At 44.6% G+C, this 72,089-nt stretch overlaps 1 protein-coding gene across 4 annotated transcripts; it reads left to right on the forward strand.

Annotated features, from left to right (window-relative positions):
• Positions 1-14,686: 14,686 nt before the first annotated feature.
• Positions 14,687-49,949, forward strand: LOC139385103 (acyl-CoA synthetase family member 3). Of its 4 annotated transcripts, none has more exons than XM_071130165.1 (10): positions 14,687-14,728; positions 15,329-16,127; positions 17,853-18,008; positions 27,910-28,064; positions 30,046-30,191; positions 33,196-33,293; positions 33,466-33,592; positions 46,379-46,513; positions 46,741-46,852; positions 49,235-49,949. In XM_071130165.1, exons 2-10 carry the CDS (start codon positions 15,423-15,425, stop codon positions 49,350-49,352), a joined length of 1,752 nt encoding a protein of 583 aa, XP_070986266.1. In that variant the 5' UTR covers positions 14,687-14,728; positions 15,329-15,422; the 3' UTR covers positions 49,353-49,949. The 4 variants fall into 4 exon arrangements, with proteins under 4 accessions (XP_070986266.1, XP_070986267.1, XP_070986269.1 ...); XM_071130166.1 differs by having other exon boundaries at positions 14,698-14,733; XM_071130168.1 differs by lacking the exon at positions 49,235-49,949 and adding an exon at positions 47,825-47,903 and having other exon boundaries at positions 14,699-14,728.
• The last annotated feature ends 22,140 nt before the right edge of the window (positions 49,950-72,089 follow it).

Here is a 72,089-nt window from a genome sequence, read left to right on the forward strand (position 1 = left end):
CTGGTGGCAGTTGTGAAAAAAGTCAATAGTTGGAATAGCTGCAGAGTTAAATGAAAATAATGCTATTGTTCAATAGATGCTTTTTTCATTAATTAGGCCATTTTCTCTTGAACCACATGGTCTATCTATTAGAAACTCATGGACAATATGGACACAGATATAAATAAATAAATACTATAGATTAATAATTTAAAAAAAAGTTAAAGTATAAATTGCCAAAGTTAAAATAGATTGCCATATATTTTCTGTTAATTTCCAAAATTACTGACATTACAGTACTTTTGGTAAATTACCGGTAGAATTGCAACCCTACCAGTCATACACACCTCTGTCTCACCCTTCAAAGTGTGGCAGAGCTACAGCTGCATTCTACCTGGGGTGTCACTGACGCTATGTCTGATCTTTATGTCTTATCTTTTCTATTAGGCAGTGAGAATTGTTAATGTATGTGCGAATCAAATCAAACTTTATTTGTCACATGCGCCATGAAATTCTTACTTACAAGCCCTTAACCAACAGTGCAGTTCAAGAAAGAGTTAAGAAAATAATTATCAAATAAACTAAAGTAAAAAATTATAAAAAGCAACACAATAAAATATGTATACAAGGGGTACCGGTACCTAGTCAATGTACAGGTTAGTCAAGGTCATTTGTACTTGTAGGTAGGGGTGAAGTGACTATGCATAGATAATAAACTATGTAAAAAGTCAATTTTATGAATTGTTCAGCAGTCTTATGGCTTGGGGGTAGAAGCTGTTAAGGAGCTTTTTGGTCCTAGACTTGGCGCACTAGTACTGCTTGTCGTGCGGTAGCAGAGAAAACAGTCTATGACTTGGGTGACTGGAGTCTCTGACAATTTTTTGGGCTTTCCTCTGACTAGTATATAGGTTCTGGTTGGCAGGGAGCATGGCTCCATACGCATCACCCTCTGTAGCGCCTTACGGTCAGATGCCGAGCAGTTGCCATATCAGGCGGTGATGCAACCGGTCAGGATGCTCTCAATGGTGCAGCTGAATAACGTTTTGAGGATCTGAGGACCCATGCCAAATCTTTTCAGTCTCCTGAGGGGGAAAAGGTGTTGTCGTGCCCTCTTCACAACTGTCTTGGTGTGTTTTGACCCTGATAGTTCGTTGGTGATGTGGACACCAAGGAACTTGAAACTCTCGACCCTCCCCACTACAGCCCCGTCGATGTTAATGGGGGCCTGTTCGGCCCGCCTTTTCCTGTAGTCCACGATCATCTCCTTTGTCTTGCTCACGTTGAGGGAGCAGGGCCTCTGAAGATTTCTGATAGAACCAGATGTAACGGAAGATAGGAGATGTTTTAGATGGAAAGACAAAAGAGAGACGGTTTGGGGTTGATGGAAAATGACGCAAGAGAGAAAGAGGGATGTGGAGGTCTGGAGAAGTGCAGTGACATGCAGGTCAGTGTAGAGTGTATCATAGGGGTGTGGCCTTCTGGGCAAAACGCCTCCAACCCCCTTTTCACCCACACACACACACACACACACACACACACACACACACACACACACACACACACACACACACACACACACACACACACACACACACACACACACACACACATACACATACACACACACACACACAGTAATAGGTCTCAGCCTCCAGATGGCCCCCGACCCAACAGGTGCTCCCTGGGCGGGGGAGGGCTGAGAGGTCTGACATCTGCTGCCCACTCACTACACTACCCTCTCTGACAGGCTGCCTACTCCCACCCACACACCCTGTGTTATCTCTGGACACGTACACTTACGCACCAATCTTCATCCAAACACAGCCACCCAGAAACACACACATTGCATGAATTCAAGCAAATCACACAAAATGCCGCCAACTACAACACATAAATAAACACAATGGATGCCGTATGGTAAAACACATGGCCTAACTCTACGTTCACACAGTGACAAACACGCGGGCGTTTACAGTGTAACACCTCTCCTGCTCACTGAGTCCTGTTTGTATTCTATGGGATCACAGCCCCAGGGCCAGGCATTATGTATGTCTGTCTGTCTGTCTGTCTGTCTGTCTGTCTGTCTGTCTGTCTGTCTGTCTCCTCTGGTTTCTACAGCATCATCCAACACAGAGCCAAGGACAATATGGTTTAATGCTCAAAAGGCTGCGGCTGCGTGATACAATAACGAATTAACATGCGTGGCCTTGGATGTTATGAAGGACACAATGAATATGGACGGCATTGGTTTTAACACTGCAAGATAATTAGAGGGCATTGATTCATTTTGGCTGATGTATCGCATCAATATGCATTCTGGTCTTTAGTTCACTGTTGGCTTGTTTAATTGCTTATTCAAGTGAGATATTCAGGAGACACGCTTCATTGATAAAGCCACGATCATGGAGGGAAGTAGTTTTCTATTCCTACTGCAGCAAATTTGGAAACTTATTGCCAATTACTTTCAACATTGATTGGCAACTTGAAATACTTGGACAGATTGTTTTCCCTACGTCTGCTCACTCCGTTGCCTTGAATCTGTTTTGGGAGAAAATTGCTCCCTGGTCTCACACATCTTTCTCTTGGATGTGGAAGTGGAACCAAAGGGATGTGTAAAGGATGCTTTGCACAACCAAAATAATCTTTGAGAATCATCCATGTTTTACAAACATGCTAGTTGTCAGAGCAATGCTTCATTCTCACATACTGTATGGGTGAAATCACAGTTTCTAATGTTAATATGCAATGGGAAAATACCCCTGTCCAAATTCTGGACATCCAGACAGTGTCCATCTCTCAGATGTGTACAGTACTATGCCAGATCACTGTATAAAACACAATATTTCAGTTGATGTATTCATTGTGTCATTGACATCCTCTCCTTGCTGTGAGTGACAGTTCTCTGGGTGTGTCTTCATGTAGCAACCCAGGCAGGAGCCAGAGGTTTGGACACACATAAACAGATGATAGTGGCGGGCAGGGCGGGTAGCAGTGGGCGCGTCCTCGTTAGCACCAGAAGTGTAGGGCTAAATTGGGCCCCGTTGTCTCCCCTGATCTGCTCTGCCGTCACACCTGCTCTCCAACCCTGCAGCTGTCAGTCAGCCCTGTCAACACACACACGCTGCCCCCGCCAGGCAAGGGAGAACAATGGAGCCCCGATACAGAGGATCAAATCCATATCTCTCTCTCTCTGCCTCAGTCTTTCTCTCTCCCTCTCTCTTTCTCAGTCTTCTCTCCATCTGTTGTTAAGAAGACTACCACTGACCTGCTTTACAGTTACCAGGGCTGTGCAGCTTCCTCCTCCAGCACACACTCGGTTAATCCTCTCATTACTGGGCTTCACAGGCTGAGTGGGGACTAGGGGGAGGTGAGGAGGAGGTGAGGAGGAGGGGATTGACAGATGGCATATGGAGCATGTTCTGTCAGGGCAGAGGGAGACAGGGGTGCTTTTAAATAGACCATACCCCTGGCTGGGCAGGGCCTGGGCAGTCTGACTGGGATTACATTAACCAGATGAATACCTCAGCAGCGATGATCCACCTCATGGTTCCTACGACTCCCCCCTCCAGCTCCGACTGCCACAGTCCCCCTCACACCATGTCACTCTACTGTTACGGGTCTGAATACGGCACACTAACAGTACATACTGTACTATACAGCCACATACTGTACAGACACTGGATGTTGAAAACGTGCCACACTGTGGCGCGACAACGTATCTGATGACGTTTTGTTAGTGTGGAAATGTGTTGATATCTGTCCCTATTCAAATAAACCATAAATAAATACAATTGTGGAGATATTGCCAAATACCATATTTTTTATATATTACAACTTCTAACATTTGCATTTGATCTTTGTGTGGTGCACATGAAAAGGCAGCAGTAATCTATACTGATCGAAACAGATCGCAACCCCTTTCAACTCATTAATCATGGTGTTCAAGTCTCTACATTGGGTTTTTGTATATCTCCCAGTGAGCACTGTTAAGAATGAAAAGACAGACCAGGCATAAAAGAGAGTGAGGTCAAAGGGTCAGTGGGGTCATGACCTTATCTGCCAGTTAGCATGTACCTGCCCTGTCTAGGCACCATCTCTGGTCAACTCCTCTCAGACCATCTGTCTGGTCTGACCACACACAGCTGACCCCCGACCTCTCAGCCCCACCAGGCCATACATTTACATTTGACATTTTCATCATTTAGAAGAGACATTAGGGTTAAGTGCCTTGCTCAAGTACACAGACATATTTTTCACCTAGTTGGCTCAGGAATTTGAACCAGTGACCTTTTTTACTGGCCCAACACTCTTAACCACTAGACTACCAGCCGCCCACCCCCATCGCCCAGCACTCCCCATCTCCCCCTGCTTCCATCCCTGACCCTCTGCCTGTCTAGTTCAGTCTCACGTCCTCTCTCTCTATCCCTGCTCTCTATCCCCCTCTTTCTATCTGAAACATTGTGACCTCCCACCAGCACACTCACACACTGGCTCCCTCAACAATATTGCTTTTGAACAAGCTCCAATAAATAAACAATTACCAGAGAGGATGACTTATAAGGCTGAATTGCTTCACGATGGCGATGCGTTTCATTTCAGATTTCACAGTCCCCCGGAACAGAAGACAGGAGGCCAAACCAAACATGCTCCCTCTTTCCCAGGCTCTGAGCCTGTTGTGTGTGAGAACGAACACACACACACGCACGCACGCAAGTATGCACGTACAGCCAGCCAGGCAGGCAGGCACGCACGTACACACCCACTCACCAACTTCCGCACCATGGCTGTTTTGGATGGTCTTTAATTGACTCATAGACTAATGCCCCATTTTCATGTTAATGTATGGAAGTAACACATAATGGCTAGAAGAGACATCCATCTCTATCTGGGGTTTACATGATCCCATAACTGCCTTGCAAATTAAATTGTTCAATCTACAGCCATATATAATCATTAGGGGGCAAGTGACCACAGTTTCAGTACACATCTAAAGTAATGGATTGATAAAGTTGTTATGGCAGTGCCCTGGAGTAAGTAAGTAGTCCTTCACAAGCCTGCCTGACCGCAACTCGCCATAACGACTAACATAAAAAATACACCGAGATCAATACATAGCGAGATAAAACAATTTGAGGGGCGTGTAAGTGCTGGCCTCAGGGAGTAGAGGTCTAACAGTGTTCATATTCACCACTCCACCATGGGGATAACACTTCAGAAAGCTAGGGTCACATTGTCCTATACTGTAGATGGGGTCAAATGAAACAGCAGGGAAAAAAAGAGAAAAATTGGGAACTTAACAGGTGCAGGACAGGGGAACGTATCAAAGAAAGAAATAAATGGCCTCAACTCTGGCATGGTGATTTAATCAGACGCACAAAAAAGACCGCGATCCGAGTTGGATCTTCATCATACTGTAAAACACGCCTACTTAAATAACCTCTAGAGACAAGAGTCCTTTGGGATGCATTCCCTCAACACTGTTTCCAAGAGGAACTAGATATAAAACCTATAAAATGTGTTCTACTCACAGGGTTCATGGCTATATAAGACACAGCTTGTGTCAATGTGACGTCTAAAGTAGATTTTTGGGACGTTTTAGCTAACCCTAAACTTAACCCAAATATCCTAGCCTGCTACGTTAATTCTCCTAACCTGCTTCGTAAGTTCTCCTAAGCTGCTATGAAAAGTCCAATCTGACATAATATTATATTACCTATATTACTTGACATGGATATATAAACCAACATGTATTCATGTTTTTCCCGTATATGTCTACTGTGTAAAATGCATTGTTACGTTTAATGTACTATATGTATTCAAATGACTGGATGTACATGCCTCTAGAGGTTATTTAAGTAGGTGTGTTTTACAGTGGCATATGACCTGACGAAGATCCAACTCGGATCAAAACATTGTCTTTTTTGGGCATCTGTTACAGTCACCATGGGAGCATACCAGAGTTGCATTCTTTTTCTTTTTCGTGAAATGAATCAGAGCATGTTTCCTCCATAGTCTGTGATTACAGTATAGAACTATGGCACGACTTTCCCCCTTGAGCCAGACAGGTACATCAACTCAGAATACCAGTATCTCAGATACTGCTGCAGGGAGGTGTCCAGACAAAACTCTCGCTTTTAATTTTGTTAGTCGATTTCCGTTTTCAGGCCATCACTGGAGATAAGCCAGTCGTGAAAAACTAGAAATGCCATTTCATATTTAATTATTGTATCGTTTCCTATGCTCCTGTCATCTCTGCTCTCTGCAGTAACCCTCCATTGTTCTCCTGCTGGTATTGTTCTGTGGGCTTTGCATCTGCGAGCCATGAGCCATTGTTCAGCGCCATGCCACACAAACAGAGCTCAATTAGGCAGATGTCCTTTCTGTAGCAACGAGATTGTTTTGGGCAGATCTCCATCGAAGCACCTGTCTCACACATGTTCAGCCCACTGATGGGTCCATAACTTCCCCCCTCTCAAATTATTACCATATAAATAGCACACGCTGCACATGTCTAGTTCCTAGAAAAAATGACTCATCTCATGAATACTTCAAATGAATAGTTAGATCGAAAAATGGAAATGGCACCCTCTCTTTTGTTGTGTTTGACATTCTATATCCTCAATGAGGATCTTTAATGAGAGAGGGCACGACTGGAGCATCATGCCTTACACCCCAAGTTTGTATCCCAGAAAAGAGCATTGTTGTTCAGGCTGTGGCCAGTCCATCTCTGGGTCCAACGGGTGTCCTGTGGCTGGAAGTGGAAGTCCCCAACGGCTAGTTAGTCAGTCTGTGGGTTGGATGCAGGAAGTACAGAGCGGTGATTGCATAATGAAAGCCAGGCAGTGGGCTGGATCCAATCTTCTTAAAGAGGAACCATGTGGTAGTACCTTCCTCAAACACAAATCCACTAAGGGAAAAGCACACATGCATATATACAATAACACACACACACACACACACACACACACACACAGACACAGACACACACACACACACACACACACACACACACACACACACACACACACACACACACACACACACACACACACACACAGATTGATTGATTACAAACTCACAGAAACGGTCATGTGCACTCACACACAATAGTACATTATACATGCTACACTGTTGAATTGCAATGTCATTATGTACCTCTATATGGGAACCTATGAGCTCTACTTGCCTGTTAGTCACTGCTGGAACCCTTTCCTCACCAGTAGGACTGAATCTATGACCCCTGATCCCTCAGTTGCTGCTACATGTCACGGTGCTGTGACCAGGCCGTTACCATGGGACCCTGTTGCCTGTAGGGTGGTGAGATGAAACCAATGACCTCATTAACCCAGCCCATCAAAGATCCATTAATGGCCAATTCATTAGGCCCTTTCAAGCATCTCACCACCACAAATGTCTTAAAAGGGATATTTCAGGATTTTGGCAATGAAGCCCTTTATCTACTTCCCCAGAGTCAGATGAACTTGTGGTCGTGGATACCATTTTTATGTCTCTGAGTGCCTTTTGAAGGAAGTTGCTAACTAGCGTTAGCGTGATTGCTAACTAGCATTAGCACAATGACTGGAAGTATATGGTAACTACTAGCATGCTAGTAGATACTATAGACTTCGTCATTGCGCTAACGCTCGTTAGCATTGGCCCCCTAAACGACTTCTAACTTCCTTCATACTGGATGCAGAGACATAAAAATTGTATCCATGCATTCATCTGACTTTGAGAAAGTAGATAAAAGGGATACTTTGGAATGTTGGCCCTTTAACAAAACCAGACAGATAGCAAATAGAGGGGAAGACATGCCTAAGAATGTCATGTTAATTCATAGGAGCATATTTCTCTCTGTGTGTGTGTGTTTTTGTTTGTTTGTGAGTGTGCGTGCGTGCGATGTAACAACGTGTGGCTGACACACAAGCATGTCACATGAAAAGCGAAGGGTTTTCTTGTTGTTTGCCATCACAGTACTTTTAGAGACTATAAATAAACAACTGAACCAGGGTTAGACAGTTTTAAGAGATATCCGTATCCATCCAACTGTTGTGTCGCATCATAAGGTTAATTAATATGTAATAAGATCGGCCATCACCAAAGGATTTATTGTACCTACTCTTAGAAAAAAAAGGTGCCATTTGGAACCTAAAAGGGTTCTTCAGCTGTCCCCATAGAAGAACCCTTTGAAGAACCCTTTTTGGTTCTAGCTAGAACCCTTTTTAGTTCCAGCTAGAACCTTTTTTGGTTCCAGCTGGAACCCTTTCCACAGAGGGTTCTACCTGGAACCCAAAAGTGTTCTCCTATGGGGACAGCTGAAGAACCCCTATGGAGCCCTTTTTCCTAAATGTATGTGGGGAGGACGCAACAACAACGGATCATAACCATCATATGGTAAAAGCCTCATTGTTATTATTTACAGCACAGTTTGGGAGCATGCTGCATATCAGCATTAGAGGATCATTCACCTGACAACACAACAGTCTCCACCTCTTTAGAATGACATACCTTTCGGTTAAGTTTGTGATGGCATATCCTAGAGACACATAATAAGGTATGCTTGTCACAGACAGTTACTTAAGCAATGTGTGCTCAGCTTTCTGTTAATACTCAATCTGTGACTACTTCATGCAGTTTTACAGTACATTACAAATTACACAAACAGACAAAAACAAACATGAGGGTATTAGAAACCTCACCAATGTGTCTGTGTACGTATAATTCTGTTGAAAACAATTTGTTTTTACCTATTATCTGAAGAGACTTAAAAAAAAAGACGTGAAATAAGAAACTATATAATTCATACCGTTTATATTATCATCTGTTTTGATCAACACAACTACTGCAATCTAATTCAACAGGGTCGGCTCTGGTGCAATATGTTATCTTGTCACTGAAATAGATACTCTTAATCTGTTCACAAACTTCATGGCTTAAGAACTACAGCTAATTAACCAGACGTGAAAACAGGAATACATTTTAATATTGATTTTCACCGCCCCCTTTCTCCCCAGTGCATTGTGTGTGTGTGTGTGTGTGTGTGCGCACGAGTATGATTATGAATATTTTAAGAGCACATTTAACACGGTGAAGGCAGACTGCCTCAGAGAGGGATTTGCACCCACTCTTCAGCTAATGACCCTGGGCGCTTCCAGCAAGCTTCCTCATATTTTAAAGAAAGTCGATAGCGCACCAGCCCAGTCAGCAGCATTAAGATTCATACAGATGCCACGGGACTTGAAAAAATTAATAACACGCGTGCCTAACAATCCTTCCTGCGATTTAGTGGAGCACTGAACCCCTCTGCTTGAAATGCAAAGTGGTAATGAATACACAGACAAGATGAATTCTGAACACGCATCCCCCTCAACACACACACACTCACATCCTCTACCTACACACCCTCCTCCCCCACCACTACCACTACTCAAAGTACACAGAAGGAAAAAAAAGTTCAGAGCCTCTTTAAGACTTGCGATATGGCGCCTCTGAACAAAAGATTTTCACATTTCACATCACTGCCTGTGATGAATTTTTGAAGACTTCATATTTGCAGCTGTGGGGAGGCATTGACAGGTCCACTCGCTACAAGGTCGACTATTTTCAAGAATCAATCCCAACAGCTATCTGGTTGTTTACGACAGGCGTGAAGTGTTCCCTAGTATGGAGGGCTTTCTAAGGCTCCCTTGTTGAAAAATGGGACAGGTCTGTCAGGAGCTGGCAGCTCACAGAATGAAGACAATAACAGCTGAGGGTGCAGTCACAGTGCACAGCTACACAGAGGAGTCTGTGTGAGGACACAAAACTAGAGGACAATGATGAAGATCCACTGTGGGATTAGAGAGAGGCTCCTTAGAGACGGTGTGTGACGTTTCTGGGTGGCGGGACAAGTTAAATATGTCTGACTGATTATGTCAGATCATTACCAAGAAATCCTGGATATTGATAAGACTATTCCCCTAACAAATATACCCTTGGGTTAACACTACACAGTGTATGCACGTATGAGCCCCAGCCCCAGCCCCAGCCCCAGGTCCAGCCCCAGCCCCAGCCCCAGGTCCAGCCCCAGCCCCAGCCCCAGCAACAGCCCCAGCCCCAGCCCCAGCCCCAGCCCCAGCCCCAGCCCCAGCTCCAGCCCCAGCCACAGCACTGCAGCAGAGCTGGTACTGTTACTGTTCTCCCTGGGAGGCTAGACAGCATATGGCACTGTCTCTCTGTGAACACACCACCCAAGCAGAGTGCCAGTCTCAGATAGAGGGGGAGAGAGAGAGGGGAGGAGGAGGTGGGTAATGTAATGAGAGAAGAGTGAAGAGGAAGACAGACGGATGTCAAGCTTTGTGCAGAGAAATAGGATAGGGGAAATAAAAACAGTGCTCCGTGTTAAAAGAGGGAGATGTATGTTTCAGGTGATTTATTTCTCTCATGTCCACATAAACCATAAACGTCATGTATTGCAAACACATGCAATGCCTTAGACATAATAAACACAATCCCTCCATTTGAATTTAGGAAGGAATTTGGCAATTTTCCTTAAATTAGGAACATATTGTCAAAGAGGACGTATATGGATTAGATTAAAGAATCAAAGTTGACATCTGGATGTAATATAACGTTTCCAAGTGCAAACCCCAAACACAGCAAGACATTTTGTGTGGTGGCTTGCGGTGATGCCTCAACTCTAAAAGCGTCTGCTAAACGACATATATCTCTGAAAGTTAGAGTTAGTCTGGGAGTACATTTGGGAAAAGTCCTGATTGTCGGTCCTGCTCCATTGTTTCCATTTCCTTGGAAGGATGTTGAAAGGGAAAGAAGGGAATCTATAAGTCATTAGTGGGAAACCATCAGCCGGTCCATTGCTCTATGAAGTTTATAATAAAGCCAGTGGAGCAAGCCCCTCGGTGTCTGATTGGTTGAGGATACCTGCTGGAGGAACCTTCACTAGTTATCACACTCCTATTCATCAGACGTCTTACTGTTTCTACCTGGTGCCTAACTATACAGTCAACATACTGTCACTGTGTGACCTGGAGGAAGCAGCTCCCACCTGCCACAAGGCCATCATCTCAGCCCTGGCCTGGCCTGGCCTGAGTTTGGTCACTTTGAATGAGTCCAAGCTCATATACAGTAAGTAGGTAGTAGGCTACAGAGCCATTAATCCCCCATGCAGACGGAGCAGCTCTCCAAGGCCATCAGCAGCTCACATCAGCAGCTCATCACCAGCCTGGTGCTCCATATGTGCCTCACACACCAAGGTCCCCAGTGGGCCTCAGCCCTGTGCAATGATACTGTCTGCATGCCTGTCTGCCAACAAAGGGCATTTTTAAAGTCTCTGCCCTGGCTAGTGAGCTGCATGGCTTGTCTGCCAACCCCATGGTTGTTTGTGGGCCAGGTCAGTACTGGAGGGTGGGGAGACGGGGGTGTCAGAGGTCAGGCACTGAGCAGCTGGGCCAATGACAATGCACACATTATAGCCGATACTAGATTGGCAAAACATCACACACACATAAACATACAAACCCATACAGTGCAAACAAAGATAAAGAGAGAGACATATACACCCCCACCACACGCCCCCCATAACCTAATTTTAGCAGTTGCCACACAAAGGAATACCCCTCAGAAGCAGGAAGCTTTTTCCAAATTCCATCTCCAGAGTGAGTGTGATTCTTGGGGGCCAGCATTGATGACATATGCTGTGGGAAGATGGGCAGACAGGAGATGGGTCCAGTGTCATATCTGCAGTGTGTGTTTCAGAGTCCCGAGTGGTGATGATTGCTTATCCCCCACCACAGCACACATGTTTGGGATGCGGAACAGTTGGACGTGGCCGAGGGCTAAACTGGGTCAGAGCGACACAGATGGAGCCAAACTCCCAGTGGGTCACTATCAGCAGAACACGAAAAATAACGTCCTTTGAATCTTGACAGAAATTATCTATTTGCCTACAAAGTATTATTCGCTGTATAAAAAAAAACATCCAGAACGAAACAAGCACTTGAAATCCAAATTAGGTCACGTAGCTTGCTAGGGGTGAACCCCCAGGCTCCAAAGTCCTCTGGATGTCTGGATCGCTTAAATATAATAGAAGATGTGTTTTTGTCAAAATTCTCTCCCTGATGTCAGGAATCACATATGTGGGTAATGCACAAAAAAAATAAAGTTGTTTTACACTTCAATCGAGACTCGAGAGGTTTCGTTTCATGTTACTTTGAAAGAACATGACAGAGTTATCCTGAGAAGAGACACTGTATATCCCTTACAACTGGTGTGAGGACTCTGTAAACACCGAAGGAGATGGAACTGCTGACGTTTGGAAAAGGGTACAGTAGTAAAGCTCAGGGAATTGCCCCAGAAAGCTAGCATGTGGGCCTTTCATAGTAGACATTTTAATTAACGGTTCAGCATAAACCAAACATGTTTTTGCACAGATGGGGAGCATTAGGCATCAGTGAGGTCCCAGTCTAGTCCCAAAGAGTGTATGGAGCACAGCTATCCAGTCATAGCAAAGCATGTGATACAATTCCTCTCCAGACAGCTCTGTAAGAAGATAAACACTGTGTTAACCAAGGAGAGTGTCTCTTGTTCTGTTATTTATTTCCTCTGAGTTGAAAATATTTCTAAGAGCTTTTCTAACAAATGACCTCGGTGCCGCCGCATCGATTATTTTGAAAAGACTCAAAAGAGAGTGGAAAGGTCATCCATTCAATCGTAATCATTCCTTAGCAAAAGATTGAATGATTTTTGTCGCTTTGTACAGCAAAATCCTCAGCTGGCTTTTGAAAGCATCAACAACTTCTCCCAACAAGAAAAAAAGCAGTATCTCTGTCTTTCGCCTAGAATAAACCATCGCCCAAGGAGACGTATCCCAGTAAGCTTGGGCACAGCCCAAACGCAGTGGTCCCGGCCGTGGTGGTTAGTATGTGGGTGGTGTGAGATAGTCAGATGTTTACAGTGCTGCATCTCTTGGATGGAAGTCAAGTTTGCAGCTGCAGCTCAGAATAATTCATCGCCCCCTCCACGCCCGGGAGGATCCACAGGTAGTTGATGAAGTGGCAGTGCCAAGCGTCCCAACTGGCGAAGACAAAGCGCAGCTGCTGAGAGTCAACGCGGCCAGATGCCGCTGCCGACGTACCATGTGTTCCAAGTGGGGCAAGAGGGGGAGAGTAGAGGCGCTTGCCAAGATCATTCTCACATGGTGCCAACCTGACACATGTTCTGGCACTCCCGACGGTTTCTTCTCCCAGCTCGCGCCTCTCCTTCCCTCAGATATGAGGGGGTCCTCTCTCACTCTCACACACTCTCTCCTGTCTGAAGTCTTGTGCCAGTCCTGTGCCAACCGAAAGGGGAGTTGGCGCCCGCTGCCGGCCAAGTTGCACGCCCGCTCCGGAGCTCCGTCAAAACGGCAGGCGCTGGCTGGCATCCTGAGAGGAGAGCGGAGTGCCAAGCGTCTGTTCGCCAGGTCACCATGCCCCCCATTGTGTCCATCCCAGTATGTCTCTCCAGAGCAGTTCCATGTGTAGTGCTGAGTGGCTGGAATTCCAGATCTGCCTTATGGTATGTGTCAGCAACATGGCTGACCTCGACAGTCGCAAATAAGCCGTTTTAATCCAAACAAACATGTTGTTTGTGACCAAAGTACAAACGTAGAAAACAAAAATATGTATCCACATTCGACAGGTTATGTTGTATCAGTATAGCGGTGTCAATTACTGAGCCAATATTCTGATAAAGGGATGCTCTATGAAGATGATATAGCTGCTGGTGGCATCTTCTCGACTGGCGTTTCCTCTGTGAATGGAATGGCTCTCCCTTTGACGATACTACTTCTGAAACTGGAGGGGAGTTTTTCTGAGACAAAGCCTCCAGTTTCATAGGAACATGCCATCCTCGTTTGCAATGTAGGGGTTCAGGGAAGTGAAAACTTTTTGAATGAGTGCCATGTCTGAACAATTCTTATCTGAGGCCCGCGACTGCCAGCTGGTGGCTGAATGTGCCCGGCTCTGTGAGATGATGCCAAGCTAGTTGGCACACTGGAGAACTGGCATAGAGTGATCTAATGCCAAAACAACTCTGTGTGGTGCATATCCCACTTTCTCTCCTCTTCCATCTCCCTCATGGCCCATGTCTCAGTTTGAATTGACACGTGTTCACAACAGAAGTCTTAGTGAGATTCTCAACAACAGATGCCACCAGGTTGAGGCAAGAGGAGGTGGAAAGAGATTCAAGTTTGCAAACTCCAAACATTGAGATTTTACATAGTTCACATTAATGAATGGGTTACCAATAGTCATAGAGGTTATTTTAAGAGGTCAGTGAAGTCTTCTACCACTTGATTCCTCACCACTCTTGATCCAGGAAAACAACCCCCCCCCCCCCCCCCCCCCCCAAAAAAAAAACAGAATTACCAAATTGCATTAACATTACTCAATTAAATGTATAACAAGGTTATTGGCACTTTTGTGTTAAAGTGGAGTAGCATCTCCTCCAACTCCACACCTTTTCCTGGACAGTGTAGCCTAACATCATAATAAAGCACAGATACATCTGTGTTTTAAAGTAGCCAAGCATTGCAGAATGAAAAGGACTTGTTTGTACTATTGTTTATATATCCTGCAAATTTAACAAAACCTGGATTTTCAGTCCCAGATTGCTTTGTTCCGTGTTTCACAACCAGAACCCTAAAATCTAGCTCCAGTTTCCATTCGGAGTTTTATTGTGACGCACCGTCACAAGAATAACCGGTGTTTGGGTAAGGTGAATATTTACAATAGCAGTAGGTTTGAATTACCAGGTTAGCAAACATTGCGCTCTTTGAGAAAATGGATATCGTTTAAACACACTAACATCGCATGTTAGAATGTAAAACACAGTCGGGTTTTCTCGCTAAAAATCATAGTCTTCACCAGCATGATCTAGCTAGCTAAACTAGCTGCTATTTATGAGCATATTCATTGAGTGGTGTTACGTTAGCTAGCCAGTTAGCGGCACCATTACCCCCATGTCCAAAGATCAAGTCAGAGTTACGTCACTGTATCTGTAAAAGCTAAACTGTATACCAAAGTGATTGAAGCAAAAACCAACAGTGTGCTCACACCACAAACGGATTATTATTCTGTGCCACTGCCTGTCCCTGAAGGATTTGTCCTTTCAAAATAAACAGCTTGGCATAGCAAGATATTTGCCAGCAGTCTAGCCTGCACAGTATTCATAGAGGTGTCATTGTGGATAAAGGCTAACTGCAAGCCTGTCAGAAATACAGTCTTATCACTATAGCAGGGATAGCGTCTATTCTTATGAAAACAATTTCACTTAGCCTATGTTAATTATGAATCTCTCTCAAAATGAACAGGTATTCCAATGTGACCATTGTGTGGCTTGACATGATGAGGATGGACCTTTTATGAGGATAATATTGGTAGCTTTGAGCAGCATAGTCTCCCATCATGTTGCCAGGGGCAGTACGTCACTCAGTCTCTCTGTGGCGCTCTGCTTTGGCCTCTGGCTGCTTCCAGTGTGAGGCAGGGCCAGGTAGATGGCTGCTGAGACAGGTCCTGAGGAGAGCCTACACCTCCACAAGAGCAAGGCAGGCTGCAGCAGGGGACAGTGCCCCTGTGTTTTCCAGAGCCCAAGTGTACAGTGACAAGCTGGCCATAGTGGATGACAGTGGGAGCCACAGCTACAGGGACTTGTATGGCAGTAGTAGGGGCCTGGCTGGGCGTATCAAGGCAGCTCTGGACTGTCCCTCTGGGGACCTGCAGGGGAAGCGCATCTCCTTCCTGTGCGCCAACGATGCCTCGTACACGGTAGCCCAGTGGGCATCCTGGATGTGTGGCGGCACGGCCGTGCCTCTCTACAGGGAGCACCCTCCGTCTGAGCTGGAGTACATCATCTCTGACTCCCAGAGCTCCCTGCTGGTGGCTGGGCAGCCGTACGCAGACACCATGGAGCCCCTCGCCCACAGACTGGGACTGCCCTACCTGCAGCTGCCCCCCACCTCCAGCCTCAGCTCCCTGCTGGAAACCCCAGAGAACCAGCCTGAGCCTGGCATCACAGACTGGGCCCAGCGTCCTGCCATGATCATCTACACCAGCGGCACCACAGGCAGGCCCAAAGGGGTTCTCCACACTCACAGCAACATTCAGGCCATGGTAAATTGATTATTCAGTTGTTATATGCATGAATTGTGAGCATAAGATGAATACTATTGTTATTCTGTATACTGCTTTTTATCATAATGATGTACTGAGGCATGTTGAATATTTGATCAGTCTGAAGGTTGGACTGAATTTTGAAAGTTAAACTTCAGCTTTTTTTTCATTACTGATACTAACCAGGTTTCGATCCAACCTTTTCAGGGCTCCTGAGTGGTGCAGCAGTCTAAAGCACTGCATCTCAGTGCTTGAGGCGTCACTACAGACACCCTGGTTCGAATCCAGGCTGTATTACAACCGGCCGTGATTGGGAGTCCCATAGGGCGGCGCACATTTGGCCCAGCGTCGTATGGGTTTGGCCGGTGTAGGCCATCATTATAAATAAGAATTTGTTCTTAACTGACTTGCTTAGTTAAATAAAATAACAATTTAGAGTAAAGTACGTATCGGATAAAAGAATGTCATGACAGTCCTGATGGAAACATAATATTTTTCGGGAAACCTTCCAAACATCGACAAAACAAAATACGCTAGACAAGGTGTCGGTAAAATGAATAATGCAATAAATGTAGGTGGAAACGCTGATTAAATATTGATATAATAATAATCAGCATATCAAAGTAAACTTAGAGTCACGTGAGGACATGTTGTGTGGTCCTCCCACTACAACTCGTTGGGAAACCATGCAGTTTATAAAGCTTCAGGTGAAATAAGTTATGATGAACTTCACAGGGTGGTGAAAGTGCAAGGTGATGAGCTTGATGCTGCTTTCAATGCTAAATATCGAGGGTCTTATTCTTCTGACATGATCACCGGAGCTTGGCTGCCGGTTGACAAATCAAAATAAATATCGCTCTTTTTTCCATAATCTCATCGTGTAGGCTATAACGCAAAATGTTTTGAGACAACTGTCAGTAGAGTTGAAAATGCAATGGAAACCCATTTAACTTTATTTTTATTTGGTACATGGAAATTTAACCGCAAAAAAAATATGTTTATATGTATAAGTATTTTTGAATATATTCGCATGAACACCTGTCGCCAATTGGATGGAAACGTAGTTAATGTTAGTATTTTTTAAATGTTTTATTTCCTGGTGTCTGTACTGCGAACATCAGAGAAGTATTAATAGGGTTTCTGCTGAGACAGTTTTCTGTAGCCCAGTGGTAGTACGTAAGGGTGGGTTGTCGGGGGTTACACATACGATGGACACAGTGTCGTTTTGCTTTTGTTCCACATGAGCTTTCTGAATAATCACCCAAATTATTTCATTACATGGGGCACTTCAGGCTGTGGAGGATTTATTTTGGTACATTTTCAACCAAAATTGACCTGCATGTCCAATAGAGTGGAAAATTACATCACCCTCAATTAAGGAGCTTCATTTGGAAATGACAAGCCCAGGGAGGGAGCTCGGTGAGGGAACACGGAAGAGATGGTTCCTGGAAGGTTGAGCGCTTAGGGACACTATCCATTCCCTCTGCTCCTTCCAGCTGTCTGGCCCTGCTCACTAAAGACAGGGGTTTACTCTCTTCTTGCACGGTGGTTACATTCATAATTATGTTTGATAAGGAGTGAAAGAAACCTTCAGGCAGGACCACCATGAAAGCTTTTGAGTGAGCTACCCATCATTATATAGAAAGGAAATGTCCAAAGAACTGGAAGGAAAACATTGTATGCCCTAATAGCTCAGTGGATCTCTCATGTCTCCCTCTCTCCCAGGTTCAGGGTCTGGTGTCAGAGTGGGGCTGGTCCAGAGATGATGTCATCCTTCACACCTTGCCCCTGCACCACGTCCACGGCATCGTCAACAAGCTGCTCTGCCCTCTCTGGGTGGGTGCCACCACCGTCATGCTGCCTACCTTCCAGCCTCAGAAGGTACATTGCAACTATAGTACACTACTACTTCTAACATGTTGTTTCAGTTGACTCCCACCTCATGTCCTGTCTGTGTGCTGTCAAGTATTCTACTGCAGCCTGCCTTGTGTGTGTTAGCAGTAAGTAGTGCTCTGTAAGGGACTTGCGGGGATCCACTCCACAGACCTGTACAATGGAGACACACCGGGGTGGGAGGCGGGTGGGGAGTAGACAGGGGCTGCTGTTCAACCTTATCGGCTAGTTGTCAGCAATTGGCGCTAATTGTAGCAGGGTTGCTGTGCTGAAAGCACCGGGCCGGTAGTGTCAATAACAGAGCCTGGAGCTGAGCTGACATGGACAGGTCCATGATGCCCCCTCTGCCTCATCCCGCCGGGCCGCTGGGGGTCAGGAGTAGAGGCAGCCAGGCAGGCAGGCAGGCAGTGCTCCCCCCCAGACTGTCACACTAAGCGTTTGGGGCTGGGTGATGGATTGCCCTGTGTGGCTTTGTATCTGACCACGCCAACTCACAGCACAGGCTTTAGAGCCAGATCAATCGATGAGGTGACATTGAAGGATGATAGTGCTTGTTTGGAGGGGTGGTGGTGGAGTAGGTAAGGGGGGTGGTGTCAGAGGGGTTTTAAGGTCTAGGAGAACTTAATGGGAGTCAAGGGTATGATTGACAGGTAAGGGCTGTAGAGGACAACCAATAAAGAGGAGGTTTACTGTAGTATCAGAGCATTTCACTTTCTTTGTACCTCACCTGACCTTGTGTACAAAATAGACAGCATACGCTTTGCTCTCATCCCTAAGGACGCCTTGTAGATTTTTCTTTCATTTTCTTGAAGTCATGATGAGATACAAATCAATATACTGTAATATATTAATGTAGCTCCAGGCTTTTTCTGAGTGACTGTCTAATAGACCGGTTTGACATTTTACTGAGAGTACACTATATGTACAAACCTTGTCGACACCCCTTCAAATGAGTGGATTTGGCTATTTCATCCGCACCCGTTGCTGATAGGTGTATAAAATCGGGCACACAGCCATGCAATCTCCATAGACAAACATTGGCAGTGGAATGGCCTTACTAAAGAGCTCAGTGTCTTTCAACCTGGCACCATCATAGGATGCCACCTTTCCAACAAGTCAGTTCGTCAAATTTCTGCCCTGTTAGAGCTGTCCCAGTCAACTGTAAGTGCTGTTATTGTGAAGTGGAAACATCTAAGAGCAACAACGGCTCAGCCACAAAGTGGTAGACCACACAAGCTCACAGAACAAGACCGCTGAAACATGTACTGTAGCGTGTAAAAATTGTCTGTCCTTTGTTGCAACACTCACTACAGAGTTCAACACTGCCTCTGGAAGCAACATCAGCACAAGAAATGTTAGTATGGACTTTCATGAAATGGGTTTCCATGGTCGAGCAGCAGTACGTACACAAGCCTAAGATCACCATGCGCATTGCGAAGCGTCGGCTGGAAAGGTGTAAAGCTCGCCGCCATTGGACTCTTGAGCAGTGGAAGCGCATTCTCTGGAGTGATGAATCACACGTCACAATCTGGCAGTCCGACAGACGAATCTGGGTTTGGCGGATACCAGGAGAACACTACTTGCCCAATGCATAGTGCCAAATGTAAAGTTTGATGACATTCCAGACGGTTCTGTGCTTCCAACTTTGTGGCAACAGTTTGGGGAAGGCCCTTTCCTGTTTCAGCATGACAATGCGCCCGAGTTCTATACAGAAATGGTTTGTCGAGATCGGTGTGGAAGAACTTGACTGGCCTGCACAGAGCCCTGATCTTAACCCCATCGAACACCTTTGGGATGAATTGGAATGCTGATTGCGAGCCTAGCCTAATCGCCCAACATCAGTGCCTGACCTCGCTAATGGTCTTGTGACTGAATGGAAGCAAGTTCCCACAGCAATGTTCCAACATCTAGTTGGAAGCCTTCCCAGAATAGTGGAGGCTGTTATAGCAGCAAATGGGGGACCAACTCCATATTAATGCCCATGATTTTGGAATGAGATGTTCGACGAGCAGGTGTCCACAGACTTTTGGTCATGTAGTGTATGATAATTGTGAAAAATCCATGCATTATTGCCTCTAATGGACATACCTGTGGTTGGAACTAGATGAAGGATAACCAGTACAGACCAGGAGACAGAGAAGGGAGGCTAGACATGGACATTGAGTGCTGACTGACTGAGGTAGTGTGTGTTTGTGTGTGCAGGGCTTTTTCTGGATCATAATGGGGCATAGCTGGTGGGTGTGGTTGCGATCCGGAAATTTTAGAGGCCCTCTTGTAGGCCAGGCCGCAGTGACAAAATGTATCTGTTTAAAGCTAATTTCCTGCAATTCTACACATCTTACCTTTGGGCTGAGAGAACATTTGAGGTTGTAAAGCTAATTTCCTGCAATTCTACACATTTCACCATGGCTAATGCTATCTGAGTGACTCAAACATGATAACAAAATCAATGGGGGCCCCATGCCATGAAAAAAACACTCCTGAATGCATCATTGCATAACATTTTTGATTCTCCCTGACTGTCTAGCTTTTATTTTGGTGATTGTTAGTTCTCAAAGATGATCTTATTTAAGAATATATAGGTCTGTCTTTTCTACATTCTTTATGTCTGGTTTTAGTTGTTTAAGTTTACTCTGAAAACATTTTTCCATCCCGAATATATATATATATATATATATATATATATATATATATATATATATATATATATATATTTTTTTTTTTATTGCTGGTGGGTGGGAGGAGCTATTGAAGGATGCGCTCATTGAAATGGAATGGTGTCAAACATGTGGAAACCACATTTATTCCATTCCAGCCATTACAATAATATATAAACAGTTGAAGTCGGACGTTTACATACACTTAGGTTGGAATCATTAAAACTCGTTTTTCATCCACTCCACAAATTTCTTGTTAGCAAACTATAGTTTTAGCAAGTTGGTTAGGACATCAACTTTGTGCATACAGACAGATTATTTCACTTATAATTCACTGTATCACAATTCCAGTGGGTCAGAAGTTTACATCCAAAATGATGTCATGGCTTTAGAAGCTTCTGATAGGCTAATTTACATAATTTGAGTCAATTGGAGGTGTACCTGTGGATGTATTTCAAGGCCTACCTTCAAACTCAGTGCCTCTTTGCTTGACATCATGAGAAAATCAAAGAAATCTCCCAAGACCTCAGAAAAATAATTGTAGACCTCCACAAGTCTGGTTCATCCTTGGTAGCAATTTCCAAATGCCTGAAGGTACCACATTCATCTGTACAAACAATAGTACGCAAGTATAAATACCATGGGACCACGCAGCCATCATACCACTCAGGAAGGAGATGCATTCTGTCTCCTAGAGATCAATGTGCTTTGGTGTGAAAAGTGCACATCAATCCCAGAACAACAGCAAAGGACCTTGTGAAGATGCTGGAGGAAACAGGTACAAAAGTATCTACAGTGGGGCAAAAAAGTATTTAGTCAGCCACCAATTGTGAAAGTTCTCCCACTTAAAAATATGAGAGAGGCCTGTCATTTTCATCATAGGTACACTTCAACTATGACAGACAAAATGAGAAAAAATAATCCAGAAAATCACATTGTAAGATTTTTAATGGGGGGGGGGGGGGACAAAAATGCAATTTCAGAATGTAGGGGGGACATGACCCACCCCGTCCCCAGTAACAGTTGCGCCCCTGGTTTTAATATATTATCATTAGCAATGGGTATATAAAAAAAACGGACTTAATTAACTTACAGTGTGAGGTGAAGAAAAAATTACTTCGAAGCTCAACTTAATAGTGATTGACCTGGGGAGTTAAGACAATCAGACATCCCCAAATGGGCACTTTCCTTCTTTTCCCCGCAGCAGGCCAGGTACTTCTATCACGTTGGGGGTGATGAAACAACGGAAGTCCACTCATTTTCAATTAAGGAAGCAAAGTGGGCATGGGGACCATTGGGTGATGCGAGCATGGGATGTGAACATGGCCGGAACCACAGTTGGGGAAAGTTGAACTTTATACTAATACTCAGAGAAATCATGTTGCTATTGATCAATCGAAGCTCTCTATAGTTTCCAGCCACTATTGGATTGGCTGTTGATACCTAGCATTACCTAGCCTGCTTGCTAGCACCAACATGAGGGCGAAGCAAGCGTGGCTATCCAAATGTACGTGTTAAAAGGATCTTCGCCACACACTTCTCCCTTCTTGTCTCAACATTTTAAATCATACTCAAGACACATTATCTTCACACATATTTTAGTTGCTTTTCACCGACAGCCACAACTCATTGATCAACTAGGCCTATTGCCATGTGCGCTGCCCAAATTGCAGGCTTCCCAAATAGGCAGAGGCCTATAAAAGCTTATGATTTGAAACAATCCACAGCAACAAAAAAAAATGAGGAAGTCATGCTTTATGGCGAAGTATTTTGAATGATTTGATTTATTTCTGTATAGACTGTAAATAGGCCTATATAGCCTCATTTTGACAAATGTATTTGCCATTTCTTTCATGTTCTAATGGTTTTCATATCATCTTTATTTTCTTGTCCATGCAGAAGCCAAAATCACAATCCCAGTCATATTAACAACCCATCCTCGTTGTTGCATCTTTCGATTTCCCCCTCTAAGTTTCTGAGATTTTCATTCCTGTCACATATGGAACAGCTCTCATCAGGTGAACTGTTTAGAATGGTGTTTTCCCACTAATTGCATTTTGGCAAATATTTTATTGGCTTCTTCATTACAGGAATTGCATGTTCTGTTCAGATGAATTACCATAATCTAAATGTGATTTATTTCGTTCTGAGCACAGTGGGTGGACACCCTAATTGGTTACACAACCAATTCATATGGGTCGTGTAAATTTCTCAAATGGCCAGTAAATTAAAATCTTCCCGGTCACGTTGTCCGGCGCAACATGTTCCTAACGGAAACCCTAGTGTGTCTGTGTGAGTGGATGGAGGGATGGTTGGAGGTCCCTGTGCATGACTGTCTCTGACCCCAGAGGAAGGAAGGAGTGCTCTGCTCGGTCGATCAAGCAGAGGAGTGGGTGTGTGGCTCTAGCAGGCCCCCAGTGTCCGGTCTGGAGCGTGAAATGTCGAGCTCTGCTGGTCGGTACCAAAAGCCCTGGTCTGCCTTAAAAAGCCTATGTAAATTATGATCGCCCCTACGGGGAATTATTTTTCGCAAATTCGCAACAAATCAAGATATTTTTATATTCTGACTACTACATTTGTCATCACATAGGATCACGTGCTGACAGTGTTGCCATCTTAGCGACTTTGTCGGTGTATTTAGCGAGTATTCAGACCCCTCTAGCGACACATTTTCCAAAAAATCGACTATCGACAAATCTAGCAACTTTTTGTGGTGTTATTGGAGATTTTTGGAGACTCTGACGTGAAAGCATGTATCGTTCTTACTCTTCTCAACGTGGGCCCCACCCTTGTCCCAAAGCACCCACAGGCGGCCCAGTCCTTGCGCAGCAGTCCCTCCCAGCTGCAGTCAGAGCAGGAGATGTTCACCCCTGCTTTCTCAGACTCTACTGCTGCTACCCACTTCAAAGTGCACAGAAATGGTGTTCTAGCACCATACTTTCTGAAAAAGTTAGTTGCGGATGTGGGTGACCAGCATTTCAGCCTCCTCCTCGATGAGTCCACGGATGTAAGTGTTTCTAAGTACCTGGGGGTTGTGATAAGGTACTTTAGTGACACCAAGCAGACAATTGTATCAACATTTCTGGGGCTTGTTGAGTTGGAGGGAGGAGATGCTAAATCTATGCCCGTGCTGTTGTGGCTTTCCTCAAGAAGTGTTGTCTTAAAAAAGAGAAACTCCTGGGGATAGGGACTGACAATGCCTCTGTTATGACGGGGATTAACAATGGGGTCCATAAAGTGCTGAAGGAGGAGTATGGCCTCAAAGATCTGGTTCTTATTCGCTGTGTGCGCCACTCTCTGCAGCTTGCTGTAAGTCATGCTTCCAATGACACCATCCCTCTTAGTGTGGGGTACTTGGTACGAGAGACTTATAACTGGTTTTCAGTGTCTCCAAAGCGCAGGGAGGCCTACAAGGCCATATATGAGACCATCAACTGTGGGGGGAAACCTTTACAGATAACCAAGGTGTGTGCCACATTTTGGCTCTCCATTGAACCTGCAGTTTCACGTATTTTGGACCAGTGGGAGGAGCTTAGGCTGCATTTCACAGTCACCAAGTCCAGTGAACACTGCAACATGGCTGAGGTTTTATACTCCATGTACAGGGATCCTCAAAACATATTGGATCTGACTTTTTTGAGGTCAGTGCTGGGTGAGGTACAGTTGACCATCAAGGCTTTTGAGGGAGAGCAAATAGATCCTCTTAAGCTACTTGACAGCTTGGTTAGCCTGATCAAGTCTGTGAGCAGCAGGGTGCTGAATCCACTGGCAAATGTTGATGTACTCAAAGGGCCAATAGATGGATACATCAGTCCCAATCCGTACCTTGGTTACCTTTTTGAGTCTAAGGCAGCTGAGCTCCACCTTGCGCCTGAGGATGAAACAATGTCCAAAAGCGCCGTGTAGCCTTCACCATCCCCATCACTAATGAGTTGAGGGTGAGACTGCCGGACAACATCGAAGCATTGCAGTACATGTCAGTTTTCAATGTGGAGGAAACTCTAAAGCACAATAAGAGCCCTGGAGAAATAGAAAAAAATAGCTAAGCTCCTTGGCTACTCCTCTGCAGAGATAGACAAGATTGTCCAGCAATGGCGTGCCATCCATCTTAGTAAATGGAATGAGACAAAAAACACACTGGGCTTCTGGAGTGAGATTTGGAAGTTCAGGGATGCAGCTGAAATCAACCCGTTTCAAGAACTTGCCATGGCTGCTGTGTCTGTGTTGTCATTGCCACACTCGAATTCTGAAGTCGAGAGAGTATTCAGCCAGATGAGAGTGGTAGAAAGCAAACTTAGAAATCGGATGTCCTTGCAGACCCTTAACTCTATCCTGTACATTCGATATGGACTGAAGCTGTCTGGTGAGGCTTGCTATGAGCACCAGCTGCCTGATAATGTTTTGCAGCTTTTTGGCACATCAGCTGCTTACTCATTTAAGTCAGCTCCCTCAGTTGCTGAACCTGCCATAGAGAGCCCTGACGAAAATGACGATGGCCCACTCTTTCTGTGAGCCAGCACAGCCTGTGTGTGTATGGAGGGGGGTCTGAAAAGAAAACAATTAACCTGAATTAGGGCCAGATTAGTTTAATTTTCTCACATTGCCATTGACAGTTTTTTTCTATTGTCTCTTTTTGGTCCATTTAGATTGTTAATGTAGATTTTATACAAAAAAAATGTTATGGTTAAAAATGTTCATGTTTTACTGTGACTTGTTGTAGGCTCCTAAGTGGACCATAAGGTTAAAAACCAAACCAAATTAAGAAAACAAAACAAAAAAACAGAAATCAAAAAAATGTAATTAAATTACAAATTAAATTAAAAAACGAAGTAACTCCGCCAGAGTGTCTCTTTTGGATCACTTTTGCCGGTCCCAAGCCCGAATAAACGAGGAGGGTTGGAATTGTGACATAAAAAAAAACAAGAATCGACAGAAGAAAGTTCATTTGTAGTTCTAAACATATTTAGGGTGTTTTTTACTCACTTTTTGTGTCTCCCACGGCGTTATTCCTCTCTCCTACAGCGTCCATCACAATTACATGCACCTGGCCAATTATGCAAATTAGGTGAAAATGTTATTTAGCGACTTTTAGGACAGCCAATAGCTACTTTCCTTACTGAGGAGTTGGCAACACTGCGGGCTGACACAGACCAATTATGGTCCGACAGGCTATGAGGAGGCTCGCGGCAGGTAGCCTAGTGGTTAGAGCGTTGTACTAGTAACCAGAAGGTTGCAAGATCAAATCCCTGAGCTGACAAGGTAAAAAATCTGTAATTCTGCCCCTGAACAAGGCAGTTAACTCAATGTTCCTAGGCCGTCATTGAAAATAAGAATTTGTTCTTAACTGACTTGCCTAGTTAAATAAAGGTAAAACATATATATTTTTTTAAATGGCATAGACATTAAGGTTGACTCTCTCAGGCAGGATTAAAAGGATTACATCGACCATGATCCTTTGCTAGTTATGGTCACTTTAACCATGATTCTTAGCGATTTTTTTGGGGGGTGCCATTCAGCCTCATTCAGCAATATGGCACGCTTTAAATACTTCTGGCTTCGTGCGCCATCGGGAGATTTCCATAGGAATACGTGGATGACGTCAGTGCTAGCACTATCTACTGGTTGTAATGTCAGTGGGCTCCAGCCATGAGTACAGTAGGAGAGATAACAGAACATACCAGGACTGGAATCATGGACCAGAGGCCAGGAGAGCAGAGGACTTGAGGTTAATGACTGAGAGTTCATGATCCATCCTCACACAACTGAACTGACTGCAGCATTATGTGGTGGTGGTGGAGAAAAGGTATTGACTACAGGGCTAGTAGAGAGTAGCTGGGTGCTGCTGGGTTAAGGGCTGTTTGGGATGCAGGCTGCAGCCGAGGGTCTCCAACATACACTCCCCCAGGTGGAGGGCAGCTCTTTGACGGACATAAATTGGCTTTTCCCCCCTCCTGAGTGGCTGCTGGGGGAAGCGCTCCACTGCGCTTGATCGACACGGCCCAGAATGCCCAGAACAGACACAGGAAATAATATTCCCCTCTGAACCCCGCTATCTAGTCTGTCCGTGTGTGCGCGTGGTTGTGGATGTTTGTGGCTGAGCAGATAGATAAAGTTTTGTGAGTTTGTGTGAATAGATGGGTCTCTGTGGGATAGTCCACACTTCTGCCTGTTTATTTAGTACATCATTTTTAAACCTTCATCTATTTTGATATTGCAATATTTAGAGCTTGATGAAGGGAAGAGGAGCGACGAAGCAGATAAGTTGAGAAGGGGGAGAAAGCTTAAGGGAGTAGGAAGTAGAAGAGGGTGAGTTAAGAGGACAGGGAGGAGGGGAAGTTGAGAAATTGGTGGCAGATGAGGAGGGAATCTGTGTGGGGGGGTGATGGAGTGAGGGACAGACAGAGGAAGACTGATAAGAGTAGGGGCAGTGAAGCAGGAAATTATGAAATGGAGAGAGTGAGAGTGTGTGAGAGAGGGAGGGAGAATGAGGAAGAATGAGGGAGGAGGTTCTAGGAGGGAGAGACGTGCACATGCCTCCCAAGGGGGACAGAGCCAAGGAGAATCTGTCGTTCACCTTCAATTAATTCACACTGTCCTCCCACTGTGTGTTGGGGGTGCAGCCAGGCGTGCCGGGGGTGTGTATGAGGGACTCGTAATATCTGGGGTGTTTGTGTTTGTATGTGTGCATACTGTGTAAGTAGCTTTGTCTTTGCGTGAGTGTATGCGAGGCGCTTATGTATAAATGTGTAGCCATGTATCAGTTATTCTCTGTTTATGTGCATCCGTCTCTGTACGACTGAGAAATAGGAGGAGGAGGAGGGCGACTGCCCCTGGGCTCCTTCACAAATGCTCTTGGAACACATTTGTAAAAAAAATATATATAAAAATACATGTAAAAGGTATTTTTAAAAGGCAAACGTGACCCACCGTTACGACTGACCTCAATAACATTCCTGTTGAATTCCTCTCTAAGAAGCTGTTAGACTGACCTTTGCCGATCCTGTCAACGTTTTTGTAATAAACTCGCCTGTTGACAGTTTTCATCTTTAGCCAGGCCCTCGCCTCGCTCTTCATTCACTGTAAATAATGTACACACAATACCATGGCACCCTATCCATCTGCTTTACATATTGTGATCTGGATGTGATGGTTTTGTTGGCATTAATATGGGATGGCTAATCAATCTACGCACAATGTAAGAGACTGTTTCTGACTCCCTCCCTCCCCCTCAGGTATGGGAGGTCCTGCTCAGCTCCAAGGCTCCTATGGTGACTGTGTTCATGGCTGTTCCAACCATCTACTCCAAGCTGATCCAGCACTATGAGCAGCACTTCACCCAGCCACGCGTCCAGGACTTTGTCAGGGCTGCCTGCAAGGAGAGAATCAGGTAACAAGAGCCTTGTAGTCTACTTATACTAGTGTCAATACCACAGGAAAGGAGTAGACCACAGGAAAGCAGTGGGACGCGGTAGATGGAATAGAGTTATAAACTCTATATAAAGCCTAGCACTTATATTACCTCAACCTAAAGTTGCAAAGCTACCGGTAATTTACCAAAGTGACCTGAATCTTCTGTGATTTCGGTAATTAACAGAACATTTAAGGTAACTTTGATCATGTATAATTCAATTATTTTTTTTATTTTTTATGTTCATATAAAGTATACATGTTTTTATGCTTCTAGCAGATAGACCATTTGGTTCAAGAGAAAATGGCCTAATTAATGAAAAAAGCATCTAATCAACAATGGAATTGTTTTTAAATGAACTCTGCAACTCTTGAAACTATTTACTTTTTTCACAACTGCCACCAGTTTGGCGCCAAAACATTTACAACAAAGACATATTGACATAGTAAAATAAATAAATATTCCTGCTGAAACCCCCTCTGATTTGGCCTTGATTTTCGATAAGAAATGCAGCGGCACTGACTGAAACAAGCCAAACAAGGGTTGGGTGTGGTTTAATGGAGGTGTCAAGGTGTGTGGTTTAATGGAGGTGTCAAGGGGTGTGGTTTAATGGAGGTGTCAAGGTGTGTGGTTTAATGGAGGTGTCAAGGGGTGTGGTTTAATGGAGGTGTCAAGGGGTGTGGTTTAATGGAGGTGTCAAGGGGTGTGGTTTAATGGAGGTGTCAAGGGGTGTGGTTTAATGGAGGTGTCAAGGGGTGTGGTTTAATGGAGGTGTCAAGGGGTGTGGTTTAATGGAGAGGTCAAGGGGTGTGTTTTAATGGAGCGTCAAGGGGTGTGGTTTAATGTAGGTGTCTTTGTGTGTTTGCAGGTGACAAGTGTTTGTACATTCACTCTGCCAAAACAGTACACAGTTGCAGTCACTCACCTTTCTAGATAACTTGAAACAGTCAAACCAGGTCTTGAAGTCGCCTAGGTTAGCTTGTACTAGACAACTTCTTTCTCCAATTAGCTTCAGCCGGCTGGTGTGCGACCGTGGCAAAGTAGGTTTGACATTGGATAGCCTATCTGTGGGGCTAGTTAGGGACCTTAAAATAAATTACACAATGTGAGTAGGACAAAATTATCATGTTGCACATTAAATGCTTTCAATATTGTCTATGAATTTCTACAATTTAAAGTTGGTTTGAGGTTTTGTCATTTTAAAATATTGTCCAATGTACATTGTGTAATTTACTGATGGTCCTCCACTAGCCCCATAGGGAACGTCAAACCAAATTGGCCATGGGCATTATGATTGGGTCGCGTGCAGCTGCTCTCCGAATGAATGATTACTTGCGTGCTGTGGGCATTTGGGCAAGATTAAAATAAACCTAAGGAAAACTGGTATAGTAGCCTTCATTACGTGAGATACCATTTTATCCCATATTCTCGCAAATCTCTGTTTTGGATGAGACTGACTTTATGACCAAAATGATCCTATTTACACTTTGTAGTCAATTTTGACACTGGAATAAATATTTCTGACTCCTCAATGCCACTTGGGCCGTTTTCAAAGCGTTTAAGACTAATGGCTTTTTCATTTATAAAAATAGGCCGCCAGTTGGGGAATTCTGGGATAAAGTTTTACAGCTTTGTCAAATTTTAGTTGTTGTTGAAAATCATCTTATTTGTTTATTTGACATGTGATAAGGCCACACAGAAAGCCAGAGATCATTAGACACCTGTAATGATCTGAAGTACTCCAAAAGGCCACTAGATGTCATCTTGTAAAATTCACCCAAAAACTTGAAAGTCACCAACATTCTGGTAGTTGACTAGTAAACAGTAATATACCCTCCCTTTGCAACCCTACGCCAACCTGAAGCTACTCCAGTCAATGCTAAGGGCATTGAAAAGAGATGGCTTCATCAGAGCCTGGGGCTTTACTGAGTGTGACCCAGACTGGCCCCTCTGTCCCCAGGCTGATGGTGTCTGGCTCGTCCGCCCTGCCCCAGCCCACCCTGCTACGCTGGGAGGAGATCACAGGACACACCCTGTTGGAGCGCTACGGCATGACAGAGATAGGCATGGCCCTGTCCAACCCCCTGAAGGGGCCTCGCATCCCAGGTACACACACACACACACACACCATTGACCACCACCATTTTCCTTTGTACAGTGATGTCATAACCTCACACACATCCAGAAACTGTATGACAGTGAGACTGTCTTTAATTCATATTACAACATGCAGACAGTCGTTAGGCTCTGTTGGAGCGCTGTCTTTTTGCCCTGTCTGACAGTTGTCTCAGTTGTCTGAGGAACATGGTGTTGATCAGACTATTTCTGTCTGGTTTACCTATGTTCTTATTCCAGGTGGTTTAGTATCAAAGCTCAATGCTGTTGTTGATGTTTCTGGTTCCATCCTCCGGTGACTGGAGGGTTGTGTTCCTTTCTTCAGTCTTTCCATTCCCCTTCTTGTCTTTTGAGTGGAGGATCTTCAAAGCAGCGGTATGACAAGGCAGGCTAATTTGACTGTCTGTAGCCCAGCTAATGCGGTCTCTGTTGTTGTGAGCGCCTGTTTGAAATAAAGAGGCAGGCTCTATTTAATCCTGGGAGGTGGTTATTAAGACCAGCTCTGAGACGCTGCGGTCGCATCGACGTCTTTCCAGCAGCAGTCTATGAGACGCTTGTGGAAGAGCGCATGTGATGCCGTCGCCTTTTTAAAGTAGGTTAAACAAATCAATAACAACCACAGAGCTCTCAGAAAAGAACACTCTTCCTCCACGGCACGCCGCCCCTTCAAAACAACTGTCAACTGTTAACCAATCAAATAGTGTTTTATTATGAATTTATTTATGACAATCTATTGAAGACATGTATTGTTATTTTATGAGTGAGTATACACACAGTTGTGTAATAATACAAGAATAATGGTCATATTTGTATCGTGTTGGTGGTTGTAATTTGATTCATGTTTGGCTTCACACTGAGGAGCAGGCTATACCCTGTATTTTTTCTTTCATCCTGTTTCCCCCCCCTTCTTTTGTTTCCCCCCTCTAACACCAGCCCTGGCAGGAGACACATGTCCCCTTTCAGCAGAATGACTTTGAGCATCTCAACCTCCACCCTTTCACTTCACACCCTTTCCCCCCTCCCCCTTCTCTCCTCTCCCCTCTCCATCCCACTTTCTCCCTTCCCTGTGCTTTGTGTTTAGGGGAGGTTGTGGGGAGGTTGTTGGGGGGTTTGAGCAGCAGTGCTCCAGCAGGGCACCAGGGGGCGCAGGGCTGTCAGCTCCCCAGGGCAGTCCAGAGAGAGCACAGTGTGAAGGAAGACTGCTGAATTATGCATGGGGAAGGCAGGCGTGGAGCTGCACCGCACACAGCTCTCTGCTCCTCTCCCTCCCTCCATCCTCTCCTTTTCCTCCTCCTCTCTGCCTGGCTGGTCTCATTTGAAAACTCTAGCTGGCAGGTTGTGTGTGTGGCTGGCTGGCTGGCTGGCATGGCTGATGCTGCAGTCGTAATTAGAGGTTCAGATGGGCCCACTGATGGAGCCTTGTTAATGGGCCTCTGTGCAGTCAGGGGAGCCATTGTGTTTCTGACAGGGCTGTCGCCACAGGGCCGGCTACATTCCACTACACATACACCACACACACACAATTTACACACACACACACACACACACACACACACACACACACACACACACACACACACACACACACACACACACACACACACACACACACACTCCTACTGTATATCTGTAAAGCTATATTAATTCAACTCTGCTTTAATAGGCGTGAAGAAAAGGGCAGTAATGAGGACGTCAGCATAATAAGATGTTATCTTATTCCTAATACCACTGGAATGTTGTTGTTGTTATTGTTTGAATTGATTATTTTTGAGGGCTGCTGTTGGGTGTATCATTTCATTAGTCTTTTCCAGCTGTCACTCAATGACCTTATGCCCCTCTCAATGCTGTCCTCATTCCCCTGCATGGTTAGTAATTGTTCCCTGTGTGTAATGTGGGTAGAACACGGCTCTGTAATATTCCTGTCTTCTATTTAGAGTTTCTAGTCACTCGTTTAGCCCTCGTCCCCTTTTTGTAATTCCCCTCCAGTCTTTCTGTTCTGCCTGTAGCCTTTGAAGTGGCAGTCAATCTCAATTCTCAGTAAAGTAACGGTGACCTGAATGCTACATGGCTCCAAAATATGTCTGGCCACCCTCCTGAATGGAGAGGAAAAAGCGAGGGAGACAGAGAGGGGAAGAGAGAGAGAGATTGCTCGGGCTCAAGTATAAATGGATTTTGGTTAGTTTTGTGATTGAGGAGAGAAAGCTCTTTTTATCACCCCCGTCGTTGGCAGCTTTCTGCTGTGTTTGGAAGGTGAGGAGGAATGAGGACACGCTGACGATTACCCAGCACACTGGGAAACAACCCCGGGAGAAAAACTAAAAGACAGGGACCGAGATGGACGTCATCCTGTTACACAAAAACAACTCAAATGAAGGGGACGGTGGCAGGAGGGATAGGACAGGAAGTGACTTTCGAGAGAAGACAGAGATAAACTAGGCTGGTCTGGTTTTGAAACAATGGGAAGATAGTTTGTATCTCTGTGTTTCTCGCTCTGCTGATGAAGTGGAAATGGAGTGTGTTTGATTGGCATTGCCAATCAGGGCTAAAGTTGATTAGATACATTTGAAGCAGGGAGTTATTTTGTAATTATGGCCTGTCTGCCCTGTTCTTTATTGGGAGAGCAGTGGCCTGTGAAATGACATGGCCCACAGTGTCACACAGAGAGCAGGCTGCACAAAGGTTTCCTTCTCTTTTGGCGGTGGCAGTCATTAGAGCTTATCTCTCTATAGGTCACACAGACAGAAGGAGAAAATGCCTCAGGAGAGAGGAATCTGTGTGCATTCATATGTGTTAGTGGTCACATGTAGGAGAAGGATTGTCATTAAATCACTATATTTTTATTTGTATTTGTCGATGCAAATATTTTGGGGGTGAAAATGGTTTTATTTACAACCATTAGCATTAATTGTGATAGTGTAATTAGTTCCATTTTGTATACATGATGTGATTATTTACCGTTGTTTGTGTGTATGTGTGTGTGTGTGTGTGTGTGTAGGTGCAGTCGGTGTCCCTCTTCCAGGAGTGGAGGTTCGCATTGTCATGACGAACGCAACCAGCACCACCATCGCCGAGGGCAACAGCAGAGAAACTCAGGTATTCAGCAGTCCGAAACACTCACATCCAGAGATACAGTAGGACTCCCAGATTCTGTGGAAAAATATCTGTCTAAATAGTGTATTCATGTTGTTAAAAAGCATATACAGTTAGCATGTCCAGGACCCTGTCTGTCTTAGCCACCCACTGTAGTGTGTGTGTCTGTCTTTAGGTGCGTCCAGGGTTGGAGGGGAAGGAGGGGGAGCTGATGGTGCGAGGAGACCAGGTCTTCACAGAGTACTGGAACAAACCAGAGGCCACCAGGGAGTCTTTCACTGAGGACGGCTGGTTCAAAACGGGTACAGTACACTGTCTGTCAGGAACACACCGTCATCTCATGATTTATTGACTGGTAGCAGCTAAACAGGCTCATAACTTGAGACTAGTGAATGTTTCACATGACCACCAGGTCTGTGGTGGCTGGGGTTCACCATGTTCTCTCTACTTTGCCAATTACACCCAGAACACTGGATGAGGCACGTTGTCAGAACTATGTTTGTCATGACCTCTCTTTCTCCAGGAGCTGTATTTAAACATTTAGGAAGAAGGCGTCTCGCTCCCCTTCAGTGACTGGCTTGTGATAAATGGAGGATGTGTGTTTTTGGTGCTGGGAGGCATTTCTTCTCTCTAAGTGGTTGTGACTCCTCTGTGGGTTGGGGAGAGGAAGAGCAGAGCTGTCAGTGGTGCAGAGGCCGACTAGGCCCTCTCTGGCCCAGTGCATTCCCCCAAGGAGCCCCGCTTTAGTAGAGGGCTACAGGGAGAGAGGAGCTGCCGAGAGAGAGAGAGATGGGCAGGGATAAAGGATGGAGAGAAGTGGGCAGGAAAGAGTGGAGGAGGTACAGATGGAGAGGGAGCTGCAGGGGGAGAGAGGGAGAGAATCAGGGAGAGCTGGCAGGGAGGAAGGAGAGGGGGCTGCAGGGGCAGAGAGGGAGAGAGTCAGGGAGAGCTGGCAGGAAGGAAGGAGAGGGGGCTGCAGGGGCAGAGAGGGAGAGAGTCAGGGAGAGTTGGCAGGAAGGAAGGAGAGGGGGCTGCAGGGGCAGAGAGGGAGAGAGTCAGGGAGAGCTGGCAGGGTGGAGTGGGTTTAATTGGCTTTTAGGGCTGGAAGGACAGAGTTCCAGTGCGCCGCACGCTGCTGTCACACTCCATTAGGCCCACTGGCCAGATAATGAGAGCCAGCACAATCAGCTCCCAGCAGACAAACCAGCCAGCCAGTCAGTCCCATAGCCAGCCACTGCTACTGCCAAGCACCCTGCCTGCTTGCCCCACCCGCCTGACTGCCTGCTCCATCCTACATACAAATGCACATACACACAGTCACACTCACCATCACCTCAGGCAGCCTGCTTGCCATGGCGACCCTGCATCCACCAGCTCCAAAAGCAGCTATATCCTCACTACCAGCCGAGGTTGGTGGGACAAGCTATAGGAGGACAGGCTCATTGTAATGGCTGGACTGGAATTCATGGAACGGAGTCAAACATATGTTGGATTTGTTTGGTACCGTTTCATTTATTCCATTCCAGCCATTACAATGAGCCTGTCCTCCTATAGCTTGTCCCAGCAGCCTCCTCTGCTCACTACAGCACTACTTTACCTTTACTTTGACATACCTTATATGCCCAGGCCTATTCACTATATTCTGCAGCGCCCCCCCCCCCCCCCCCCCCCCCCCCCCCCCCTTGACACTGGAGGTGTTAGGAGTGTCAGATCTGATGTCACCTCATCTGAAGGCTTGTGGCCAGTTCGTATAGTTGAATAGGGAGGCTGGAGAATGTGCGCGGCGGGCCTTACTGTAATGATCAACTCATGACACAGTGTCAGTTTTCACAGTGCTATTCCCTGTCCAGTGCCTGGTTCTTTGTTTGTCACTGTGTGTGATCTTGGCTCTGTTGGTAGGCAGGGTGAAAAGGTGTGAGTTTCAAGACGAGTACTACTTACACTCTCCCTCACTTCCACCGACTTCCTCTCACACTCATACCCTTTTCACCCTCACACCTGCTCCCCGTCTTACACTCTCCCCCTCTCCGCCTGCTCACGTCTCCATCTAACACTCCTCCCTCTCTCCCTCCCTCGCTCCCTTTCTTTACCCTCACCTGAACTAGCTGTCTGTCTCTCACCATCTCCATTTTTAACCCTCTCATCTTCCTATTGGATTTTAAATTTTTTAAATTTGACTAGGCAAGTCAGTTAAGAACAAATTCTTATTTACAATGGCGGCCTACACCGGCCAAACCCAGACGACGCTGGACCAATTGTGCGCCGCCCTATGGGACTCCCAATCACGGCCGGTTGTGATACAGCCTGGATTTGAACCAGGGTGTCTGTAGAAGAGGTTGACCGATTAATCGGAATGGCTGATTAATTAGGGCAGATTTTTCTTAACAATCGGAAATCGGAGGACGCAAGATTTGCAGATTTCTTTTTTTTTTTTTTTACCTTTATAAATACCTTTATTTAACTAGGCAGGTCAGTTAAGAACACATTCTTATTTTCAATGATGGCCTAGGAACGGTGGGTTAACTGCCTTGTTCAGGGGCAGAATGACAGATTTTCACCTTGTCAGCTCGGGGATCCAATCTTGCAACCTCACAGTTTACAACCTTACAACTAGTCCAACGCAATAACGACCTGCCTCTGTCTCGTTGCACTCCACAAGGAGACTGCCTGTTACGCAAATGCAGTAAGCCAAGGTAAGTTGCTAGCTAGCATTAAACTTATCTTATAAAAAACAATCAATCATAATCACTAGTTAACTACACATGGTTGATGATATTACTAGATATTATCTAGTGTGTCCTGTGTTGCATATAATCTGACTGAGCATACAAGTATCTAACTATCTGACTGACCGGTGGTAGGCAGAAGCAGGCGGGTAAACATTCATTCAAACAGCACTTTTGTGCGTTTTGCCAGCAGCTCTTCGTTGTGCGTCAAGCATTGCTCTGTTTATGACTTCAAGCCTATCAACTCCCGAGATGAGGCTGGTGTAACCAAAGTGAAATGGCTAGCTAGTTAGCGCACGCTAATAGCGTTTCAAACGTCACTCGCTCTGAGCCTTCTAGTAGTTGTTCCCCTTGCTCTGCATGGGTAACACTGCTTCGAGGGTGGCTGTTGTCGTTGTGTTGCTGGTTCGAGCCCAGGGAGGAGCGAGGAGAGGGACGGAAGCTATACTGTTACACTGGCAATACTAAAGTGCCTATAAGAACATCCAATAGTCAAAGGTTAATGAAATACAAATGGTATAGAGCGAAATAGTTCTATAATTCCTATAATAACTACAACCTAAAACTTCTTACCTGGGAATATTGAAGACTCATGTTAAAAGGAACCACCAGCTTTCAAATGTTCTCATGTTCTGAGCAAGGAACTGAAACGTTAGCTTTCTTACATAGCACATATTGCACTTTTACTTTCTTCTCCAACACTTTGTTTTTGCATTATTTAAACCACGTTTCATTATTTGAGGCTAAATTGATTTTATTGAGGTATTATATTAAGTTAAAATAAGTGTTCATTCAGTATTGTTGTAATTGTCATTATTACAAATAAATATCGGCCGATTAATCGGTATTAGCTTTTTTGGTCCTCCAATAATCGGTATCGGTATCGGCGTTGAAAAATCAGAATCGGTCGACCTCTAGTCTGTAGTGATGCCTCTAGCACGGAGATGCAGTGCCTTAGACCGCTGCGGCACTCGGGATTTTACCCTGTGTGCTCACCCTTTACCATACACACAGACTCCCTCAGAGAGAGAGGGGTAAGGAGAGAGGACGCAAGAGGACGAGGGAGATGAAGAGAAAAGAACAGGGAGAGCCAAGAGCTCAACATGGTTTCTGTTTGCCTGGCGGTATCTTTAATTGGGTAAGTGTGGCCCTGCTACAGCCTGACTGGCACCTCTATGGATAAGCTGTCACCCTGTTGAGCGCTCACTTTGCGCCCATCTCCACACCACGTTTGTTCCCATTGATTTTCCTCACTTCTCTTTGTGTCAACTCACTCGCTCGGCCTCTCTTCTCTCCTCCAATCTGCCCTGCTTTTAAACGTACTCCTCAGTAGCTCCCTTTCAGCTGTCTGTGTCTGCTAGATTACCTACCAGGGAGGGGGACAGAGTGTGTGTCAGTCTCCTTAACTGGCCAGGGGCTCCAGGCCACCTATTGAGCAGATCATTCTGGTTTAGAGTTACTGACTGTTTGACTGGGTTCTACCATGCCAATGGCCTCCCAAGTATACAGCACTAATGATGAGCCAGTCTCTGGACATGAAACCTGCCTCCACATCCCTCTATCAGGATCTTAACATCCTTTCAACCTTGGGACAACCATGGTGACACACAAGCACCCAGACGGTGTGAGGAATGCTGCCAAGGCCTAACGCCATCATGAATTCATAACCAGCATTGTGGATGGATCGTTATCTTCAACTCCCTCCATAAAATATTGACTGTGGTCAGATTTCTTCTGCCTCTGGTGTTTGTGTGCAGGCTGCCTGCCTGTGTGGTTAGGCTCTAACGAATAAGGTTTTTCCATTGTGCCAATGCAGACCTTAAGACTGTCCCTCGTAAACAAGACCATTCATTTTATTAGCCGTAGCGCTGCGGAGATAGAAATGGAAAGGGGGAGAGGTAGAGGAAGAAAGAGGGAAAGACTGGGAGAAGTGGGGATCAGCTGGTCTCCAGCACTCTAGCAGGACAGCTGACTCTTTTTCCCCAGGAATGGATTATACGCTGAAAAACAATAAATAATTATACCTATCAATAAATAAAGATGACTGGGAGGGAAAGCATTAGCAATTTTCCAAATGCTGCGTGCACATACCTATGAATAATGGAGGGGTGCTAAAAGTTGCCAGTTCTCAGGTAAGCACTGTTTGGGGACTGCACATTAGCCTTGCTGTGCTCGTAATAACAGGCAGGCTTGGGAGTGGGGAGAATGCTAACTGGGTGAGAGGAGAGGAGTGGAGCTCATCTCAGGGCAGAGAGGAGAGTAGAACCTCTCTGCACAGAGCTTCAGAGTATCTGTAGTGAAGAATGGGAGAAAGTATAAATACAGGTGTGCCAAGCTTGTAGCGTCATAGCCAAGAAGACCCAAGGTTGTAATCGCTGCCAAAGGTGCTACAACAAAGTACTGAGTGAAGGGTCTGAATACTTATGTACATGTTTTTTTTTTGTGTGTATCTAAAAAAAACAGTTTTTGCTTTGTCATTATGGGGTATTGTGTGTAGATTGATGAACGGTAAAAACGATTTTTAATCCATTTTTAAATAAGGCTGTAACGTATCAAAATGTGTAAAAAGTCCTTTCCTCATGCACTGTAGATACTGTATATTTGATTTGTTTTATGATACTTGGAGTATATACAGTGCCTTGCGAAAGTATTCGGCCCCCTTGAACTTTGCAACCTTTTGCCACATTTCAGGCTTCAAACATAAAGATATAAAACTGTATTTTTTTGTGAAGAATCAACAACAAGTGGGACACAATCATGAAGTGGAACGACATTTATTGGATATTTCAAACTTTTTTAACAAATCAAAAACTGAAAAATTGGGCGTGCAAAATTATTCAGCCCCCTTAAGTTAATACTTTGTAGCGCCACCTTTTGCTGCGATTACAGCTGTAAGTCGCTTGGGGTATGTCTCTATCAGTTTTGCACATCGAGAGACTGAAATGTTTTCCCATTCCTCCTTGCAAAACAGCTCAAGCTCAGTGAGGTTGGATGGAGAGCATTTGTGAACAGCAGTTTTCAGTTCTTTCCACAGATTCTCGATTGGATTCAGGTCTGGACTTTGACTTGGCCATTCTAACACCTGGATATGTTTATTTTTGAACCATTCCATTGTAGATTTCGCTTTATGTTTTGGATCATTGTCTTGTTGGAAGACAAATCTCTGTCCCAGTCTCAGGTCTTTTGCAGACTCCATCAGGTTTTCTTCCAGAATGGTCCTGTATTTGGCTCCATCCATCTTCCCATCAATTTTAACCATCTTCCCTGTCCCTGCTGAAGAAAAGCAGGCCCAAACCATGATGCTGCCAGCACCATGTTTGACAGTGGGGATGGTGTGTTCAGCTGTGTTGCTTTTACGCCAAACATAACGTTTTGCATTGTTCCCAAAAAGTTCAATTTTGGTTTCATCTGACCAGAGCACCTTCTTCCACATGTTTGGTGTGTCTCCCAGGTGGCTTGTAGCAAACTTTAAACAACACTTTTTATGGATATCTTTAAGAAATGGCTTTCTTCTTGCCACTCTTCCATAAAGGCCAGATTTGTGCAATATACGACTGATTGTTGTCCTATGGACAGAGTCTCCCACCTCAGCTGTAGATCTCTGCAGTTCATCCAGAGTGATCATGGGCCTCTTGGCTGCATCTCTGATCAGTCTTCTCCTTGTATGAGCTGAAAGTTTAGAGGGACGGCCAGGTCTTGGTAGATTTGCAGTGGTCTGATACTCCTTCCATTTCAATATTATCGCTTGCACAGTGCTCCTTGGGATGTTTAAAGCTTGGGAAATATTTTTGTATCCAAATCCGGCTTTAAACTTCTTCTCGGACCTGCCTGGTGTGTTCCTTGTTCTTCATGATGCTCTCTGCGCTTTTAACGGACCTCTGAGACTATCACAGTGCAGGTGCATTTATACGGAGACTTGATTACACACAGGTGGATTGTATTTATCATCATTAGTCATTTAGGTCAACATTGGATCATTCAGAGATCCTCACTGAACTTCTGGAGAGAGTTTGCTGCACTGAAAGTAAAGGGGCTGAATAATTTTGCACGCCCAATTTTTCAGTTTTTGATTTGTTAAAAAAGTTTGAAATATCCAATAAATGTCTTGTTGTTGATTCTTCACAAAAAAATACATTTTTATATCTTTATGTTTGAAGCCTGAAATGTGGCAAAAGGTCGCAAAGTTCAAGGGGGCCGAATACTTTCGCAAGGCACTGTATAATATAATCAAAAATAGTATTGCAATACTCTCGTGTCATTTAAAAAAATTATAATTACGATCACTAGTCTGTGGGCCGTTGATTTTGTGTGTAGTTTGTTCTGTGGACGGATTTTGCATTCAATCTGCAAATATTTTTTACATTTGTGTGTGTGTGCTCAGTTCATGTTAGGTTTTAAAGTTTTGTCAGTCTTAACCTCTCAGCTGAGGTGAAACTAGTGTCTGCAGGACAGTCAGCAGCCTTATTTTCCAGGCATGCAGCCATCACTAGTGATTTAAGCATTCCACCATTGCTCCCAGCAGTGTTCTTTACCTCCCTCTCCCCTCCCACCCCTCCCCTCCCACCCTCCCCAATGTCACATTTCACTTCCGGTCACAACGCGGCACCCCGCCAATGTCACATTCCCCTCACGGCTCTACCACCCAGCCTCCCCTTGTTCCATTTCCCCTATGGTAAGGCTACACTTCCATTCCAATGAAATGTTCCAATCAAGGTGTTGACATGTGGAGCAGGATATGTGGTAAACCACCAGTTCTACATTGAAATGCTATAAACATTCTGTGTGCCCCAAGAAGAAACAAAGACAGCCCACATTAGATTTATTGACCTACTCTACTTTTGTCTTGGCATTGATTTTCTCTTTTTAGCGGAAAGACTGATAGATAAATAGTGAATATTTTCTGAGCTGGCTGTCAACTGTAGACATGCTGTGGCTGATGGCAGATGGAAGGGGATGGAGGGACCTCTGTGCTGTTCTGCTAGAGTTGGCCATGAGATGAGAGGAGAGGAGGTATAGGTAGGATGGAAGGAACAGGCTGTAAGTATTTTTAGACTCACTGATAAGGCAGGAAAATGCCTACAGCACATTGATTGGCATACCAGCATTACCGCTACAGTGTAGGCAGTGTGCTGCCATGTTGATCTCTGCTATGTCTTGGCATAAATGGCTACTTTTTAGATTCTAGGGAGCTACTGCACCGGCCCTGTGTGTCAAACATGGTGAAGAGTTCCATGCAAACTGTAGTCAAGTAGTTAGTGTAAGTACACGCCAGATCTCCCGTGAGAGGTTATCAATCGTAAAAGTTTGCTCGCTATCTCGCCAAGACGACAATCAACCGCGAGCAACGTAGTCAGGAACATTAACATAAAGCAATTCTCTCCCTTTAATTGCATTGTATTAAACAAATGAGATCACTCATCCGAGTGCCAAGCCGCTTTCTTGTACGATATTAATTACGCAAAAAAAAGGAGCTGTGACAAAAGTTAAGGATGATAAATAACATCAGAGCTGGTGATTTTTGTCGGCGGTTGTCTGTTATTCATCCTCATTAGCTGTTCCATTTAGCCGCCTGGGTTTTAATGTTGGCATTAATATTAATGTCTCCCTGCTTTGTGTTGACTGTTGTTCTTAAAGAGAGATGGCTGTGAACAGAGTAGCAGACCCCCCCATTCATCCAGCTCCGATAAGGCCTTCTCCTCTTTTTACATTTTTTTAATTTTTGACCCCTTTTTCTGCCCAATTTCGTGGTATCCAATTGTTGTAGTAGCTACTATCTTGTCTCATCGCTACAACTCCCGTACGGGCTCGGGAGAGACGAAGGTTGAAAGTCATGCGTCCTCCGATACACAACCCAACCTAGCCACACTGCTTCTTAACACAGCGCACATCCAACCCGGAAACCAGCCGCACCAATGTGCCGGAGGAAACACCGTGTACCTGGCAACCTTGGCTAGCGCGCACTGCGCCCGGCCCGCCACAGGAGTCGCTGGTGCGCGATGAGACAAGGACATCCCTACCGACCAAGCCCTCCCTAACCCCGACACTAGGCCAATTGTGCGTCGCCCCATGGACCTCCCGGTCGCGGCCGGTTACGACAGAGCCTGGGCGCGAACCCAGAGTCTCTGATGGCACAGCTGGCGCTGCAGTACAGTGCCCTTAACCACTGCGCCACCCGGGAGGCCCGAGGCCTTCTCCTCTTGCTGTGATGCTGGATGTTCTCACTGAGAACATGGCTACTGGCTTATCTGCATCACTGCGTTACTTAGTTAGTTGATGGCGTCTTGTGTGAGGTGAAAATGCTGACTGACTGATACAGGACCAACTTGATGTCTTTAAACTTGCAACTGGCACAGAAAATGTACCACGTGTTCCATGTGTCTCTCTCTTAACACCTAGAGCAGCGGCGCCTGGAGTTGACAGGAAGTGTGTGTGACGCTGAGCGTGGCCTTTGTCATTTGTCTCACTCTGCCCTTTCTAGAGTCCCCCCCTCACCAAAACCTCCCACAGTGTAACCTTACCACTGAGTGTGCCCAGAGCACCCAAAGACAAGTGTTAGTGTATGTTTGTGCCTCTGCGTTTTTTGTTTTGGCTTTGGGCGGTGCTGACTGTCACTTCCCTGCCTTTTCCCTGTCTGACTTCCAGCCTGGCTTGAGATCATGGTGGCAGGCAGGGGGAGACAGACACTGGCAAGGTGCTGAGAGAAGAAAGGAGAGGAGACATGTCACTGCAGACCAGGAGACTTTCTCTGCGCCCCATCTTCTATTCTATTCCACGTTTTTTAATTTCTTCCGTGCCATCCATCGTTTTTTCCCCCATGCCTACGAAGGAGATGAAAGCCCGGCGCAAGTAGGCTTCTTATCGATTATCGTTTTAATCGTCCATATCTCCACTCCTCCTCCGCTTGTCCTCCACAACAGTACAGAGACTGAGACTGGGATGTCAAATCACAAGTATTCTTCAGTGTGTCCAAAAGCCGTCCATTTTTATCAGTGTCTTCTCCAATCACTATTCCCACTGGTCCCTCATTCCAAACAGGCGCTGTTTCTCTCTCCTTATTTTCCCGTTCCTCAAAGATATAAGGTCACAACAGCCATCGTCAAGTGAGCACCAAGTGTGTCAAAGTCAGCTGAAGAGTGTTTGACTGTACTGAATGTTAGTAATGTGTCTGTCTGCTGTGTTGTGTAGTCCCCTTTCCCCTCAGACATCACGGAGCCGTAAAGAAGGGTGAAGTGAAAAGCTTTGCATATATTCCCCTCCAACCCCATGGCATCCCACTTATCTGTAGTCATGTAAAACATGTTCTCATTCTACTTTCTATTTACATGAGAACGGGGCTACACGCCTGTGACTAAATTATTCCTGGCTTTTGGGGCTTTCTTCCTTAAAACCGAAGGGAAGGAAGGGGAAACTGTAAATACACTATTACTGATGTTAACACCCATCCAGTTCCTCTGCTCCCCCCCTCCTCCCCCAATCCTCCTCTCCTCCCCCGTTGCCCCGGTCTATCAGTGCAGAGCAGTGGTCTGTGAAGAAATTCCCAATATCTAAATTTACACACTGTATCAATCTTGTTTAATAGACTGGAAAGCTTATTGCTCCGGCGTGGAGCCGGGAGAGAGGGCAGCGGTGATAAATTGCGGCGTCCCTGCGACAGCCGCCCGTGATGTATAATGAAATATTTATGATTTATCCCGGCTAATAAACTGAAATGAAGTGCGTGATGTATGGGAACAGATGGGCCCTCTATTGATGCTGTGCTCGGTGGAGGCAAGGGAGGGAGGGAGGGAGGGAGGGAGAGAGAGGGAGAGAGAGGGAGAGAGAGAGAGAGAGAGAGAGAGGGAGAGAGAGAGAGAGAGAGAGGGAGAGAGAGGGAGAGAGAGGGAGAGGGAGAGAGAGAGAGAGAGAGAGGCAGGCAATGGGAGAGGAAGAGACACTGTATGAAGGAGGGGGGAGGGGAGAGAGAGAGCAAGAGAGAGAAAGGGGAGATGGAGAGGAGGGGATGGAGGAGTCGCAGTACTGAAAGAGGAGCGTGCTGAAAGAGGCAGGATGGATAGAGGGATGTAGAGAAGAGTTGAGAGGATAGATGAATGTATTTTGGGAGGTTGAGATGATTAAGTGCGCGAGTGATAGAGAGGAGATGAGACTGTAACTAAACTGGTTTTGATTTATGCTTAAGTCTTTATCTAGTATTTCCTTACCTTGATACCATATACGATGGCAAGTGTGTACTATGCATATGATAATGTACACTGACATAAGTTATAGAATGTAGAGGTGACTAAATCGTCTGGTAGAAGTGAGACTGAATAGAAGGTAATGTCGTAGTTCTCTTCTCCTGATGCTGTATCTCTAATGAAGGAGGGGTGACCTTGTGGATGTGTCAACAGCTGCACCTTCCACTTGTCCTCTACCAGTCACCACCCACCAGCCCTGGGCCAGGCCCTGTTCTCCAGCACCTGCTTATAACCCCCCCCCCCCCCCCCCAAAAAAAAACACCTACACCTCTCACATACCCCAATACACCCCCACACCTCTCACACACCCCAATACACCCCCACATCTCTCACACACCCCAATACACCCCCACACCTCTCACACACCCCAATACAGCCCTACACCTCTCAAACACCCCAATACAGCCCTACACCTCTCACACACCCCAATACACCCCTACACCTCTCACATACCCCAATACAGCCCTACACCTCTCACACACCCCAATACAGCCCTACACCTCTCAAACACCCCAATACAGCCCTACACCTCTCACACACCCCAATACAGCCCTACACCTCTCACACACCCCAATACACCCCTACACCTCTCACATACCCCAATACACCCCCACACCTCTCACACAGCCTTCATTTCCCTCTCCCTGCCTCAGCTGGGGACTCTGTAATGATCCACCAGAACTCTCGCCTTCTCTCCACACCTCCCCCTCGCCACATCTCAGTCCCACACTCATCCTCCACAATGACCCACTTCCCCTCCTCATCACCCCCCAGCCCCAGCTGAGCCCTCACACTCAATAACCAGCCCCTTATCACACTCAATAACAGCCCCTTATCACACCCAATAACCAGCCCCTTATCACACTCAATAACCAGCCCCTTATCACACCCAATAACCAGCCCCTTATCACACCCAATAACCAGCCCCTTATCACACTCAATAACAGCCCCTTATCACACCCAATAACCAGCCCCTTATCACACCCAATAACCAGCCCCGTATCACACTCAATAACAGCCCCTTATCACACCCAATAACCAGCCCCTTATCACACCCAATAACCAGCCCCTTATCACACTCAATAACAGCCCCTTATCACACCCAATAACCAGCCCCTTATCACACTCAATAACCAGCCCCTTATCACACCCAATAACCAGCCCCTTATCACACCCAATAACCAGCCCCGTATCACACTCAATAACCAGCTCCCACACTTCACACACACACATAAACTCCCCCTTCCACACACCACTCCCAAACAGGCACACACACACACCCCTCTAGTACTCCCCCGTGGTCACACCAGTAGGTGTCTATCATGGCTCTTCTGTCTGAGGTCACAGTATGCCAGTCAGTCAGTGTTCCTCTCCTCAGCCTCTCTCTGAGCCCTGGCTGGTAGGTGTGGCGTTTCCACTGAGAGAAAGTGTTATCTGGCGATGAGGTGTCAGGTGGCCTGGATGTCAGCCAGCTCCCAGATATGGTCCACGGATGTTTGTGTTTTCCTATATTATATAGGCTGCTGTTTTTACAGTGCCACAGAGACGGCCCGGCACACCTGAGTCTTGGCGTTGTGCAGCTAATCAGTGGTGGGCATGGGGGAGGTAATTAAGGGGAACTCCAGCTGAGCTTCTCGCTCTCTCTCCTCTCAGCTATTTGCCCAAGAGATAGAGGCAAAGCAGGTTGAATGCATCAGCAGCCTATGTGTGTAGCATCCAGTATATTGCCATTCACCTGCTGATTGATGGAGCTCTCAGTCTCAGCTGTTCTGCTGTGGTCTGTGGACTGTGGTCTGTTTACTGTGGTTCCTCTGAGTCTCTGACACACTAATGAAGCAGGCCTGTGTTGTGGTACTGTGACTCTATGAAACACTGAGCAGGCCTTCTTCACTATGCCATCCACCCTCTCTCCCTCCTCCACACACAAGCCTGTGTTACACACAATATGCCAAGTCATGTGACAACCCGGTGGGAGTAGGGGTTGAATGATGGAGTGTGTGTTTGTCCGTGCGTGGTAGATGTGCATACCTATGATAGACGAGGACTGTTAAGCAATTTTTGTTTTTGTTTTGCTGTGTTTCTCCTACGTTGAAGCCCAGTCTCCCTGTGCTTGTATGGTGTCCTGCAGGGGACACAGCGGTCTATAAGAATGGAGTGTACTGGATCATGGGCCGCACCTCGGTGGACATCATAAAGAGTGGAGGCTATAAGATCAGTGCTCTGGAGGTGGAGCGACACCTGCTAGCCCACCCTGATATCACAGGTAAACACACCCTCTATTGGCTCCTTTATGGTGCTTTTCCACTGCAGGGACTTACACCGGCGCTTGGCCTGAAGACTCAGGCTTTTGTGTTCCCATGGTTGGCACCATTAGACTGGTTGGGTTTAAACAACATTCATCATTTTACTCGTTGAAATATTACACTAGCTTTCAGGATGTATCTTATTTCTGGGTGTTATGCTGATGTGTGGTGACCCTTGACCTCTCAGATGTGGCTGTGATTGGGGCTCGGGACGCCACCTGGGGACAGAAGGTGACAGCGGTGGTGCAGCTGAAGAGGGGGCGGAGCATGACCCTGTCAGAGCTGAAGACCTGGGCCAGGTAACAGGCAACACGAAGGACATTAATGTCACACTAGTTTTATAGCGCCATAAAGCAGCGTTATTAAAACCATTTATAAACACTATAACTCCCAATAACTGTAGAAGTATTTATTTCAAAACCATTCACTGTACCACGTCCATAAAGGTGCTTATAAATTGTAGATCCACTGTATTACAGACGTGTGCCAGACCGAATTCTAATAGATATTCCATTTATTGGTATGCCTGCTAGCTAGCTGTGCTTTGTCATGCTGCTCCATTCCATCAAACATTTGGTGTTCAGGGTTCTGTGGCTTTACTCGTTGGGAACATGCGACAAACCTTAAATTGTGTGTTTTTGAAAATAGAATTGCGTCCACCGCATTTATTGAATTAGAGGAAGACTTCACTGCTCAGTCCCCCGGGGAGTCATCCAGACCTGTTTATAGTAACTGCTGCTGAAGCCTCAAAATCAATAGCAATCTAACTACTGGAGAGACAGAGAGAGAGAGAGAGAGAGAGAGAGACCACTCTCATTTAACTGAAGGGGCCATGGGCAGATGTGGACTGATGAAGGGAGCTGAGGAGAGAATAGAGAGAGAGGGAGCATGAGGAAATGAGGGATTTTGATGGAGGACTGTCTGTCTGGCAGGCAAGCCGTTGCTGTTTCGGTTTTGGCTTCTTTTTTTCTCTAAATGTCACTGTGGTTTATTTTGCCCCCCAACACTGGCAGAAGACACATGTCCCTTTCTGTGGAGTGGCTCAGGGCATCTCTCTCTCTCTCTCTCTCTCTCTCTCTCTCTCTCTCTCTCTCTCTCCTTGTGCCCCCCCCTTTCACTCGCTGTCTGTATTCTTTCTTTTTGTTTCCCTCTCGTCTCTCTCCCTCCATCTGTCTTTGTCTTTCTCTCTATCACTCTCTGCCCACCCCGTGTGTGTGTGCTCGAGTGTGTGTGTGTGTGCTGTGGGCTCCATATGGTGTGGGGGTGTGCAGGCCCTACTGCTGTGCCCTGCTGGTCCTGCATGGTGGATTAGCAGCGCTGCCTGTCTGCCAATGACCCTGCCCCCCCACCCACAAGTGCTGCCTGCGGACGCGCAAGAACAGGGCCAAGGCAGGGCCGGCCAGGGTGAAGGAGATGGAGAGGATGAACAGAAAGGGGGGGGGGGGCAAAAAAGTGCATGGATGCTCACTCCTCAGTGCCCCGGCTTCAGCTGTCACCCTGTATCTCTGTCAATCGCTGTGTTCCTCACTGGCTAGTGCAGACACACACAAACACTAACACACACATACATACACAACAGGCAGAGCTTCCAAGAGATGGGTGTGTGAACAAGCCCCATTAGGCAGACACACACACATATATAGTTGTGTGACACGGTCATGAAGTCATATGTATAGCGAGTAATGCAGAGAGAGAGAGACAGACCCATCTGCTGCGAGGGACAGAAGTATGATTTGTTGATTGACTATTCTCTGTCTATCGCCACAACACAGCCATTAGATAATAAAAACGCTTCAGGCTTCACGGCTCGACATAACAACCATGCATTCAAAATGGCAGACATTTAATTAGCTCAGCCTTGTGTTTTTGCCTTGACTATTTTGTTTTTATTTCATGCTGATTACATTGTTTTGTATTAACCAAATAGGAAATGTCTTGAAGCGGTCTGGGGGATATTACCGTGGGAGAGAGACGCTCTAGTGCGTATGAAGGACGTTCTCTTATCTCTCAAACTGACTGCAACACCAGAGGCTCAGCCTTTGTTCCACTGTAATTGTTATTGTGTGTACGCTCAAGTAGTGTCTCGTGGCTTTGTGCCTGTGTGTGCGTGCCTGTGTGTGCGTGCCTGTGTGTTAAGCAGTAGAAGAGTTCATATGTGTATGCCTTTATATGTGTTTCAGTCTGTGTGTTAATTGTCATGTGTGGTGTTTCAGTCCTGTGTGTTAATTGTCATGTGTTGTTTCAGTCCTGTGTTAATTGTCATGTGTTGAGTTTCAGTCCTGTGTGTTAATTGTCATGTGTGGTGTTTCAGTCCTATGTGTTAATTGTCATGTGTGGTGTTTCAGTCCTGTGTGTTAATTGTCATGTGTGGTGTTTCAGTCCTGTGTGTTAATTGTCATGTGTTGTGTTTCAGTCCTGTGTGTTAATTGTCATGTGTGGTGTTTCAGTCCTGTGTGTTAATTGTCATGTGTGGTTTTTCAGTCCTGTGTGTTAATTGTCATGTGTTGTGTTTCAGTCCTGTGTGTTAATTGTCATGTGTGGTGTTTCAGTCCTGTGTGTTAATTGTCATGTGTTGTTTCAGTCCTGTGTTAATTGTCATGTGTTGTGTTTCAGTCCTGTGTGTTAATTGTCATGTGTGGTGTTTCAGTCCTGTGTGTTAATTGTCATGGGTGGTGTTTCAGAGAGCACATGGCTCCATACACCATCCCTACAGGCCTGGTCCTTGTGGAGGAGATGCCAAGGAACCAGATGGGGAAGGTCAACAAGAAGGACCTACTCAAGCACTTCTTCCCCAGCTAACTAGTAGAGAAGCCTGCACCTCCTTCACGGCCCACCTCCTCCACGACACCTCCCTCCAGCAGGAGCAGAGACCCTCCTCATACTACAGTAAACCATCGAGATGAGCTCCAAGTGACTGACTCACCAGACAGTGGTCTGGGGAAGAATGAAGAGACCTCATTGAGGATCCCACTAACTACACCACTGACCCCACTCAGCTCTGAGTTATCGTAGGACTGTTCACTGCTGGGCCTGGAGGCACTGAGCTCAACAGTGCTGTCTTACACGTGATTAAACTACTGTGGAGATATATTTAGTTTGGCTGCTATGACAGAGAACTGATTTAAAATGATAAGGCTGCGGTGCCTTCTTTAAAGACTGAGTGCTGCGATCATTAGCATGACTGGGGATCATGGCATGAATAATTATGCCAACACACAAGTACATTAAGAAACCGTGAAAATGATAAGAGCAGCAAGAGATCCTTGACATTATACACAGAAGAAGAGAGGGGAGTACAGTGCATTCTTAAATTGCTTATAATTACAATCCAGATGGATACCCTTGAATTGGCAATGAAGTTTATTTTAATGTAATAAAATGGATGATGTATGGAAAGGCCGTTTTTGGTGTTTGGTTTATTGATTGCAGCCTTGCTTAATATTCAGCTACTGTGTAAGGGGTGACATATCGAGTGTGTGTGCAGGTAGGTGTGTGCAGCTGTGGTTACACAGGTGTGATTAGAGGCGGAGAGGAAGGGGTCTAGATAGAGAAGTGTCCCACAGCTGGGAATCCTCCACCCTCCTCCCTCTCTTCTCCATTATCCGCCTCTCTCTTCATCTCTCCTACAGGCTACTGTGAGAGATAGTGACTACGCCATTCATTGTTTGCCACCGTCATCATGCGTCAAGAACGGATAACTTGAGCATTCCCTCTTAGCAGAATGGTGACATTTCCATACTGAGTAAAAAATATAAACGCATCACGTAAAGTGTTGGTCCCATGTTTCATGAGCTAAAATATCTCAGAAATGTTCCATGTGCACAAAAATGTCTCAAATGTTGTGTGTAAATTTGGTTGCATCCCTGTTAGTGAGCATTTCTCCTTTGCCAAGGTAATCCATCCATGTGACAGGTCTGGCATATCAAGAAGCTGATTAAACAGCATGATCATTACACATGTGCACCTTGTGCTGGGGACAATAAAAGGCCAGTCTAAAATGTGCAGTTTTGTCACACAACACAAGTTTTGAGGACGCATACATTTGGCATGCTCACTGCAGGAAAGTCCACCAGAGCTGTTGCCAGAGTACTTAATGTTCATTTCTCTACCATAAGTTGCCTCCAAGGTCGTTTTAGAGAATTTGGCAGCACGTCCAATTGGCCTCACAACCGCAGATCACATAACCACTCCAGCTCAGGACCTCCACACCCGGCTTCAAACCTGCGGGATCGTCTGAGACCAGCCACCCAGACAGCTGATGAAACTGTGGGTTTGCACAACCAAAGATTTTCTGCAAACTGTCAGAAACCGTCTCAGGGAAGCTCATCTGCTTGCTCTTCGTCCTCACCAGGGTCTTGAACGACTGCAGTACGGTGTCGTAACCGACTTCAGTGGGCAAATGCTCATCTACGATGGTCACTAGCATGCTGGAGAAGTGTGCTCTTCAGGGATGAATCCTGGTTTCGACTGTACCGGGCAGATGGTAGACAGCGTGTATGGCATTGTGTGGGCGAGCGGTTTACTGATGTCAACGTTGTGAACAGAGTGCCCCATGGTGGCGGTGGGGTTATGGTATGGGTAGGCATAAGCAACGGACAATGAACACAATTGCATTTTATCTATGTCAATTTCAATGCACAGAGATACCGTGACGAGATCCTGAGGCCCATTGTTGTGTCATTCATCCGCCGCCATCACCTCATGTTTCAGCATGATAATGCACAGCCCCATGTCGCAAGAATCTGTACACAATTCCTGGAAGCTGAAAATGCCCCAGTTCATCAGTGGCCTGCATACTCGCCAGACATCACCCATTGAGCATGTTTGGGATGCTCTGGATCGACGTGTACGACAGCGTGTTCCAGTTCCCGCCATTATCCAGCAACTTTGCACAGCCATTGAAGAGTGGGACAATGTGATGTGTCGTGCTGTATGGGGCAAATGGTGGTCACACCGGATACTGACTGGTTTTCTGATCTACGCCCCTACCTTTTTTAAGGTATCTGTGAACAACAGATGCATATCTGTATTCCCAGTCATGTGAAATCCATAGATTTGGGCATCATTTATTTATTTCAATTGACTAATTTCCTTATATGAACTGTAACTTAATAACATTGAAATTGTTGCATGTTGCGTTTATATTTTTGTCTATAGTAATACAAGTACACATAATGACTCCATGGATTCTGAGAAAGACAGACTCTATAGTACTCCTACCGTTGATGTGTTGGCTTGTTAAGAGCAGCCAGAGGCAACATCCTGTTCAATTTGAATATAGAGTTTGTGTATCATTTAATATACAATTTGTTAGTCTGTACACACCCTTGAAAATAGCAAAGTAAAATTCAGTTGGAGGTGTCGGAGGCAGGGGGAGATCTGTGTAGTTAGCCGATGTATCAGAGCCCCAACGTTGCTTCTCTTTGTGTTAGCATCTTTGGGAGTGATCTTGTATAAATGATGTTACGGTATGGCGCAGCTCCATATCAATAAATCAGCACAATTACAGTGTGTGTGTCAAGCAGCAGGCAGGCAGGGCTGGAGCCTGGCAGCATCAGGCTGGGAGCCAGTGGTGCTGCTGGGCCAACCTGGGATACTGGCTCCCTGAAACCTGGCAACCTGCTAACACAGACACACACCTACAGTGCAGCATGGAGAGAGAGGTACAGTAGAGAGAGGAAGACAACACACACCTACAGTACAGGATGGAGAGAGGGAGGACGAGAAGGAGAGAAATAGGAATAAAACAAGTATGGAGTAAATGGACAGGAAGGGAGGAAAAAATTAGAGAGTGGTAAAAAGGTGGGGAGAGAGAGTGGAAGGAATGAGCCCCCTCCTCTTCCTCCTCCACCCACAGTCACCAGAGACCTGATTAAAAGAGCAGGTCTATCGATCTGTGGGCTGGCAGGGCAGGATGGATGTGCTGGGAGGATTGCTGGGGCACCAGTGGACAGGCTCTGTGCTCGCAGCGCCCACACCGTGGCTGGGCCTGGCCAGCATGGCAGTCACTCAGGGTGGGCCCAACACTCAGGTGGTGGGAGGTCACTTCCAGGACTCGTGATGGAGTGTTTGTGCCCTTGGACTACTTCCTCCTCTTTTCCCCCCTCCTCTCCCAAACACACACACACAGATACACACACCCCCACCCCACTGGCTGTGTAGCCGCTGGAGCGTGGTGGTCGAGGTTGTCTGCAGATGGCTGCTTATTGGGCCCCAGGGCCCAGAGGGGCCACCAGGGAGAGGAGGCAGAGAGAAGGGCAAGCGCCGCCCGCCTCTGCCGCGTTTCACTAGGCTCATCTTGCCTCCTGCACGCCTGCCTGCCTGCCCGCAATGAATGATGCTATAGCTGCATGCAGAAAGACAGACAGCCTCTCCCCTAACACACGGCGAGAAGAAAGAGAGGGAGGAGACTAGAGCAAGCCAAATGTCATCGCAATCTAACACTGAATTGAAATGAGCGAGGGGGGTTTAATATTTGAAAGGGTGTGGGCTTTCAAAGAGAATGCCCTGCTGCTTTGAATGGATACCTGGCTAATTGAGAGCTTTTGTATTTCCACTCAGCTCAAGGTGTTTCTTCATTTTTCTCTCCATGTTTCTTTTTTCAAACTTCTCTCTTTTGAGTCTTCTAAGTCACTCGGCACATGAAAGGGATCCATCATAAATGATTCAGAGAGAGAGAGAGGTTCATGCTGGATCCTCTTTGAACACTCCTACTGCAGAGTAAACAGGTCTGACTGTTTGAAGTAATTGCGAGATACAGGGAATGAAATGTATTAAAAACATGATACATAAATGGTATGTACTGGGAGAGAGGGAGGGAGAGAAAGCGAAAACAACAGCCTGCAAACATATACAGTCAAACGTGCACACGTGCACACTTTTGACAATAACAAAAGGCTGTGTTCAAATGAACATTGCAGTGCCTGAGTGCCAAGCCGGTGGCTAATTGATTAATGTGACAGAGCTAATAAAACGTAGTGGAGTGAGGGATGGAAGGATGACAGGCCTCATGTTATCTCTCAGCCGCTTTCCAGCCACGGGACATGGTGGGGGCACACACCCCTCACCTCCCCGCTCACCCCCCAGTGTCTTCTTGGGCTATGTGCTGTGGAAGCCAGCTCACTCAGGCAGTACAGTGCTGCTGTTTGCATGCTAATGTTTATTCTGTTCTACCTCTGTGGCTCTGCCCAAGGCTTGGTTTTCATTCAACTCCTGCTGACTTGGGATCTCTTTTAAAGGGACAGAGAGCGATCGACTCTTCGTCACCACTGACACAATGTTAGAACTGGCTCAGCTCTCATGGGGATTGGCTGTGAAGTATACTTTATTACAAGAATAAAGTGTCCTGAAAGGACAAGGAAATACAGACATTTCATACTGTAACAAAATATACATACTGTAACAAAATATACATACTGTAAAGGAAATACACATACTGTAACAAAATATACATACTGTAACAAAATATACATACTGTAAAGGAAATACACATACTGTAACAAAATATACATACTGTAACAAAATATACATACTGTAACAAAATATACATACTGTAAAGGAAATACACATACTGTAACAAAATATACATACTGTAACAAAATATACATACTGTAAAGGAAATACACATACTGTAACAAAATATACATACTGTAACAAAATATACATACTGTAAAGGAAATACACATACTGTAACAAAATATACATACTGTAACAAAATATACATACTGTAACAAAATATACATACTGTAAAGGAAATACACATACTGTAACAAAATATACATACTGTAACAAAATATACATACTGTAACAAAATATACATACTGTAAAGGAAATACACATACTGTAACAAAATATACATACTGTAACAAAATATACATACTGTAAAGGAAATACACATACTGTAACAAAATATACATACTGTAACAAAATATACATACTGTAAAGGAAATACACATACTGTAACAAAATATACATACTGTAACAAAATATACATACTGTAACAAAATATACATACTGTAAAGGAAATACACATACTGTAACAAAATATACATACTGTAACAAAATATACATACTGTAACAAAATATACATACTGTAACAAAATATACATACTGTAAAGGAAATACACATACTGTAACAAAATATACATACTGTAAAGAAAATACACATACTGTAACAAAATATACATACTGTAACAAAATATATACAAATATACATAATACTATAGTATTATCTTGTTTTTTATGTTTTGTTCATCATCCGGCTCTAGAGGTTAATTGTTTCCAGTTCCATACTTGTCCTTTCTGCATATGTGAGCATTCAAGAGGGTGTGTGTATGCAAGTGCCTCTGTGCCCGAATGCGTCTGTGTGGGTTTGCAGTTTTTATCTGTAATGGACAGAGGATCTGGGCTGCAAACTTTTTGAGGAGCAAAACGGATCAATATCGAATTATCATGTTCCAGCACTCATAACTCGGTCTACTCAACAATGGGGAAAGACAAGGTCATGGGAGAATAAATAGCAGGCAGACTAGCTAATGATCTATCATTCTGGACAAGCGCAGGCACCCAGGAGCTGGGCGGCTGACAAGATCATTAATAAAAGCTGCTGGGAGCGTGATCGATCGCTCTGATGGATGATCACAGCCACAAATACTATAAAACACCTGGCTGTCCCGTCATCCCCAGCCCCAAGGTGAGCTAGCCTGGTCAAAGACGCTCCTGTCCTCTCAGTATCCTCTTCAGTCCAATCAAAAAAACTCACAAACAAACAGGCGTCTCTATCAGACCAACCTGCTGGGCAGATGGCTGTGGTGTGGAATCCCTTTAGTGTGTGAAAGAAATGGTCATTTTGTTTCTCTCTCTAGTGGTTAATCTAGACTGCTGTCTGGCTGTGTCTCTGGGTGTGCTGCTGTGTAGAAGAGGCGCCCACTGTGAGGATCATTGTCGGCTGATGAATAGATACAGGACAAATCTGCTGGTAAATCTGGGAGTCAGCAGGTGCTGGAGTAACGCCGCACACACTGACTGGAGAAATGGGAGGGAGCTATTCCTTATTGACCCGTTTGCACTGATACTAAACTCTGTGTTGGTAACATCTATCTCCCACAACTCTCTCTCTCTACTTCTCTCAGAACACCCGTTCCTCCCTTACTCAGCAGTTAATCTAGATTCACAATCTGTATTTGAGGGAGAATGAGTAGAGGAGATGTAGGTAGCAGCTCCTTGCATGGATGCGTGTATCAATATCTGTACATTGATCTGGCCTCTCGTCCTCATCCATCCAGATATGAATTGATTTTCTGTGCAGCTATCTGTGCGGGGTATCTGACTGATGGGTCCTGCTCTCAGATCATGATACAGGAGCCCCAGTCCTGTTTAGTCTTGTTCTGTTCCTCAGACATACAGCCAGTAAGGCCAGGGGCAGGACAGTCTCTTCAGTAAGGTGCTCAGGCAGGCCTGGGGTAAGGGATACATGGAGGATAGGTGCATGTGATTGAGTATTTATTATCTTCCAGAGAAAACTGCAAGGATATTATGAGGGTCTCACAATGTCAAAGGCCTTAGTTCAGATTGGCTGTGTGACTGTCTATGGTTATGAGTCATGGGCTGTGCCTCTTAATGTGTAATGTCATGCCTGTTCTCTCCACTAAGGCTGAGCTGAGTGTCTGTGCCGAGCCGGGTGGGTTGTCGTTTAGTCCTGATCATAAATCAGAGGGGGCATTGAGATCGCCACACTGGCACTCTATGTGTAATTACAAAGCTGACATTTAAACAGGACCAGCCATATTTCATCCCTCTCCTCTCCAGCCCAGCACCAGACCCAAAGTGTACCACGGACCAAGTCAACGGTTTTTATTTTTCAATAAGAAGAAAAGGAAAATCAATAAGAGGTAAAATGCATTCTAATGCCTCGTTAATGGGTCTGGGTATTAATTATTCAGCGGCGCCCATTTTATCTGCTCATTAAAGTGGCAGCTGGGAGGAGAAATATGCAGCATTGTGCTGCAATAGCCAGGATCATTACCACAATCTCCTCTCCACAATGCAGGACGAGCGCACACACGCACACACAGTACCAGAGCACTGATGGAACACACGTTTTGGTCACTCTCATCTCCTGTGTTTTGATACTGTTTGTGTGCATGTGCATTCCTGTATCTGTATGGGAGAGTGTGTGTTTGTTGTTTTTTGTACGTAAGCGTTATATATAATAGATCAATCTTTGATATACCGATGCATATCTCTACATAACACTGTCTCCACAACCCCCTCCATCTAGCCCAGGACATCTTTAATGCAGGAATGGCAGTGTTGGAGGGGAAATTAAAATTCCTCTTTGGCCCACTGTCGACCTGCGTAAGCAGCGTGATCTGTCAGTAAGGCTGCGTGACAGGATTTCTAATGACACTGCAGCCGTCCTGGGCACAAATTGCTTTGACTTGATTTATTTCTCCTGCTTATACCACCACCATCCCCCTTCACCACACTGCCATTCAAGCACAAAGCCAAGCAACACACACATGTACACACACACTCACACATGCTGAAATCTCCTCTCCAGTACCATGCCAGTGGCAGAGAACATCTGTCTTTCGGTCCCCCTGCCACACAGCGTTAGAGTCAGGGTAGGTCGCTCACTCGAGCGGCCTGTCTGGGAAGGCCTCTGGGCAGAGCTGGCTGTGGTGGGGCGTCCAAGCGGAAACTTGTCCTGCGGTTCATCCTGCCTGCCCCTCTCCCTTTATGTGTTTGGGAATGGGGATGGTGGACATGGACAGGCATGGGGATGAACTGGAGTGGACCCGGATCAGGGGTCACTAGGGCCTCAAAAACATGCAAGGTCTCCCAGGCTATTCTGGTGTTGGTTCTGTCAGAGTGTATCTATGTTTGTGTTTCTCTCGGGCAATGCTGCAACCGCCCTGAAAATGATGCTGCCGTGTGCTCAGTCACTGTTTGACCAGTTTTAATCTCTGCATTTAGACTGTTTAAATTGTTTCAGTTCAGTTAAGTTCCTATTTATCTAACCAAAGTGGAATCCTACCTAGCCTGTCAGTCAGGCTGCAGATAGCTCGCTCATGCAAGAACAGCGACAGATAAGGAGGGAGAAAATGCTATTTAATCAGAAGGGGGAGGAGGAGGAGGAAGAGGGAAGCTGAGCGCTGGGGAGGCAGGTGTGCTTTAAGGACATTTTAGTTCCACTTTCAGGGTCTCCCTCTATCTCCATTTCTCTTTCCCTCCCACTCTCCTCTCCCTCTATCTCTCTTTGCCCTTTACCTCTGTACAGGCAGAAGTGGGTGAGGTATTTATCATCTTTATTCCTGGAAGTTTGAGGGCCCTGCGTGGACCTGATAAATGGGGCAGGCAGTGATGTGCAGCCACCTCAGGTGGGGAAACGAGACAGCTATTTAGTGACTGAACAAGACACATCACTTTTCTTTGGTTGTTTTCAAACCGCATGGAGGAGGATAAAACAGAGCCGAGGCAATCTAAGAGGGGGGGGGGGAAATCAACAGGAGTACTATCGTTTCCCAGAAAGGAAACCACAAATAGGCCCAGGATGAGCCAATATCCATATATACTGGAACATTGCCTTGGGTATCACCATGTTGACAAATCTTTTTCACTTTGACAATGATTATTCTGTTATAGCACACATAAAGCATTTAGACAGCCTCCCTACCAATGAGACCACTATCTCTGGGAGCAGAAGGGCTGCAGGAGGTAGCAGGAAGTGTTTTCAGGCCCAGGGCAAGGGCACTCATAGTCAGGGCCCATCCGTGTGTGTGCGTTTCTGTCGCTGTGTGTTTCTGTCTGTGTGTTAAGGTTGTTATAGTAATCAAAAACAAAAACTGAAAGGAAAACGAATCGTGACTATTTAGTAAACTGAAATAAAATAACCTGTTTGAAAAACTGTACTGAAACTATGAACTTTGACTCCAAAACGAACAAAAATCATGAATTATGTTTATGTCATGTTTTTGGGGTGGGACAAAAATCTAATTGGGTATTTGTGGGCAGAACTGAAAAAGCGTGTGCGAGCAAGGAGTCAACAAACCTGACTGTTACACCAGCTCTGTCAGGACCCGTTTCAGGTTTGACCCAAGTTACAACCATTTAAAGGCAATGCAACCAAATACTAATTGAGTGTATGTGAACTTCTGACCCACTGGGAATGTGATGAAAGAAATAAAAGCTGAAATAAATCATTCTCTCTACTATTATTCTGACATTTCACATTCTTAAAATAAAATGTCTCAAACTGTAGGCTATTACACCACGTTTTATCATTACCGCATGTCAGATGCATGAAAAATGTGGAAATGGACTTGAAAACAGGTGGAATTGCCTACACTCCAAAATACGATGTGGTTCCGCGAGAACACTGACATTTTTCCAAGGCAGAGACGAGTGGCGACAGAGAGACAGCAGTTGACGCATAAATTCTGGCCTAATGACAATAACCAAATGTCATTACACTTTTTGGTGTTTTATGTATGTCTCTTTCCATTCACCACTGTTTGGAGGCTGGAAATATGCTGTGAGTGTGTGAACGTTCTATATGAGGTTCTATGATTAGGCCCATGAGGTCTCTTAAATTGCACATAAATCAGACAAACTGTACACAAACAGTGGTGTAAAGTACTTAAGTAAAAATACTTTAAAGTACTACTTAAGTAGTTTTTGGCCGTATCTGTATTTCACTTAACTATTTATATTTTTGACAACTTTTATTTTTACTGCACTACATTCCTACAGAAAGTTGTGTGCGTTTTTACTCCGTTTTCCCTGACACCCAAAAGTACTCGTTACATTTTGAATGCTTAGCAGGACAGAAAATGGTCCAATTCACACACTTATCAAGATAACATCCCTGGTCATCCCTACTGCCTCTGATCTGGCTCACTAAACAAAAAAATGTGTGCAGTCTGTTTTGCTTAATATAAGGAATTGTAAATGTTTCATTTTTTTTATTTTGATACGTAGTCTATTTTAGCAACTACATTTACTTTTGATACATAAGTGTATTTAAAACCAAATACTTTCAAACTTTTACTTGCATAGTATTTTACTGGGTGACTTTCACTTTTACTTGAGTCATTTATGAGAATTGAGTGCTTTTTCCACCACTGCACATAAATCACAACAAAGTTTCTGTTTCTGTCATGTCTTAGGCCACCTTCACGTAGGTCAAACACACCCTAATGATTGGTGGATAACAGAACCTCCCACAATGCAGGAAATGGCTGCAGGATGAATGCGGTGTTCAAAATAACTTATGTAGAATATAGTACAGATAACGAAAAACCCTTGAATGAGTAGGTGTGTCCAAACTATTGACTGGTACCGTAGATATATCTAAACTAAGTGTTATGATAACTAAATGTATTAACAGGTCAATATAAAATAAACAACCCTTTACATAATACCATAGATGCAGTGTTCTGCTAATATAACAATGTGCACCGTTCCTCTTTCATTGTCATTCCCAGCCGATACAGGTACTGTGCTTGTCTGCATTTGTTCTGGTGGTAACGGGGCTACCTTGGCAAACCAACTTGGTCTCAAAATATTTTATGTTATTCTGTACGTAAATCTGAGATATCCCATTTAGTATGATATGTTACATTTCGTATGGTATGTATTAATTTGTTGATGTCCAACATCCATTTCGTATAATATGTTACTAATTACAATTTGTACAATATGTTACGATTTTGCTAAACGTATGCCGTGTTACGAATACCAATTTGTTGTTCTTAACTCTAGCTAGGTGGCTAACATTAGCTAGGCGGCTAACATTAGCTAGGCGGCTAACATTACCTAGGCGAGGGGTCAGGGTTAATTTTAGGAGTTAGGTTAAAGTTAGGGGAAGGGTTAGCTAAAATGCTAAAGTTGTCCGTGACGAGATTCTAACATGCAACCTTTGGGTTGCTATGCGTTCGCTTTATATACCCACCCACCCTCCCTGACCAACCACCCCCAGTTTGTTTTTGCCTTAAATTAGGTAACCTTCTGTTTTATGTAACCATACCAAATCACACTAATTTTAGTGTCCCGGATTTACGTTTACTAAGTTATGTCTAGTCTTTGAGACCAGGCAGGGCAAACATGTCAGAGTGGTCATACCTACAGTTGAAGTCGGAAGTTTACATAAACTTAGGTTGGAGCCATTAAAACTCGTTTTTCAACCACTCCACAAATTTCTTGTTAACAAACTATAGTTTTGGCAAGTCGGTTAGGACATCTACTTTGTACATGGCACAAGTTGTATTTCAAGGCATACCTTCAAACTCAAATGATGTCAATTAGCTTGACATCACGGGGAAATCAAAAGAAATCAGCCAAGACCTCAGAAAATTAATTGTTGACGTCCACAAGTCTGGTTCATGAGCTCATCTGTACAAACAATAGTACGCAAGTATAAACACCATGGGACCATGCAGCCGTCATACCGCTCAGGAAGGAGACGTGTTCTGTCTCCTAGAGCTGAACGTACTTTCGTGCGAAAAGTGCAAATCAATCCCAGAACAACAGCAATGGACCTTGTGAAGATGCTGGAGGAAACAGGTACAAAAGTATCTATATCCACAGTAAAACAAGTCCTATATCGACATAACCTGAAAGGTCACTCAGTAAGGAAGAAGCCACTGCTCCAAAACTGCCATAAAAAGCCAGACTACGGTTTGCAGACTACGGGACGACAAAGATCGTACTTTTTGGAGAAATGTCCTCTGGTCTGATGAAACAAAAATAGAACTGTTTGGCCATAATGACCATTGTTATGTTTGGAGGAAAAAGGAGGAGGCTTGCAAGTCGAAGAACACCTACCCAACCATGAAGCACAGGGGTGGCAGCATCATGTTGTGGGGGTGCTTTGCTGCAGGAGGGACTGGTGCACTTCACAAAATAGATGGCATCATGAGGAAGGAAAATTATGTGGATATATTGAAGCAACATCTCAAGACATCAGTTAAAGCTTGGTCGCAAATGGGTCTTCCAAATGGACAATAACCCCAAGCATACTTCCATAGTTGTGGCAAAATGGCTTAAGGACAACAAAGTCAAGGTTTTGGAGTGGCCATCACAAAGCCCTGACCTCAATATTATAGAAAATGTGTGGGCAGAACTGAAAAAGCGTGTGTGAGCAAGGAGGTCAACAAACCTGACTCAGTTACACCAGCTCTGTCAGGAGGAATGAGCCAAAATTCACCCAACTTATTGTGGGAAGCTTGTGGAAGGCTACCTGAAACGTTAAACATTTTAAAGGCAATGCTATCAAATACTAATTGAGTGTATGTAAACTTCTGACCCACTGGGAATGTGATGAAAGAAATAAAAGCTGAAATCATTCGCTCTACTATTATTCTGACATTTCACATTCTTAAAATAAAGTGGTGATCCTAACTGACCTAAGACGGGGAATGTTACTAGGATTAAATGTCAGGAATTGTGAAAAACTGAGTTTAAATATATTTGGCTAAGGTGTATGTAAACTTCCGACTTCAACTGTACCTGTGTTGAGTCCCATATACAACCGCAGTTCCCTGATTCAGTATACACAGGGTTTCTCCCTCCCCACATTGACTGATACCATTCAATAATACAAGTTGTGTCTGGTAAAATTTTAATGCAGAGTGAGAGCTCTCTCTCCATTCAGAGACATCAGTGTCAAGCCTGTCTGTCAGTCTGGACTTCATCTTGCAAGTTTGGCTGTGCTGGCTCTATACATGTTTCTGTGAACACAGTCACTGTTCTATTACCATTGGCAGTTAGGATAGGTACGGTAATATCTGACACACAAACAGGTACTATATTGAAGTTTGAACAGGTCAGACTAAACCTACCTAATTATGTTCTCCTATTTGACGATCGTTTGTAAGCAGGAAATTGGTGAGGTCTTTGCAAGAGCCATAGAAGCGTAAATCAGCTCCTGGCCCCTCATCAAATATACTGGTCTCTCTCTCACACACACTCTCTCTCTGTATGTCACTGTCACTCTCTCTCTCACATACACACACACACACACACACACACACACACACACACACACACACACACACACACACACACACACACACACACACACACACACACACACACACACACACACACACAGAGAGCACTGATTACATGATCAATGTTGGTTATGATTGGCCTGATGGAACCAACCTGATCGCTGCGTTCACCTTTCTATTTAACTACAGATATCATAAAATGTGAAGTGAAATAGAATGGAGAAAACAGCGATCAGACTGGATCCACCAGGCTAGGTTATGCCATGGACATTATATGCATCTAAGAACATAAGCAACTAATAATGTCAGGTTACATCATTTAAAATCCACGATTGGGTTATCAAATGTATCAAAGTAATGAAGAGGGTTACCTTCTGTATTTGAACAAATGGTGAACCTATGGCTGTTGCCACTGACAGGTGAAGGTTGCTGGGCGGATACTTGCCAACATGTTCCATTCATAGTGAGGGCAAGTCTGCATGATGCTGATGAGGGCCCCCTTGCTGGTCTTCTCTATAATGCAAGTTTGGCTGCAAACTGGACATCTCTCAAACAACTGCAGCAGGCAATCTTTTATTATTACATTTTTTTAACCCTTTTTCTCCCCAATCCTTGTGAAATCCAATTGGTAGTTACAGCCTTGTCCCATCGCTGCAACTCCCGTACGGACTCAGGAGAGGTAAACACGACCCTGACAAGCCACACTGCTTCTTGACACACTGCCTGCTTAACCCGGAAACCAGCCACACCAATGTGTAGGAGGAAACACCAGGTCTCCCGGTCACGGACGGCTGCGACACAGCCCGGGATCGAACCCAGATCTGTAGTGACTCCTCTAGCACTGTGATGCAGTGCCTTAGACCGCTGCGCCACTCGGGAGGCCCTGCAGCAGGCAATCTAACAAAGGTGGTGTTGACTGGGAGGGCCTGTGACAAGGTGATATAATAGGCAGCCAAGTGGTAAATTGCATTTTGTTCTAAAGAAAGGACAAAGCTTTTTGCTAATGCACTTCCCAACCAAAATGACTCTAGTCATTTGTATCTGCTTGGCTGGGGAATTAGCCTACTATTTTAACACACATTACCTTTCATTGTTGATGAAGCCATCTGTGTAATCAGGGCATTAACTCAGGTCACTATCAGAGGCCTCATGATTGCGTGTGCTTTTAATAGAAGTCGAGGGAGACTTTCATAGGAGTTAAGGGTACTGGCAAACTTTTATTTTGAGGTCTGGCCTGACAAGCTGTGAAAATAGCAAGTGAACAGTAAATTAAAGAAGTTTCGGAGGTTGCTAAACCATTGCAATCACATTGCCGGACATGTTATGATGCCCACCTTTGCTTCCTCTGGGATCAGTTCATGACCAGGAGGTCGATCTGGCACCCAACTGTGCACTTTGTTTCACAGAAAAACAGGGTTGATGATTGTCATCATCCCTCAGTTATAAACATAGCTCGAGAAAAAACTCTCTCTTTTGGAAGCTAATTCTATGCTTTACAGATGTAGACCGATTTGTTCCAGATTGGATTAGATTCAGGCCGGTGACGTCGTTACACTATGCAACCAACTGTGACATGTTTTGCTATGGCCCTGGGTTGGTTTGAGTTTGTTGCTGCTAGGTAGTAGTTCACTGTTGTAGCCAGACATGAGTTATCTAGTACCACCATAGCACAATCATGACAAAAGGTTTTCCTACCAGTTATTTGCCTTCTTTTGAAATGTTATCGTGTTTCCAAGCCAAATCCGAGTTTTATTGAGGTAGGCTACCAGTCAGCTAGCTAGCTAATGTCAGCTATGCTAGTGATGTTAGTGATAATGATTATCAATATACATAACCAGCAGTCTATGGTCTAACTACTGCTATATTCACCACCGCTGGTGACCAACACACTCCACCTATTCCATAGTTCTTGGATATGTATCCTTCTGGAAGCATGCACTGCATGATCAATCCGTATAGAGGGCTTTTCAGTTTCAAACGTCAGTGATCATGTCCCATTCAGGGACGTGAAGTGGGACGGAGGGGGCGATTTGTTGACATAATTGTAACCAAACGCAACCTTAATTTACTAATTGTGACGCACTCAGGTTCCAAATTCCATTTTAGACGAGACTGACTTTGTGACCAAAATGATCATATTTACACTTTGTACTCAATTTTGACACTAGAATAAATGTTTCTGACTCATATCGATGCCACATGGGCCGTTTTCAAAGGGATTAGTTGGTTGTTAGGGGCAGTCACTTAAACCTAACCTATCCTATCCTATCCTATGGCCTGACCCATCACCTTATGCATTACTGCCCCACAGTGGCAAAAAGTGACATTCCAAAAAACACACGCATAGGTTTCTTTCTGTCCCTAATACTAAAACTACACTGAACAAAAATATAAACGCAACATATAAAGTGCTGGTCCCATGTTTCATGAGCCGAAATAAAAGATCCCAGGAATTTTTCATACACACAAAAAGCTTATTTCTCTAAAATGCTGGGTACAAATTTGTAGTGGTGTAAAGTACTTAAGTAAACATATTTAAAAGTACTACTTAAATATATATTTTTTTTTTTTGGGGGGGGGGGGTGTATCTGTACTTTACTATTCATTTTTATGACAATTTTTACTTTACTACATTCCTAAAGAAAATAATGTACTCCATACATTTTCCCTGACACCCCAAATTACTCTATACATTTTGAATGCAGGACAGGAAAATGGTGCAATTCACGTACTATCAAGATAACATGAGGTCATCCCTAGTGCCTCTGATCTGACGGACTCACTAAACACAAAAACCCTGGCTATCCATGCATTATTAAAACAAGAAAATGGTGCCGTCTGCTTTGCTTAATCGGAAGGAATTTGAAATAATTTATACTTTTACTTTTGAAGTATAATTTAGCAATTACATTTACTTTTGATACTTAAGTATATTTAAAACCAAATACTTTTAGACTTTTACTCAAGTAGTGCTTTACTGGGTGACTTTCACTTTTACTTAACTTTCTATTATGTTATCTATACTTTCACTCAAGTATCACAATTGGGTACTTTTTCCACCACTGCAAATTTGATAACATCCCTGTTAGTGAGCATTTTATTATTTGTCAATATAATCCATCCACCTGACAGGTGTGGCATATCAAGAAGCACCTTGTGCTGGGGACAATTAAAGGCCACTCTAAAATTTGCAGTTTTGTCACAACACAATACCACAGATGTGGGGCCTGGCTCCAAGTGGGTGAGCCTATGCCCACCCAGGCCCACCCATCGCTGCGCCTCTGCCCAGTCATGTGAAATCCATAGATTAGGGCCTAATGAATTTATTTCAAATGACATTTCCTTATATGGACTGTAACTCAGCAAAATCTTTGAAATTGTTGCATTTATATTTTTGTTCAGTATAAAACTTAATTTATTTTAATTTTATTTTAATCTAACCTTTATTTAACTAGGCAAGTCAGTTAAGAACAAATTCTTATTTACAATGACGACCTACCCAAAGGCAAAAGGCCTCCAGCGGGGATGGGGTCTAGGCTTTAAAAATATATATATATATAAATATAGGACAAAACACACATCGCTACATTTATTTTACCTTTATATAACTAGGCAAGTCAGTTAAGAACAAATTCTTATTTTCAATGACGACCTAAGAACAGTGGGTTAACTGCCTTGTTCATGGACAGAACGACACATGACCACACAGCATGGTAGCAACACAACATGACAACAACATGGTTGTAAAACTGAAACTAATGTAAATAATATAAAAACAACTGAAATGTTTTATTCAACTTAAATGCACACGCCAGTAGAAAACCACTTTTTCAAGTTGAAAGACGATGGCCAGAGTTTACCCATGATGTTGCTTTAAGTCAATAAGTCATCGTTTTCGTCAAAGTATGATATATTTGGGCTCGAACTGACAAATCCGAACTGTCCACTCCGTGCAACTCCGTGTGAATGCGTTAGTTAGTACTCGCAAACGTAAATTCGAAAAAGTACTCGCAAACGTAAATTCAATACTTGTCATACTTGAGTAAAAGTAAAGATTACTAGAAAATGACTCAAGAGTGAAAGTCACCCAGTAAAATACTACTTGAGTAAGTCTAAAAGTATTTAGTTTTAAATATACTTAATTATCAAAAGTAAGTGGAATTGCTAAAATTGACTTAAGTATCAAAAGTAAAAATCATTTAAACTTCCTTATATTTCGCAAACCAGACGGTACAATTTTCTTGTTTTTATTTAATTTAAGGATAGCCAGGGGCACACTTAGAAATGAAGCGTTTGTGTTTAGTGAGTCCACCAGATCAGAGGCAGTAGGGATGACCAGGGATGTTCTCTTGATAAGTATGTGAATTGGACCATTTCCTGTCAAAATGTAATGAGTACTTTTGGGTGTCAGGGAAAATGTATAGAGTAGAAAGTACATTATTTATTTTCTTTATGAATGTCGTGAAGTAAAAAGTTGCCAACAATATAAATAGTAAAGTAAAGTACAGACACCCCCAAAAACGACTTAAGTAGTACTTTAAAGTATTTTTACTTAAGTACTTTACAACACTGCTTATGTCATGATCATGAGCAAAGTCATTGTAGTCTATCATTTCACTTCCCCTATGAAAACCATGAGCACGGGCTGACTTGGCTTTGTTGTACAGCAGCCGAAGCCTGCCAGCAGCCTACCAAAGGTTGCACCCTGCCCATTACAATGTAAAATAAAACATACCAGCCATCTTTCAATAGTTATTCTTATCCACATTAGCGGAGCTTCACCTTATTCTTTCTAACTATTTCTATGTCGGATTTGCGGCCGCAATTTATGGAAGATTCCAAAACTTGAGATAACAATAGATGGCGAAGTCAAAGATAGGCCAGTGGTTTCCATCATGTCATCATGTCATGCCCTGATCTGTTTCACCTGTCTTGGTGATAGTCTCCACCCACCTCCAAGTGTCTCCTGCTTTCCCCATTAGTCCCCGGTGCATTTATCCCTGTGTTCCCTGTCTCTCTTTGCCAGTTCGTCTTGTTTTGCCAAGTCAACCAGTGTTTCTCCTAGCTCCTATTTTCCCAGTCTCAGTTTTTTTTCTTAGCCCTCCTGGTTTTGACCCTTGTCTGTCCTGACGCTGAATCTGCCTGCCTGACCACTCTACCTGTTCTGACCTCGAGCCTGCCTATCGCCTGGCACTGTTTGGACTCTGACCTGGTTTATGAACTCTCGCCTGTCCCCAACCTGCCTTTTGCCTACACCTTTTGTTGGTGTAATAAATATTGGGAGCTCAACCATCTGCCTCCTGTGTCTGCATTTGGGTCTGGCCTTGTGCCCTTCTACATCTGTGTCGAAGTTTTCCCCAAATCAATGCTTATGACAAATCCAGCTCCAGAATCAGCCATAGCCAGCTGGCTAATCTTTTGAATGTGGTGTACAACAGCAACTCCATATAACATTTGCTAGTTAGATAAGGTTAGCAAGATAGCTAGCTAGCTGTACTGACAGCGCCCTATTTGTTGATGTTTATCAACGCCATGTGGAAATTCTTAGACCCAATTGGTGAATATGTATAAGTAGCCTTTGTCATTCATCAGAGAGGCAGAACCTAAATGTGCATTTCATCTCTAGGACAGGAAATGATGTTGAAATAGTGGCAGCAACTTCCTTTGAGTTGGGGGGTCCTTTTAAGATGACGTCTGGCATCTTAGGCACAAAAAACTTGTAACATTTTGTATGAATTGGATTCGTAACATATACCAAAAAATAAATAATAATGATACGTTTCCAATACAAATCTTCAAACTATAAGAAGAAAAAAAAAAAATATATATATATTAAAATAATAACCTTGCTTTATATGTCTGTGTGTGTGTGTGTGTGTATGGTTATTGATGAAAAGCTGTGTGAGATTAACAGTACATGAATAAACCCTCTGTCAACCATATCACAATATGAAAGTTAGATGGGTAGACGCAGTAGAATGAGGTCTAGAATGAAGACCTCTCCTCCCCTCCTTTCCAGAAGACGCACATTTCTGCCTCAGAATACCCCTGAGCTGTCTAGGCTTGGTGGTGTGATAGTTGACCAAATATTGGTTAACATCTAAAACACCACATGAATGTGAATTGTCCTAGACAAGGACGTGACCCATGCACTGCTGCAGAGGAGCATGATAACAGCATGTACAGTGACACGCTACGCTGCACCTTTCCAACATGCATGATGCATGGGCTCATTTATTTCAACATGCATGTTGAGACAGAGATGTTGTGCGCTCCGGTAGGCACATATACGCTACATGCGGCTACAAACACATTATCAGGGCATATGTGTGTCTCTATCCCAGGCTCATATGTAATGAGTTACCAATGCCCTGTACACTGAAGGAGGGGCTCTGCATGTGTTCTGTGTGATTGACACTACTTCCTTTACCCCCCTGTGGTTGGTGCTGGGGGCAGTTCACTGGGGCAGTCTCAGCCTTAGTTAAATAACACAGACATATGCCCTTCAGCTGTCATTGGTATATGGGCCTTCCTGTTATTTAGGACACAGACTTACCATTTATTCACGTTGTTTTAAAAACCTAGGACTAATATCAGAAAAGCTGGTATCAGTGTGATTTTGAATTATTATTATTTTTTTACCTAAGTACTGTAAACTGAATGGCAGAGGAACTATTCTAGCATGAATGTAAATGTTTTTGGACAGATAGAGAGGGAAATAGGGAGAAATAGAACATGAGAGGGGAGAGTAGTAGGGGTTAAAGGCGAGCGCGAGCAGCCGCGTTGGAGCATAGAGGAGATGAGTTCGGAGCGACAGGAAAAAGACGGAAGCTGCCCGTGTCCCCATGTCTCCCCCAGTGCAGATGAGCATATGTGGGATGACAACATGACATTGCCGGTGGAGTGAGAGAGCGAGGAGAGGAGGCGAGGAGTGGAGCCTCCCTGGCCCTGATGTCCCGTGCTCTGACAGCTGATGGAGGAGATTAGGCTCACGCTCGCTGGCAACTGTCAACCCCAAAAAGCCGCTCGCTGCCCCCTTCACCTGCCCTGCAGCGAGATGGGAGGGGTGTGCACTGACCCCCAAACTGTCTTCTGTCTCCCCATTTCAGAATGCAGGCAGCCACACACTTACAGTGCCTTCAGAAAGTATTCACACACCTAGACTTATTCCACATTGTGTTACGGTCTGAATTCAACATGGATTAAATAGAGGATTTTTTTTCACAATACCCCATAATAATTTTAGCACATTTATTGAAAATTATATACAGAAATCTCATTTACATAATTATTCACACCCCTAAGTCAATGCTTTGTAGAAGCACCTTCTTAGAGTCTTTCTGGGTAAGAACTTTCCTACATTTGCCCATTATTCTCTTCCAAGTTCATCAAACTCTGTCAAATTGGTTGAGGATCATTGCTAGACAACCATTTTCAGATCTTGCCATAGATTGAGGTAGATTTAAGTCAAAAATGTTACTCGGTCTCCCAGGAACATTCACTGTCTTTTTGGTAAGCAGCTTGTTTAGATTTGGCCTCGTGTTTTAGTTTACTGTCCTACTGAAATGTGAATTCAACTGTCTAGTGGAAAGCACATTAAACCAGGTTTGCCTGCGCTTAGCTCCATTCCATTTGTCATGACTTCCTCAACTCTCCTTTTTGTGGCGATGTTCGGCGGTCGACGTCACCGGTCTTCTAGCCATCGCCGATCCACCTTTCATTTTCCATTTGTTTTGTCTTGTCTTCCCACACACCTGGTTTCAATTCCATCATTACATGTTGTGTATTTAACCCTCTGTTCCCCCCCATGTCCTTGTCCGGTATTGTTTATTGTAAGTGCTTGTGCACGTTATGTCTGGTGTGCGTCGGGTTATGTACCCATTTATTGATTGTTCTGTTTTCCGGTGGGCTTTTATTATTAAACTGTGCCGTTGGAAACACAGTGTTTGCTCTCCTGCGTCTGACTTCTCTGCCGCCAGTACGCACCCCTTACACCATTTCTTTTTAATCCTGAAAAACTCCCCAGACTTTAACGATTACAAGCATACACATAACATGATGCAGCCACCACTATACTTGAAAATATGGAAAGGGGTACTCAGTAATGTGCTGTATTGCAAGTTTTAAGTTCCTCGGCATACACATCACAGACAAACTGAATTGGTCCACTCACACAGACAGCATCGTGAAGAAGGCGCAGCAGCGCCTCTTCAACCTCAGGAGGCTGAAGAAATTCGGCTTGTCACCAAAAGCACTCACAAACTTCTACAGATGCACAATCGAGAGCATCCTGGCGGGCTGTATCACCGCCTGGTATGGCAACTGCACCGCCCTCAACCGTAAGGCTCTCCAGAGGGTAGTGAGGTCTGCACAACGCATCACCAGGGGCAAACTACCTGCCCTCCAGGACACCTACACCACCCGATGTCACAGGAAGGCCATAAAGATCATCAAGGACATCAACCACCCGAGCCACTGCCTGTTCACCCCGCTATCATCCAGAAGGCGAGGTCAGTACAGGTGCATCAAAGCTGGGACCGAGAGACTGAAAAACAGCTTCTATCTCAAGGCCATCAGACTGTTAAACAGCCACCACTAACACTGAGTGGCTGCTGCCAACACACTGACACTGACTCAACTCCAGCCACTTTAATAATGGGAATTGATGGGAAATTATGTAAATATATCACTAGCCACTTTAAACAATGCTACCTTATATAATGTTACTTACCCTACATTATTCATCTCATATGCATACGTATATACTGTACTCTATATCATCGACTGTATCCTTATGTAATACATGTATCACTAGTCACTTTAAACTATGCCACTTTGTTTACATACTCATCTCATTTGTACATACTGTACTCGATACCATCTACTGTCTACATCTACCATCTACATCTATGCTGCTCTGTACCATCACTCATTCATATATCCTTATGTACATATTCTTTATCCCCTTACACTGTGTACAAGACAGTAGTTTTGGAATTGTTAGTTAGATTACTTGTTATTACTGCATTTTCGGAACTAGAAGCACAAGCATTTCGCTACACTCGCATTAACATCTGCTAACCATGTGTATGTGACAAATAAAATTTGATTTTGATTTGATTTGATTTATTGGATTTGCGCCGAACATAACACTTTGTATTCAGGACAAAAAGTGAATTGCTTTGTCAATTTTTTTGCAGTATTACTTTAATGCCTTTCTTCTTTTAACTGTCAATTAGGTTAGTATTATGGAGTAACTACAATGTTGTTGATCCATCCTCAGTTCTCCTATCACAGCCATTAAACTCTAACTGTTTTAAAGTCACCATTGGCCTCATGGTGAAATCTCGGAGCGGTTTCCTTTCTCTCCGGCAACTGAGTTATGAAGGACACCTTTAGCTTTGTAGTGACGAGGTATATTGAAACACCATCCAAAGTGCAATTAATTACTTCACCATGCTCAAAGGGATATTCAATGTCTGCTTTTTTTTTATTACCCATCTCCCAATAGGTGCTCTTCTTT

The sequence above is a fragment of the Oncorhynchus clarkii genome, chromosome 26 (assembly GCF_045791955.1).
Source record: "Oncorhynchus clarkii lewisi isolate Uvic-CL-2024 chromosome 26, UVic_Ocla_1.0, whole genome shotgun sequence".
Classification (NCBI taxonomy): domain Eukaryota; kingdom Metazoa; phylum Chordata; class Actinopteri; order Salmoniformes; family Salmonidae; genus Oncorhynchus; species Oncorhynchus clarkii.

What these genes read in the sequence shown, in the direction of transcription:
- LOC139385103 (XM_071130165.1), top strand. Translation starts at nt 15,423, where the DNA reads ATGTTGCCAGGGGCAGTACGTCACTCAGTCTCTCTGTGGCGCTCTGCT. An exon ending in CTACCTTCCAGCCTCAGAAG is followed by an intron (nt 18,009 to 27,909) that starts GTACATTGCAAC and finishes CCTCCCCCTCAG; the next exon opens with GTATGGGAGGTCCTGCTCAG. An exon ending in GCCTGCAAGGAGAGAATCAG is followed by an intron (nt 28,065 to 30,045) that starts GTAACAAGAGCC and finishes CTCTGTCCCCAG; the next exon opens with GCTGATGGTGTCTGGCTCGT.